The 64,253-nt window shown below is 47.6% G+C and overlaps 4 protein-coding genes across 6 annotated transcripts in view; 3 read left to right on the top strand and 1 right to left on the bottom strand.

Annotated features, from left to right (window-relative positions):
• Nucleotides 1-5,502: 5,502 nt before the first annotated feature.
• On the top strand, nucleotides 5,503-10,148 carry LOC106575004 (GPALPP motifs-containing protein 1). The gene is made up of 3 exons (XM_082963185.1): nucleotides 5,503-6,277; nucleotides 6,994-7,089; nucleotides 9,436-10,148. Exons 1-3 carry the CDS (start codon nucleotides 6,146-6,148, stop codon nucleotides 9,652-9,654), a joined length of 447 nt encoding a protein of 148 aa, XP_082819311.1. The 5' UTR covers nucleotides 5,503-6,145; the 3' UTR covers nucleotides 9,655-10,148.
• A 7,095-nt stretch (nucleotides 10,149-17,243) lies between these two features.
• Nucleotides 17,244-31,840, top strand: t2fb (Transcription initiation factor IIF subunit beta). 3 transcript variants are annotated; one of them, XM_045698425.2, is made up of 10 exons: nucleotides 17,244-17,450; nucleotides 17,674-17,747; nucleotides 17,887-17,905; nucleotides 18,029-18,173; nucleotides 21,820-21,831; nucleotides 22,648-22,701; nucleotides 24,574-24,655; nucleotides 24,751-24,850; nucleotides 25,086-25,229; nucleotides 29,932-31,840. In XM_045698425.2, the coding sequence occupies exons 1-10, from the start codon at nucleotides 17,385-17,387 to the stop codon at nucleotides 30,061-30,063; spliced, it is 828 nt and encodes a 275-aa protein (XP_045554381.1). In that variant the 5' UTR covers nucleotides 17,244-17,384; the 3' UTR covers nucleotides 30,064-31,840. The 3 variants fall into 3 exon arrangements, with proteins under 3 accessions (XP_045554381.1, XP_045554384.1, NP_001167406.1); NM_001173935.1 differs by lacking the exon at nucleotides 22,648-22,701 and having other exon boundaries at nucleotides 17,317-17,450; XM_045698428.2 differs by lacking the exons at nucleotides 21,820-21,831; nucleotides 22,648-22,701.
• A 6,276-nt stretch (nucleotides 31,841-38,116) lies between these two features.
• Nucleotides 38,117-48,587, bottom strand: LOC123723984 (translationally-controlled tumor protein homolog). The gene is made up of 6 exons (XM_082963184.1): nucleotides 48,419-48,587; nucleotides 47,893-47,966; nucleotides 47,456-47,643; nucleotides 44,762-44,867; nucleotides 43,562-43,678; nucleotides 38,117-38,718 (listed from the first exon to the last, which is right to left on the bottom strand). Exons 1-6 carry the CDS (start codon nucleotides 48,444-48,446, stop codon nucleotides 38,716-38,718), a joined length of 516 nt encoding a protein of 171 aa, XP_082819310.1. The 5' UTR covers nucleotides 48,447-48,587; the 3' UTR covers nucleotides 38,117-38,715.
• Nucleotides 48,588-62,665: 14,078 nt separating this feature from the next.
• LOC106593454 (RNA-binding protein 26-like) overlaps nucleotides 62,666-64,253 on the top strand; it is a 41,107-nt gene continuing 39,519 nt past the window's right edge. The window contains 3 exon segments of the mRNA XM_082963183.1: nucleotides 62,666-63,104; nucleotides 63,405-63,523; nucleotides 63,828-63,976. Coding sequence (XP_082819309.1) covers nucleotides 63,046-63,104; nucleotides 63,405-63,523; nucleotides 63,828-63,976 — 327 coding nt within the window. The 5' untranslated portion in view covers nucleotides 62,666-63,045.

Raw genomic sequence — 64,253 nt, 5'->3', positions numbered from 1 at the left:
CCAGACAGCGCTTACGGACTGTACAGGCTGCTGTTTCCCAGGACCAGACAGCGCTTACGGACTGTACAGGCTGCTGTTTCCCAGGACCAGACAGCGCTTACGGACTGTACAGGCTGCTGTTACCCAGGACCAGGCAGCACTTACGGACTGTACAGGCTGCTGTTACCCAGGACCAGGCAGCGCTTACGGACTGTACAGGCTGCTGTTACCCAGGACCAGACAGCGCTTACGGACTGTACAGGCTGCTGTTACCCAGGACCAGCCAGCTTACGGACTGTACAGGCTGCTGTTACCCAGGACCAGACAGCACTTACGGACTGTACAGGCTGCTGTTACCCAGGACCAGGCAGCGCTTACGGACTGTACAGGCTGCTGTTACCCAGGACCAGCCAGCTTACGGACTGTACAGGCTGGAGAGGACGAGAGATGGGGGGGGGGACGAGAGATGGGGCGGAGAGGACGAGAGATGGGGGGGGGGGGAGGAGAGATGGGGGGAGTAATGGGGAGGGATAGGATGAGAGATGGGGGAGAGGGAGGAGAGATGGGGGGAGATGGGGGAGAGGGAGGAGAGATGGGGGAGTAATGGGGAGGGAAAGGAGGAGAGATGGGGGAGAGGAGGAGAGATGGGGGGTAATGGGGAGGGAGAGGAGGAGAGATGGGGGAGAGGAGAGATGGGGAGTAATGGGGAGGGATAGGGGGAGAGATGGGGAGAGGAGGAGAGATGGGGGAGAGGAGGACAGATGGGGGAGAGGAGGGAGAGATGGGGGAGAGGAGGAGAGATGGGGGGAGTAATGGGGAGGGATAGGGGGAGAGATGGGGGGAGTAATGGGGAAGGATAGGAGGAGAGATGGGGAGAGGAGGAGAGATGGGGGGAGTAATGGGGAGGGATAGGAGGAGAGATTCACATAACACCTTCATATACACCTTCATATACCAAACATAAGGAACCCCTTCCTTATAATGAGTTGCACCCTTCCGATCTCCTCCCCTCAACGACACTGATTAAAGAGGATTTAACAAGTGACCTCAATAAGGGATCATAGCTTTCACCTGGATTCACCTGGTCAGTCTGTCATGAAGTCTGTCATGTTCATAATGTTTTGTCCACTCCGTGTATAAACTATCCAGCCATATTAAACCCATATTAAACCCCATCACTCAGTGTATAAACTATCCAGCCATATTAAACCCATCATTAAACCATGAGGATATACAGGACCGACCATCCATGATATCTGTATTACAGATTAAACCATGAGGATATACAGGACCGACCATCCATGATATCTGTATTACAGATTAAACCATGAGGATATACAGGACCGACCATCCATGATATCTGTATTACAGATTAAACCATGAGGATATACAGGACCGACCATCCATGATATCTGTATTACAGATTAAACCATGAGGATATACAGGACCGACCATCCATGATATCTGTATTACAGATTAAACCATGAGGATATACAGGACCGACCATCCATGATATCTGTATTACAGATTAAACCATGAGGATATACAGGACCGACCATCCATGATATCTGTATTACAGATTAAACCATGAGGATATACAGGACCGACCATCCATGATATCTGTATTACAGATTAAACCATGAGGATATACAGGACCGACCATCCATGATATCTGTATTACAGATTAAACCATGAGGATATACAGGACCGACCATCCATGATATCTGTATTACAGATTAAACCATGAGGATATACAGGACCGACCATCCATGATATCTGTATTACAGATTAAACCATGAGGATATACAGGACCGACCATCCATGATATCTGTATTACAGATTAAACCATGAGGATATACAGGACCGACCATCCATGATATCTGTATTACAGATTAAACCATGAGGATATACAGGACCGACCATCCATGATATCTGTATTACAGATTAAACCATGAGGATATACAGGACCGACCATCCATGATATCTGTATTACAGATTAAACCATGAGGATATACAGGACCGACCATCCATGATATCTGTATTACAGATTAAACCATGAGGATATACAGGACCGACCATCCATGATATCTGTATTACAGATTAAACCATGAGGATATACAGGACCGACCATCCATGATATCTGTATTACAGATTAAACCATGAGGATATACAGGACCGACCATCCATGATATCTGTATTACAGATTAAACCATGAGGATATACAGGACCGACCATCCATGATATCTGTATTACAGATTAAACCATGAGGATATACAGGACCGACCATCCATGATATCTGTATTACAGATTAAACCATGAGGATATACAGGACCGACCATCCATGATATCTGTATTACAGATTAAACCATGAGGATATACAGGACCGACCATCCATGATATCTGTATTACAGATTAAACCATGAGGATATACAGGACCGACCATCCATGATATCTGTATTACAGATTAAACCATGAGGATATACAGGACCGACCATCCATGATATCTGTATTACAGATTAAACCATGAGGATATACAGGACCGACCATCCATGATATCTGTATTACAGATTAAACCATGAGGATATACAGGACCGACCATCCATGATATCTGTATTACAGATTAAACCATGAGGATATACAGGACCGACCATCCATGATATCTGTATTACAGATTAAACCATGAGGATATACAGGACCGACCATCCATGATATCTGTATTACAGATTAAACCATGAGGATATACAGGACCGACCATCCATGATATCTGTATTACAGATTAAACCATGAGGATATACAGGACCGACCATCCATGATATCTGTATTACAGATTAAACCATGAGGATATACAGGACCGACCATCCATGATATCTGTATTACAGATTAAACCATGAGGATATACAGGACCGACCATCCATGATATCTGTATTACAGATTAAACCATGAGGATATACAGGACCGACCATCCATGATATCTGTATTACAGATTAAACCATGAGGATATACAGGACCGACCATCCATGATATCTGTATTACAGATTAAACCATGAGGATATACAGGACCGACCATCCATGATATCTGTATTACAGATTAAACCATGAGGATATACAGGACCGACCATCCATGATATCTGTATTACAGATTAAACCATGAGGATATACAGGACCGACCATCCATGATATCTGTATTACAGATTAAACCATGAGGATATACAGGACCGACCATCCATGATATCTGTATTACAGATTAAACCATGAGGATATACAGGACCGACCATCCATGATATCTGTATTACAGATTAAACCATGAGGATATACAGGACCGACCATCCATGATATCTGTATTACAGATTAAACCATGAGGATATACAGGACCGACCATCCATGATATCTGTATTACAGATTAAACCATGAGGATATACAGGACCGACCATCCATGATATCTGTATTACAGATTAAACCATGAGGATATACAGGACCGACTCTTATTCTACGTCTAGACTCTTATTCTACGTCTAGACTCTTATTCTACGTCCAGACTCTTATTCTACGTCCAGACTCTTATTCTACGTCCAGACTCTTATTCTACGTCCAGACTCTTATTCTACGTCCAGACTCTTATTCTACGTCTAGACTCTTATTCTACGTCTAGACTCTTATTCTACGTCCAGACTCTTATTCTACGTCCAGACTCTTATTCTACGTCCAGACTCTTATTCTACGTCCAGACTCTTATTCTACGTCCAGACTCTTATTCTACGTCCAGACTCTTATTCTACACCCAGACTCTTATTCTACGTCCAGACTCTTATTCTACGTCCAGACTGTTATTCTACGTCCAGACTGTTATTCTACGTCCAGACTGTTATTCTACGTCCAGACTGTTATTCTACGTCCAGACTGTTATTCTACGTCCAGACTCTCGTTCTACGTCCAGACTCTCGTTCTACGTCCAGACTCTCGTTCTACGTTCTTATTCTACGTCCAGACTCTCGTTCTACGTCCAGACTCTCGTTCTACGTTCTTGTTCTACGTCCAGACTCTTGTTCTACGTCCAGACTCTCGTTCTACGTCCAGACTCTCGTTCTACGTCCAGACTCTCGTTCTACGTCCAGACTCTCGTTCTACGTCCAGACTCTCGTTCTACGTTCTTATTCTACGTCCAGACTCTCGTTCTACGTTCTTATTCTACGTCCAGACTCTTGTTCTACGTCCAGACTCTCGTTCTACGTCCAGACTCTCGTTCTACGTCCAGACTCTCGTTCTACGTCCAGACTCTCGTTCTACGTCCAGACTCTCGTTCTACGTCCAGACTCTCGTTCTACGTTCTTATTCTACATCCAGACTCTTATTCTACGTTCTTATTCTACGTCCAGTCTCTTGTTCTACGTCCAGACTGGGGGGGGCTGCATCATTAGTGGGGGACGAGACATGTTTACTGTTGAGTTGTTTACTGTTGAGTTGTTTACAGTTGAGTTGTTTACTGTTGAGTTGTTTACCGTTGAGTTGTTTACTGTTGAGTTGTTTACCGTTGAGTTGTTTACTGTTGAGTTGTTTACCGTTGAGTTGTTTATTGTTGAGTTGTTTACCGTTGAGTTGTTTACCGTTGACTTGTTTACCGTTGAGTTGTTTACCGTTGACTTGTTTACCGTTGACTTGTTTACCGTTGAGTTGTTTACTGTTGAGTTGTTTACCGTTGAGTTGTTTACTGTTGAGTTGTTTACCGTTGAGTTGTTTACCGTTGAGTTGTTTATTGTTGAGTTGTTTACCGTTGAGTTGTTTACTGTTGAGTTGTTTACCGTTGAGTTGTTTATTGTTGAGTTGTTTACCGTTGAGTTGTTTACTGTTGAGTTGACCAGTAATTTGTTCATCTTTATGGTGCTTGACTCCGCCACCAGGTGGCGCCCTTAGGAACATGCTCATTGGGTGATTCTCATACGTTGTGTTCAATCGTGCAAAACTTTTTTTTTTTACTGTTTAATAGGACAAATTTTAATTCCTCTTATTTCGAATCATTTTCCCCACGTTTGTTCCTACTGAACAGACCCCAGGTCAGATGGTAGAATGAGTTGACAGCCTCCTAATGAACAGACCCCAGGTCAGATGGTAGAATGAGTTGACAGCCTCCTAATGAACAGACCCCAGGTCAGATGGTAGAATGAGTTGACAGCCTCCTAATGAACAGACCCCAGGTCAGATGGTAGAGTGAGTTGACAGCCTCCTAATGAACAGACCCCAGGTCAGATGGTAGAATGAGTTGACAGCCTCCTAATGAACAGACCCCAGGTCAGATGGTAGAATGAGTTGACAGCCTCCTAATGAACAGACCCCAGGTCAGATGGTAGAGTGAGTTGACAGCCTCCTAATGAACAGACCCCAGGTCAGATGGTAGAGTGAGTTGACAGCCTCCTAATGAACAGACCCCAGGTCAGATGGTAGAGTGAGTTGACAGCCTCCTAATGAACAGACCCCAGGTCAGATGGTAGAATGAGTTGACAGCCTCCTAATGAACAGACCCCAGGCCAGATGGTAGAATGAGTTGACAGCCTCCTAATGAACAGACCCCAGGTCAGATGGTAGAGTGAGTTGACAGCCTCCTAATGAACAGACCCCAGGTCAGATGGTAGAATGAGTTGACAGCCTCCTAATGAACAGACCCCAGGTCAGATGGTAGAATGAGTTGACAGCCTCCTAATGAACAGACCCCAGGTCAGATGGTAGAATGAGTTGACAGCCTCCTAATGAACAGACCCCAGGTCAGATGGTAGAATGAGTTGACAGCCTCCTAATGAACAGACCCCAGGTCAGATGGTAGAATGAGTTGACAGCCTCCTAATGAACAGACCCCAGGTCAGATGGTAGAATGAGTTGACAGCCTCCTAATGAACAGACCCCAGGTCAGATGGTAGAGTGAGTTGACAGCCTCCTAATGAACAGACCCCAGGTCAGATGGTAGAATGAGTTGACAGCCTCCTAATGAACAGACCCCAGGTCAGATGGTAGAGTGAGTTGACAGCCTCCTAATGAACAGACCCCAGGTCAGATGGTAGAATGAGTTGACAGCCTCCTAATGAACAGACCCCAGGCCAGATGGTAGAATGAGTTGACAGCCTTATCTGTGATGGTTGATTGACAGAATGGTCCGGAGGACGTGGTGCGAGAGACCTGGATGACAGAGCTTCCTCCAACGCTGCAGCACATCGGGCTGGGGGCCAGAACCTTCAAGAAGAGGGCTGGACCGGAGAGCAAGGACCGATCCCTCTGGACCGACACCCCTGCTGATCGAGAACGCAAGCTCAGGGTAGGAAACACTGGTTCTGGTTCTGTCGACACGTTTCTGTTGGGATTTCACCCTACTCTACTGACTATATAATTCTCTATCTGTCTCTCTGTCTCTCTGTCTCTCTGTCTGTCTGTCTGTCTGTCTGTCTGTCTGTCTGTCTGTCTGTCTGTCTGTTTCTCTGTCTGTCTGTCTGTCTGTCTGTTTCTCTGTCTGTCTGTCTGTTTCTCTGTCTGTCTGTCTGTCTGTCTGTCTGTCTGTCTGTCTGTCTGTCTGTTTCTCTCTCTGTCTGTCTGTCTGTTTCTCTGTCTGTCTGTCTGTCTGTTTCTCTGTCTGTCTGTCTGTTTCTCTGTCTGTCTGTCTGTTTCTCTGTCTGTCTGTCTGTCTGTCTGTCTGTCTGTCTGTCTGTCTCTCTGTCTGTTTCTCTGTCTGTCTGTCTGTTTCTCTGTCTGTCTGTCTGTCTGTCTGTTTCTCTCTCTGTCTGTCTGTCTGTTTCTCTGTCTGTCTGTCTGTCTGTTTCTCTGTCTGTCTGTCTGTTTCTCTGTCTGTCTGTCTGTCTCTCTGTCTGTCTGTCTGTCTGTCTGTCTGTCTGTCTGTCTGTTTCTCTGTCTGTCTGTCTGTCTCTCTGTCTGTCTGTCTGTCTGTCTGTCTGTCTGTCTGTCTGTCTGTCTGTCTGTTTCTCTTTCTGTCTGTCTGTCTGTCTGTCTGTCTGTCTGTCTGTCTGTCTGTCTCAACAGGAACGGCTGGAGGGAAAGGAGAGTGGAGAAACAGAACCGGTCCCTCGACTGTCTCACAAAGAGCTCCAGATGGCTGAGAAAGTGTCCAAATACAACGTAAGTAGTAGAACCTCTTTCTCTGCCCAACGGAGCAACTACATGACACCTGTACGAACACCTGAATGAAGATCTCACTATGGCATTTACAACTAGGAGACTAGACCCAGACTTCTACCGACCCGGAGACTAGACCGCTGACCCGGAGACTAGACCGCTGACCCGGAGACTAGACCCAGACGTCTACCGACCCGGAGACTAGACCGCTGACCCGGAGACTAGACCGCTGACCCGGAGACTAGACCCAGACTTCTACCGACCCGGAGACTAGACCGCTGACCCGGAGACTAGACCGCTGACCCGGAGACTAGACCCAGACGTCTACCGACCCGGAGACTAGACCGCTGACCCGGAGACTAGACCCAGACGTCTACCGACCCGGAGACTAGACCGCTGACCCGGAGACTAGACCCAGACGTCTACCGACCCGGAGCCTAGACCGCTGACCCGGAGACTAGACCCAGACGTCTACCGACCCGGAGACTAGACCGCTGACCCGGAGACTAGACCCAGACGTCTACCGACCCGGAGACTAGACCGCTGACCCGGAGACTAGACCCAGACGTCTACTGACCCGGAGACTAGACCCAGACGTCTACTGACCCGGAGACTAGACCGCTGACCCGGAGACTAGACCCAGACGTCTACTGACCCGGAGACTAGACCGCTGACCTGGAGACTAGACCCAGACGTCTACTGACCCGGAGACTAGACCGCTGACCCGGAGACTAGACCCAGATGTCTACCGACCCGGAGACTAGACCGCTGACCCGGAGACTAGACCGCTGACCCGGAGACTAGACCCAGACGTCTACTGACCCGGGACTAGACCGCTGACCCGGAGACTAGACCCAGACGTCTACCGACCCGGAGACTAGACCCAGACGTCTACTGACCCGGAGACTAGACCGCTGACCCGGAGACTAGACCCAGACGTCTACTGACCCGGAGACTAGACCGCTGACCCGGAGACTAGACCCAGACGTCTACTGACCCGGAGACTAGACCGCTGACCCGGAGACTAGACCCAGACGTCTACTGACCCGGAGACTAGACCGCTGACCCGGAGACTAGACCCAGACGTCTACTGACCCGGAGACTAGACCGCTGACCCGGAGACTAGACCCAGATGTCTACCGACCCGGAGACTAGACCGCTGACCCGGAGACTAGACCGCTGACCCGGAGACTAGACCCAGACGTCTACTGACCCGGAGACTAGACCGCTGACCCGGAGACTAGACCCAGACGTCTACCGACCCGGAGACTAGACCGCTGACCCGGAGACTAGACCCAGACGTCTACTGACCCGGAGACTAGACCGCTGACCCGGAGACTAGACCCAGATGTCTACCGACCCGGAGACTAGACCGCTGACCCGGAGACTAGACCGCTGACCCGGAGACTAGACCCAGACGTCTACTGACCCGGAGACTAGACCGCTGACCCGGAGACTAGACCCAGATGTCTACCGGCCCGGAGACTAGACCGCTGACCCGGAGACGAGACCGCTGACCCGGAGACTAGACCCAGATGTCTACCGACCCGGAGACTAGACCGCTGACCCGGAGACTAGACCCAGACGTCTACTGACCCGGAGACTAGACCGCTGACCCGGAGACTAGACCCAGATGTCTACCGGCCCGGAGACTAGACCCAGACGTCTACCGACCCGGAGACTAGACCGCTGACCCGGAGACTAGACCCAGACGTCTACTGACCCGGAGACTAGACCGCTGACCCGGAGACTAGACCGCTGACCCGGAGACTAGACCCAGATGTCTACCGACCCGGAGACTAGACCGCTGACCCGGAGACTAGACCGCTGACCCGGAGACTAGACCCAGACGTCTACTGACCCGGAGACTAGACCGCTGACCCGGAGACTAGACCCAGATGTCTACCGGCCCGGAGACTAGACCCAGACGTCTACCGACCCGGAGACTAGACCGCTGACCCGGAGACTAGACCCAGACGTCTACTGACCCGGAGACTAGACCGCTGACCCGGAGACTAGACCCAGACGTCTACTGACCCGGAGACTAGACCGCTGACCCGGAGACTAGACCCAGATGTCTACCGACCCGGAGACTAGACCGCTGACCCGGAGACTAGACCGCTGACCCGGAGACTAGACCCAGACGTCTACTGACCCGGAGACTAGACCGCTGACCCGGAGACTAGACCCAGATGTCTACCGACCCGGAGACTAGACCGCTGACCCGGAGACTAGACCGCTGACCCGGAGACTAGACCCAGACGTCTACCGGCCCGGATACTAAACCCAGACGTCTACCGTCCATTAGTTGTCAAAATGACTTTTGTCTTTCTCTCTCCTCTCTGTTAGGAAACCAAGCGTGGGGAGTCTCTGATCAGTCTCCATGAGAAGCAGATGAAGAAGAGGAAACTGGGTGAGGGAGCCAAGCCGCTGGAGAGACGAGCGTTCGACAGGGACCAGGACTTGCAAGTCAACAAGTTTGATGAAGCTCAGAAACAACGTCTGTTGAAGAAGTCCCAGGAGCTCAACACACGCTTCGGACACAGCAAGGAGAAAATGTTCCTCTGAGACAATCCACACAGAATAGCTCAGGATTGGGCATTTTTTGATCACCTGACCCTTGTCAATTATGACGGCAACGTTCCAGGTTGACTTTTATTGCAGTCCGATTGCTCAGACGATCAGAACACATTGTACTGAAATATGATCTGAGCTGTACTGGTATAACTTGTATGTATTTTGATAAAAGTGTGAATATCAGTTTGATTAGTTAGGTTTTAGTAGTCACTCTTATCCAGAGCGACTTACAGTAGTGAGTGCATACATGTTCTGACTTATTATTTCTCCGTACTGGTTTCCCCGTGGGAATCGAACCCACAACCCTTGTGTTGAAAGTTCCAATGCTCTACCAACTGAGCCACACCTCCTTCGTTTTTTTTAGTTTTTAAAGGTCCGATGTGCAGCTGTGTTTTTTTTATCTTAATAGCAAATCATTTCTGGGGAACAGTTAAGTACATTGCTGTGATTTTGTTTTCAATTAAAACGCTAAAAAAATATCAAAAATAGCAAAGAGTCATTTTTCAAGCAAGAATTTTGCTAGGACTGTCTGGGAGTGGTCTGAGTGGGGAGGGGAAAACGATCTGTTATTGGCAGAGAGGTTTGGAACTCTCTTTCTTATTGGTCTACTAACTGGTCAAAACTCCACCCCCCCCCACCAAAACAAGGCTGACATTTGACGAGGCCTTAACAAACAGCTCTCACACTTTAAAGGGCATTATCATATTTTGTCACAATTTCACAGTATAAATTCCATCCTCCATAATGTGGAACTATATAAAACACCGGAAATCACGTTTTTTTTTGACAGGACTGGGCCTATTGTTTGAGGAGCATGGGCAATAACAAAACTTTTATCACAGCAACTGGTTTGTTCATTAATAACATTAACTGGAAGCTAATTATCCATCATTTATGTCATTCCTGGGAGTGTGTACTTACATTTTTAATTACCATATCATTTTTGTATGTTCTCTATAGTTATGTACTTCAAAACAGACCCAATTCAGCACATTTGGGCAGACTCGATACAACATTTTGAACAGTAATGCAATGGTTCATTGAATCAGTCTAAAACTTTGCACATACACTGCTTCCATCTAGTGGCCAATATCAAAATTGCGCCTAGACTCTTAAGTCATAATGGCTTTTCTCTTGCATTTCAAAGATGGAACAAAACCCCAAAAAATAGAAAAGGCATGTTTTTTTTTTTTTCTTCTTTTCTTTTGTATTATCTTTAACCAGATCTAATGTGTTATATTCTCCTACATTAATTTCACATTTCCACAAACTTCAAAGTGTTTCCTTTCAAATGGTACCAAGAATATGCATATCCTTGCTTCAGGTCCTGAGCTACAGGCAGTTTGGCTGATTTGGCTATGTCATTTTAGGTGAAAATTCGGGGGAAAAGAGTCGGATTCCTAAGAGGTTTTGTCGCTGCACCCTTCCTCTAAAGGCTATGTAGGCTAGTGCTACCCGTTTTATATGCTGCTACCATGTTTTTAATTGTCAAGATTTTTCATGTAGCCAATGTTTTTTTTGTTGAGATACATGTTTTTTTTTTCATAGGTATGCAGGGGCACCGCCAGGGATTTTGGGCCCCGGGGAAAGATGTCACATTGGGCCCCACCACCACAGGCCACACCAACCCTGCGCAATTGCTGTAACCTCACACCTCCAGAACCCAATCGACCCATTCAAAGCTTTAAATAACTCTCGACCTGTAATCGCACACCTCCAGAACCCAATCGACCCGTTCAAAGCTTTAAATAACTCTCGACCTGTAATCGCACACCTCCAGAACCCAATCGACCCGTTCAAAGCTTTAAATAACTCTCGACCTGTAATCGCACACCTCCAGAACCCAATCGACCCATTCAAAGCTTTAAATAACTCTCGATCTGTAACCGTACACCTCCAGAACCCAATCGACCCATTCAAAGCTTTAAATAACTCTCGACCTGTAATCGCACACCTCCAGAACCCAATCGACCCATTCAAAGCTTTAAATAACTCTCGACCTGTAACCGCACACCTCCAGAACCCAATCGACCCATTCAAAGCTTTAAATAAATCTCGACCTGTAACCGTACACCTCCAGAACCCAATCGACCCATTCAAAGCTTTAAATAACTCTCGACCTGTAACCGTACACCTCCAGAACCCAATCGACCCATTCAAAGCTTTAAATAACTCTCGACCTGTAATCGCACACCTCCAGAACCCAATCGACCCATTCAAAGCTTTAAATAACTCTCGACCTGTAATCGCACACCTCCAGAACCCAATCGACCCATTCAAAGCTTTAAATAACTCTCGACCTGTAACCGCACACCTCCAGAACCCAATCGACCCATTCAAAGCTTTAAATAACTCTCGACCTGTAACCGCACACCTCCAGAACCCAATCGACCCATTCAAAGCTTTAAATAACTCTCGACCTGTAACCGCACACCTCCAGAACCCAATCGACCCATTCAAAGCTTTAAATAACTCTCGACCTGTAACCGTACACCTCCAGAACCCAATCGACCCATTCAAAGCTTTAAATAACTCTACCTTTGTAAGCTTGCAACTCTCTTGTAGTCCCAATATTTACTGTAAGATGTTTACTGACAGTGAGCTGTGAAAATATAACACTGTGCAGACGTGCATGTAACATTCAGCATACAGTGGAATTCACTATTTGATGCAAGACTGATGCCCTCTATAAGAAATGTGCTAAAGATGGCCTTTAGCAGTCTAAATGTTTTACATTTTTACATTTTTTTTACATTTTAGTCATTTAGCAGACGCTCTTATCCAGAGCGACTTACAGTAGTGAACGCATACATTTCATAAATTTTTTTCTGTGCTGGCCCCCCGTGGGAATTGAACCCACAACCCTGGCGTTGCAAACACCATGCTCTACCAACTGAGCTACAGGGACGGCCCTAAATGTCATTTTAAATGGTAAAAATTCTTGAATGGAAAATTCTCTTAACATTAATGAATAACTTAAAATAAATATAACTTAAATATACATTATAACCTCTTCAATTAAAATAAATTATCATTATCATCTATAGAATAATATAACAAACAAAATGATAAAATCAGCAGCAGATTAAATCAAATGTATTTATAAAGCCCTTCTTACATCAGCTGATATGTCAAAATGCTGTACAGAAACCCAGCCTAAAACCCCCAAACAGCAAGCAATGCAGGTGTAGAAGCACGGTGGCTAGGAAAAACTCCCTAGAAAGGCCAAGAACCTAGGAAGAAACCTAGAGAGGAACCAGGCTATGAGGGGTGGCCAGTCCTCTTCTCGCTGTGCCGGGTGGAGATTAGAAACCTAGAGAGGAACCAGGCTATGAGGGGTGGCCAGTCCTCTTCTGGCTGTGCCGGGTGGAGATTAGAAACCTAGAGAGGAACCAGGCTATGAGGGGTGGCCAGTCCTCTTCTGGCTGTGCCGGGTGGAGATTAGAAACCTAGTGAGGAACCAGTCTATGAGGGGTGGCCAGTCCTCTTCTGGCTGTGCTGGATGGAGATTAGAAACCTAGAGAGGAACCAGGCTATGAGGGGTGGCCAGTCCTCTTCTGGCTGTGCTGGGTGGAGATTAGAAACCTAGTGAGGAACCAGGCTATGAGGGGTGGCCAGTCCTCTTCTGGCTGTGCTGGATGGAGATTAGAAACCTAGAGAGGAACCAGGCTATGAGGGGTGGCCCGTCCTCTTCTGGCTGTGCCGGGTGGAGATTATAACAGAACATGGCCTAGATGTTCAAATGTTCATAAATGACCAGCAGGGTCAAATAATAATAATCACAGTGGTTGTCGAGGGTGCAACAGGTCAGCACCTCAGGAGTAAATGTCAGTTGGCTTTTTATAGCTGAGCATTCAGAGTATCTCTACCGCTCCTGCTGTTTGAACGAAGTATACATACCAACTAGACAATAAGCAGCTGGAAAAGTGGAAATGGAAAATGGAAAACAAAATGGAAATGAAAAGGCCTGATGGTGGCGCTAGAGGAAAGGTCAAGAGGTCACCAAATCAATAGGTTTCTTCCACTTGGGGTCTTGATTGTAAACAACATATTTTATGGTCAATCCAGCCATTACTATGAGATACATCTTGTTCTCAGTCTGTTCTCAGTCTGTTCTCAGTCTGTTCTCAGTCTGTTCTCAGTCTGTTCTCAGTTCTTGTTCTCAGTTCTTGTTCTCAGTCTGTTCTCAGTCTGTTCTCAGTCTGTTCTCAGTCTGTTCTCAGTCTGTTCTCAGTTCTTGTTCTCAGTTCTTGTTCTCAGTCTGTTCTCAGTTCTTGTTCTCAGTTCTTGTTCTCAGTCTGTTCTCAGTCTGTTCTCAGTCTGTTCTCAGTTCTTGTTCTCAGTCTGTTCTCAGTCTTGTTCTCAGTCTTGTTCTCAGTCTGTTCTCAGTCTGTTCTCAGTTCTTGTTCTCAGTTCTTGTTCTCAGTCTGTTCTCAGTCTGTTCTCAGTCTGTTCTCAGTTCTTGTTCTCAGTTCTTGTTCTCAGTCTGTTCTCAGTCTGTTCTCAGTTCTTGTTCTCAGTTCTTGTTCTCAGTTCTTGTTCTCAGTCTGTTCTCAGTCTGTTCTCAGTCTTGTTCTCAGTTCTTGTTCTCAGTTCTTGTTCTCAGTCTTGTTCTCAGTTCTTGTTCTCAGTCTGTTCTCAGTCTGTTCTCAGTCTGTTCTCAGTTCTTGTTCTCAGTTCTTGTTCTCAGTCTGTTCTCAGTTCTTGTTCTCAGTTCTTGTTCTCAGTTCTTGTTCTCAGTCTGTTCTCAGTTCTTGTTCTCAGTCTTGTTCTCAGCCTGTGGGCATCATGTTGTGTAGTGATCCAATATCCATAGCCATGCCATTTAACAGTTATCACTGGCCCTTGCTCAGCTTTACTCACCAAGAGCCCAGCGCTGAGCCTTCTTGGTAGCAAAGTCACTGATTTAAGTCTTTGAAGTCCAGCTTTCTAGCTAACTGACTTTCAATGGACAGCATTGCAAGACTGCGAAGCCTGTCCTGGGACATAGTGGACCTCAAATAGTAAAAAAATAAATAATAATTATGTTTTATCTTACTGAAAGTTCTCTCAATACCAGCAACAGTTACAGGCAGTGTGCAAAATATACATAAAGCAATGCTCACTTCTCCCAAAATGCTTTGCAGCTGCATCTTACAAACTGCATTCAGGAGACCAAGAGGGGACAAGTGGCAGCATATCCAGTGTCCAGGAGACCAAGAGGGGACAAGTTAGGAGGGGAAAGTGGCAGCAGATACAGTGTTCAGGAGACCAAGAGGGGACAAGTTAGGAGGGGAAAGTGGCAGCAGATACAGTGTTCAGGAGACCAAGAGGGGACAAGTTAGGAGGGGAAAGTGGCAGCAGATACAGTGTCCAGGTGTATCTTACTTCATGTCGAAACTCAGGTGTAAGATCTCTAGAATACTTCATGATCAGCGGATGGCACACAGAAGGGACTTTATCCTCCACTAATCTGAAAAAACTTTCAGAACAGCAGAAAATTATTCTACAAATGTTTGCAGTGGTGTGGAACTTAGTGTCCAAGTCACTTATGATGTTGTCCATAGAAGTGAAAAACACTGTGTTCTGAAACACATTTGCTGCACTGTCCTGAGCTGTTTCCTCTTCAGATGTCTCATCATGTAACCTCTTCCTTTTTCCTCTGGCGGCTGTGTTCCCTACTAAATTGAGGTGCAATGTTCATTTGCGTAGCAATCAGTGTTGCCTCAGACAGGAGAGACGTCCATCCATCTCTAAGAGCCGGCATCTCTTCCTTTATTAAGGCTCTGATATTGGCTCCCTCTGACAGGAGAGACGTCCATCCATCTCTAAGAGCCTGCATCTCTTCCTTTATTAAGGCTCTGATATTGGCTCCCTCTGACAGGAGAGACGTCCATCCATCTCTAAGAGCCGGCATCTCTTCCTTTATTAAGGCTCTGATATTGGCTCCCTCTGACAGGAGAGACGTCCATCCATCTCTAAGAGCCGGCATCTCTTCCTTTATTAAGGCTATTGATATTGGCTCCCTCTGACAGGAGAGACGTCCATCCATCTCTAAGAGCCTGCATCTCTTCCTTTATTAAGGCTCTGATATTGGCTCCCTCTGACAGGAGAGACGTCCATCCATCTCTAAGAGCCTGCATCTCTTCCTTTATTAAGGCTCTGATATTGGCTCCCTCAGACAGGAGAGACTTCCATCCATCTCTAAGAGCCTGCATCTCTTCCTTTATTAAGGCTCTGATATTGGCTCCCTCAGACAGGAGAGACGTCCATCCATCTCTAAGAGCCGGCATCTCTTCCTTTATTAAGGCTCTGATATTGGCTCCCTCTGTGTCAAGTCAGATTTTTCCTGACTGGAGAATCACATTCCTGTCCTCAATGCATTGCAATACCTGCAATTATGTCACCTGACACAATTCAACACAATGCTGCTCACCACCTTCAGGGGTATGGGTGGACAGGGCTGGTTCAGGAGGATGGGTGGACAGGGCTGGTTCAGGGGTATGGGGAGACAGGGCTGGTTCAGGGGGATGGGGAGACAGGGCTGGTTCAGGAGGATGGGTGGACAGGGCTGGTTCAGGAGGATGGGTGGACAGGGCTGGTTCAGGAGGATGGGTGGACAGGGCTGGTTCAGGGGGATGGGGAGACAGGGCTGGTTCAGGGGGATGGGGAGACAGGGCTGGTTCAGGGGGATGGGGAGACAGGGCTGGTTCAGGAGGATGGGTGGACAGGGCTGGTTCAGGGGGATGGGTGGACAGGGCTGGTTCAGGAGGATGGGTGGACAGGGCTGGTTCAGGAGGATGGGTGGACAGGGCTGGTTCAGGAGGATGGGTGGACAGGGCTGGTTCAGGAGGATGGGTGGACAGGGCTGGTTCAGGGGGATGGGTGGACAGGGCTGGTTCAGGGGTATGGGTGGACAGGGCTGGTTCAGGAGGATGGGTGGACAGGGCTGGTTCAGGGGTATGGGTGGACAGGGCTGGTTCAGGAGGATGGGTGGACAGGGCTGGTTCAGGAGGATGGGGAGACAGGGCTGGTTCAGGGGGATGGGGAGACAGGGCTGGTTCAGGGGTATGGGTGGACAGGGCTGGTTCAGGGGGATGGGGAGACAGGGCTGGTTCAGGGGTATGGGGATGGGTGGACAGGGCTGGTTCAGGAGGATGGGTGGACAGGGCTGGTTCAGGAGGATGGGTGGACAGGGCTGGTTCAGGAGGATGGGTGGACAGGGCTGGTTCAGGAGGATGGGTGGACAGGGCTGGTTCAGGGGGATGGGGAGACAGGGCTGGTTCAGGGGGATGGGGAGACAGGGCTGGTTCAGGAGGATGGGTGGACAGGGCTGGTTCAGGGGTATGGGGATGGGTGGACAGGGCTGCTGAGCCTGAAGCTGCATTTGTTGGGCCTGGCACCAGGCAGGAAAACATTATTTAGTATGAATAGCTTGCTAAAAGTTTGCCTGCATTGATTAAATGTCGGCTAAAAGAGGAGCGAAATGTAAACACTGAATTTTCTGTGGAGATATTTAGTAACTAATGTTAGGGGAGTAAAAGTAAATGATTGACCACCGAACTTCGAGTTCTAGTATTTCCGGTTTCGCGAGTCCTGTCTGTCTCTCCTGTGCCTCCGTAGTTATGGTTTGTTCCTTTTTCCGGACGGTGTGTTGTTTAGTTAACGTTAGCTAGCCTACCTCATAACGCCAAACGAATTGTAATGGTAACGTGTAAGAGGTCATTTCAACAGTTTTAAACATGTCAGAGAAAGGCGAAGTGGACTTAACTGGTGCTAAACAGAACACGGGCGTGTGGCTGGTAAAGGTACGTTGGAAATGTTGGGTATAAACTAGCTAGCGGCTAACACTAGTAGCTAGCTAGCGGCTAACACGACTAGCTAGCGGCTAACACGTTAGCAAACTAGTGGCAGCGCGGATGGATGAGGACGAGACTAGCGATCTATTGAAGTAGACTACAGTAACTATCATTATCATCACACTGCACAAGTTAGCTAGCTAACTTTAACAACCAGTCTCTGTGCCCACAGGTGCCCAAATACCTGTCACAGCAATGGGCCAAAGCATCAGGAAGAGGAGAGGTGGGGAAGCTCCGGATCGGCAAGTATGTAGAATTGTCTCGTTCGTGTGTTAATGGTTTGTTTGGTAATCACCATCGTTGTTTACTTTCTCTGCTAGCTAAAGAGAAGTAGCAAGCTAAGGTGATTTAGCTAATCAGTTGTTGTCTTCTTATTTTGCGTTAGGAACCAAGGGAAAGCAGAGGTAATAATAGTGACTATGGTTACAGACACAGATGAATTACATTCCTATGGAATATTGATCCCCACTCAGCCAGCGGTGTCCTGGTCCTAAACTGATTTAAACTTAACACTTGTTGTGAACCAGGTGGCATTCACTCTGAACGAAGACCTGACCATGATTGACAGCCTCGGGGACAAGCCATCGGGGGTGCAGGCCCCCAGGGACCACCCGTTCACCATGCAGACTGTAGGAGGACAGACCCTGGCCGTGTTCACTGAGACCCAGTCAGGTAAGGAACAGTTACCTGGCCTCCAGCTGTAAACATGATGATGAAGAAGAAGAACAGTGTCTATTTTGGTGCACTCAGGAGCTGTGTGCTAAATGGCACCATACTACCTTAGTGTGTGTGCTAAATGGCACCATACTACCTTAGTGTGTGTGCTAAATGGCACCATACTACCTAAGTGTGTGTGCTAAATGGCACCATACTACCTTAGTGTGTGTGCTAAATGGCACCATACTACCTAAGTGTGTGTGCTAAATGGCACCATACTACCTAAGTGTGTGTGCTAAATGGCACCATACTACCTTAGTGTGTGTGCTAAATGGCACCATACTACCTTAGTGTGTGTGCTAAATGGCACCATACTACCTTAGTGTGTGTGCTAAATGGCACCATACTACCTAAGTGTGTGTGCTAAATGGCACCATACTACCTTAGTGTGTGTGGGGCGCCACACTACCTAAGTGTGTGTGCTAAATGGCACCATACTACCTTAGTGTGTGTGGGGCGCCACACTACCTAAGTGTGTGTGGGGCGCCACACTACCTAAGTGTGTGTGCTAAATGGCACCATACTACCTTAGTGTGTGTGCTAAATGGCACCATACTACCTTAGTGTGTGTGGGGCGCCACACTACCTAAGTGTGTGTGCTAAATGGCGCCATACTACCTAAGTGTGTGTGCTAAATGGCGCCATACTACCTAAGTGTGTGTGCTAAATGGCACCATACTACCTAAGTGTGTGTGCTAAATGGCACCATACTACCTAAGTGTGTGTGGGGCACCATACTACCTAAGTGTGTGTGCTAAATGGCACCATACTACCTAAGTGTGTGTGCTAAATGGCACCATACTACCTAAGTGTGTGTGCTAAATGGCACCATACTACCTAAGTGTGTGTGCTAAATGGCACCATACTACCTAAGTGTGTGTGCTAAATGGCACCATACTACCTAAGTGTGTGTGCTAAATGGCACCATACTACCTAAGTGTGTGTGCTAAATGGCACCATACTACCTAAGTGTGTGTGCTAAATGGCACCATACTACCTAAGTGTGTGTGCTAAATGGCACCATACTACCTAAGTGTGTGTGCTAAATGGCACCATACTACCTAAGTGTGTGTGGGGCGCCATACTACCTAAGTGTGTGTGCTAAATGGCGCCACACTACCTAAGTGTGTGTGGGGCGCCACCCTACCTAAGTGTGTGTGGGGCGCCACCCTACCTAAGTGTGTGTGGGGCGCCACCCTACCTAAGTGTGTGTGCTAAATGGCGCCACCCTACCTACGTGTGTGTGGGGCGCCACCCTACCTAAGTGTGTGTGGGGCGCCACCCTACCTAAGTGTGTGTGGGGCGCCACACTACCTAAGTGTGTGTGGGGCGCCACCCTACCTAAGTGTGTGTGGGGCGCCACCCTACCTAAGTGTGTGTGGGGCGCCACCCTACCTAAGTGTGTGTGGGGCGCCACCCTACCTAAGTGTGTGTGGGGCGCCACACTACCTAAGTGTGTGTGGGGCGCCACACTACCTAAGTGTGTGTGGGGCGCCACACTACCTAAGTGTGTGTGGGGCGCCACACTACCTAAGTGTGTGTGGGGCGCCACACTACCTAAGTGTGTGTGGGGCGCCACACTACCTAAGTGTGTGTGCTAAATGGCGCCACACTACCTAAGTGTGTGTGCTAAATGGCGCCACACTACCTAAGTGTGTGTGCTAAATGGCGCCACACTACCTAAGTGTGTGTGCTAAATGGCGCCACACTACCTAAGTGTGTGTGCTAAATGGCGCCACACTACCTAAGTGTGTGTGGGGCGCCACCCTACCTAAGTGTGTGTGGGGCGCCACCCTACCTAAGTGTGTGTGGGGCGCCACCCTACCTAAGTGTGTGTGGGGCGCCACCCTACCTAAGTGTGTGTGGGGCGCCACCCTACCTAAGTGTGTGTGGGGCGCCACCCTACCTAAGTGTGTGTGGGGCGCCACCCTACCTAAGTGTGTGTGGGGCGCCACCCTACCTAAGTGTGTGTGGGGCGCCACCCTACCTAAGTGTGTGTGGGGCGCCACCCTACCTAAGTGTGTGTGGGGCGCCACCCTACCTAAGTGTGTGTGGGGCGCCACCCTACCTAAGTGTGTGTGGGGCGCCACCCTACCTAAGTGTGTGTGGGGCGCCACCCTACCTAAGTGTGTGTGCTAAATGGCGCCACCCTACCTACGTGTGTGTGGGGCGCCACCCTACCTAAGTGTGTGTGGGGCGCCACCCTACCTAAGTGTGTGTGGGGCGCCACACTACCTAAGTGTGTGTGGGGCGCCACCCTACCTAAGTGTGTGTGGGGCGCCACCCTACCTAAGTGTGTGTGGGGCGCCACCCTACCTAAGTGTGTGTGGGGCGCCACCCTACCTAAGTGTGTGTGGGGCGCCACACTACCTAAGTGTGTGTGGGGCGCCACACTACCTAAGTGTGTGTGGAGCGCCACACTACCTAAGTGTGTGTGGGGCGCCACACTACCTAAGTGTGTGTGGGGCGCCACACTACCTAAGTGTGTGTGGGGCGCCACACTACCTAAGTGTGTGTGGGGCGCCACACTACCTAAGTGTGTGTGGGGCGCCACACTACCTAAGTGTGTGTGCTAAATGGCGCCACACTACCTAAGTGTGTGTGCTAAATGGCGCCACACTACCTAAGTGTGTGTGCTAAATGGCGCCACACTACCTAAGTGTGTGTGCTAAATGGCGCCACACTACCTAAGTGTGTGTGCTAAATGGCGCCACACTACCTAAGTGTGTGTGGGGCGCCACCCTACCTAAGTGTGTGTGGGGCGCCACCCTACCTAAGTGTGTGTGGGGCGCCACCCTACCTAAGTGTGTGTGGGGCGCCACCCTACCTAAGTGTGTGTGGGGCGCCACCCTACCTAAGTGTGTGTGGGGCGCCACCCTACCTAAGTGTGTGTGGGGCGCCACCCTACCTAAGTGTGTGTGGGGCGCCACCCTACCTAAGTGTGTGTGGGGCGCCACCCTACCTAAGTGTGTGTGGGGCGCCACCCTACCTAAGTGTGTGTGGGGCGCCACCCTACCTAAGTGTGTGTGGGGCGCCACCCTACCTAAGTGTGTGTGGGGCGCCACCCTACCTAAGTGTGTGTGGGGCGCCACCCTACCTAAGTGTGTGTGGGGCGCCACCCTACCTAAGTGTGTGTGGGGCGCCACCCTACCTAAGTGTGTGTGGGGCGCCACCCTACCTAAGTGTGTGATGGGGCGCCACCCTACCTAAGTGTGTGTGGGGCGCCACCCTACCTAAGTGTGTGTGGGGCGCCACCCTACCTAAGTGTGTGTGGGGCGCCACCCTACCTAAGTGTGTGTGGGGCGCCACCCTACCTAAGTGTGTGATGGGGCGCCACCCTACCTAAGTGTGTGTGGGGCGCCACCCTACCTAAGTGTGTGTGGGGCGCCACCCTACCTAAGTGTGTGTGGGGCGCCACCCTACCTAAGTGTGTGGGAGTAAGGTGCTGTTTGAGTAACCATGACACCTGAAGGTCATGTTGTTTGAGTCATAACCTGGATTTGAATGTGTAGTCAGATAATATTCACTGTGAAAATGCCTTGTGTTGTCACGACTGCAAATGAGCCTGGTTTGTGATCATGGCTGATCTTTCACCCATTAGAGTCATCTAAGGGTAAGTAGTTCTGTGTGTCTGTGTGTATCCCCTCCGCCTCAGGGTAAGTAGTACTGTGTGTATCCCTACGCCTCTCTCTCCTTCTCCATCTCTCTCTCTGCCCCTTCCCGTCTCTTTCCATCTCTCTCTCTCTCTGCTCCTTCCCGTCTCTCTCCATCTCTCTCTCTCTGCCCCTTCCCGTCTCTCTCCATCTCTCTGTCTTTGTTGTGGGCTGCATGTTTAATTTCTGTTGCCACAGCAGAACAGATGAAGGTCCTCTGCTTGTCTCAGTAACTCCGCTGGCTGTCTCTCAGATCGGATCAGAACCACTGTGAATCAATCAGCTCAGTAGTTGAGATATATGATCTGCTGCTGAATGATATTTGGAGCTTGTTAAATAACATAAACAAACCAATCAATAGGATGGTATTGATCTGGTGTGGAGTGCTTGGTTTGACGTGCATGATCTTGATGCCTCTTCTAATGTGCACGTCCTGCCTTCCGTCCGTCCGTCCTTCCTCTCTCCTCTCCCTCGAGGGTGTGTGTGTCAGTGTGAAGCTCATGGTTTATCCTTGTATGTGGGTTGGAGACGGTGTATATAAAGTTCTGTTTGAGATACTTCCTGGTTTGAGTGTTGAAGTCTAGCCACCGTCAGATGTGTTGTTCTGCAACGTGTTGAAGACCGCCGTCGTTGCCGAGCAGTTCATCTCCGCGGTTACTGCCTCTTCGCCAGAAAGCGGCTAGTCTAAACCCTGGTGTTGTTTCTTACTGGCCCACCCTCTCCTTCCCTCCCTCCCTTCCCTCCCTCCCTTCCCTCCCTCCCTTCCCTCCCTGTAGGCCAGTCAGAAGAGAGATCTGATGGCAGCAGCTCAGTTTCAGGGACAGGCCCAGGTGAGTCCCCTCAGTCTCTTCCCCACTGAGATGTGTTGAGGCTGGGCAGGAGGCTGGAGGCTAGGCCTCTGGTGGAGGTTGGTGAGAGGTGTTGAGGCTGGAGGCTAGGCCTCTGGTGGAGGTTGGTGAGAGGTGTTGAGGCTGGAGGTTAGGCCTCTGTCTGGTGGAGGTTGGTGAGAGGTGTTGAGGCTGGAGGTTAGGCCTCTGTCTGGTAGAGGTTGGTGAGAGGGGTTGAGGCTGGAGGTTAGGCCTCTGTCTGGTGGAGGTTGGTGAGAGGTGTTGAGGCTGGAGGTTAGGCCTCTGTCTGGTGGAGGTTGGTGAGAGGTGTTGAGGCTGGAGGTTAGGCCTCTGGTGGAGGTTGGTGAGAGGTGTTGAGGCTGGAGGTTAGGCCTCTGTCTGGTGGAGGTTGGTGAGAGGTGTTGAGGCTGGAGGTTAGGCCTCTGTCTGGTGGAGGTTGGTGAGAGGTGTTGAGGCTGGAGGTTAGGTCTCAGTCTGGTGGAGGTGTTGAGGCTGGAGGTTAGGCCTCTGTCTGGTGGAGGTTGGTGAGAGGTGTTGAGGCTGGAGGTTAGGCCTCTGTCTGGTGGAGGTTGGTGAGAGGTGTTGAGGCTGGAGGTTAGGCCTCTGTCTGGTGGAGGTTGGTGAGAGGTGTTGAGGCTGGAGGTTAGGCCTCTGGTGGAGGTTGGTGAGAGGTGTTGAGGCTGGAGGTTAGGCCTCTGTCTGGTGGAGGTTGGTGAGAGGTGTTGAGGCTGGAGGTTAGGCCTCTGTCTGGTGGAGGTTGGTGAGAGGTGTTGAGGCTGGAGGTTAGGCCTCTGTCTGGTGGAGGTTGGTGAGAGGTGTTGAGGCTGGAGGTTAGGCCTCTGTCTGGTGGAGAATGTTGATCAGTTGGGCTCTCTTCTCCTGTTAGACGACCCTAGTGATCAGTTAGTCTCTCTTCTTCTGGCGTTAGACGACCCTAGTGATCAGTTAGTCTCTCTTCTCCTGTTAGACGACCCTAGTGATCAGTTAGTCTCTCTTCTCCTGTTAGACGACCCTAGTGATCAGTTAGTCTCTCTTCTTCTGTCGTTAGACGACCCTAGTGATCAGTTAGTCTCTCTTCTCCTGTTAGACGACCCTAGTGATCAGTTAGTCTCTCTTCTCCTGTTAGACGACCCTAGTGATCAGTTAGTCTCTCTTCTTCTGTCGTTAGACGACCCTAGTGATCAGTTAGTCTCTCTTCTCCTGTTAGACGACCCTAGTGATCAGTTGGCCTCTCTTCTTCTGGGGTTAGACGACCCTAGTGATCAGTTAGTCTTTCTTCTCCTGTTAGACGACCCTAGTGATCAGTTAGTCTCTCTTCTTCTGTCGTTAGACGACCCTAGTGATCAGTTAGTCTCTCTTCTTCTGTCGTTAGACGACCCTAGTGATCAGTTAGTCTCTTCTCCTGTTAGACGACCCTAGTGATCAGTTAGTCTCTCTTCTCCTGTTAGACGACCCTAGTGATCAGTTAGTCTCTCTTCTCCTGTTAGACGACCCTAGTGATCAGTTGGACGACCCTAGTGATCAGTTAGTCTCTCTTCTCCTGTTAGACGACCCTAGTGATCAGTTAGTCTCTCTTCTCCTGTTAGACGACCCTAGTGATCAGTTAGTCTCTCTTCTTCTCCTGTTAGACGACCCTAGTGATCAGTTAGTCTCTCTTCTCCTGTTAGACGACCCTAGTGATCAGTTGGACGACCCTAGTGATCAGTTGGTCTCTCTTCTCCTGACTGTGTGGTCGTTGTACTGCCACTGTGGATGTCTCTCACTGAGGAATATCACATTGAAACAGATGAAATGTTGCCCAGTGAGAGAGAGAGAGAGAGAGAGTGGTGAAGTCACTGGTTCTCCTTCCTACAGAGAGAATCTCCCTGGAGGGCCTGGTGGTGCAGAGAGCTGAGTGTAGACCTGCTGTCAGCGAAAGCTACATGAAACTCAAGAGGTTCGTACCTACACACACACTCTCTCTCTCTCTCTCTCTCTCTCTCTCTCTCTCTCTCTGTCCGGCTGACGCTCACTGCTTTCTCCTGTCCCCAGACTGCAGATAGAAGAGTTATCCAAGCCATTGAGATTGTCTCAGCAACTAGAAAAGGCTGTTACCACCAACTACAAACCAGTGGCCAATCATTCCTACAACGTAAGGAGTCCTGGCTGCTGCACGAGCTGTCGTTACTCTGTTAAGGACGTGTTCACTGTCTGTTCACATTTTAGGCCCCTTAACAACAACAAAATCAGCCAGACATTTCCTCCCTCCCTCCCTCCCTCCCTCGAGCTGGACTAATACAGTGTGTGTGTGTGTGTGTGTGTGTGTGTGTGTGTGTGTGTGTGTGTGTGTGTGTGTGTGTGTGTGGTGTGTGTGTGTGTGTGTCCAGCTGGAGTATGACAGGAAGAAGAAGGACGAAGGTAAAAGAGCGAGGGCCGATAAGCAGCAGGTGTTGGACATGTTGTTCTCGGCTTTTGAGAAACACCAATATTACAACATCAAGGACCTGGTGGACATCACCAAACAACCTGTGGTGAGGAAGGGGGAGAGGGGCACTGTGGTGAGGAAGGGGGAGAGGGGCACTGTGGAGGGGGAGAGAGAGGGGCGCTGTGGAGGGGGAGAGAGGGGGGCGCTGTGGAGGGGGAGAGAGAGGGGCGCTGTGGAGGGGGAGAGAGGGGGGCGCTGTGGAGGGGGAGAGAGGGGGGCGCTGTGGAGGGGGAGAGAGAGGGGCGCTGTGGAGGGGGAGAGAGGGGGGCGCTGTGGAGGGGGAGAGAGAGGGGCGCTGTGGAGGGGGAGAGAGAGGGGCGCTGTGGAGGGGGAGAGAGAGGGGCGCTGTGGAGGGGGAGAGAGAGGGGCGCTGTGGAGGGGGAGAGAGAGGGGCGCTGTGGAGGGGGGGAGAGGGGCGCTGTGGAGGGGGGGAGAGGGGCGCTGTGGAGGGGGGGAGAGGGGCGCTGTGGGGGGGGAGAGGGGCGCTGTGGAGGGGGAGAGGGGCGCTGTGGAGGGGGGCGCTGTGGGGGGGGAGAGAGGGGGGCGCTGTGGAGGGGGAGAGAGGGGCGCTGTGCCACAGTACTTCAATGTAATAGAAACACAAAGGCCTGTTAAGTACTGTATAATAGAGGTCGACCGATTATGATTTTTCCATGCCGATGCCGATTAATCGGCAGATTTTTTTTTTTTACATATTTTTTATTTATTTGTAATAATGACAATTACAACGATACTGAATGAACTTATTTTAACTTAATATAATACATCAATAAAATCAATTTAGCCTCAAATAAATAATGAAACATGTTCAATTTGGTTTAAATAATGCAAAAACAAAGTGTTGGAGAAGAAAGTAAAAGTGCAATATGTGCCATGTAAGAAAGCTAACGTTTAAGTTCCTTGATCAGAACATGAGAACATATGAAAGCTGGTGGTTCCTTTTAACATGAGTCTTCAATATTCCCAGGTAAGAAGTTTTAGGTTGTAGTTATTATAGGAATTATAGGACTATTTCTCTCTACAATTTTTATTTCATATACCTTTGACTATTGGATGTTCTTATAGGCACTTTAGTATTGCCAGTGTAACAGTATAGCTTCCGTCCCTCTCCTCGCTCCTACCTGGGCTCGAACCAGGAACACATCGACAACAGCCACCCTCAAAGCAGCGTTACCCATGCAGAGCAAGGGGAGCAACTACTCCAAGTCTCAGAGCGAGTGACGTTTGAAACACTATTAGCGCGCACCCGCTAACTAGCTAGCCATTTCACATCGGTTACACCAGCCTAATCTTGGGAGTTAATAGGCTTGAAGTCATAAACAGCGCAATGCATTGCGAAGGGCTGCTGGCAAAACACACGAAAGTGCTATTTTGAATGAATGCTTACGAGCCTGCTGGTGCCTACCACCGCTCAGTCAGACTGCTCTATCAAATCATAGACTTAATTATAATATAATAAACACACAGAAACACGAGCCTTAGGTCATTAATATGGTCGAATCCGGAAACTATCATCTCGAAAACAAAACGTTATTCCTGTTACATTGCACAACCTTCAGTGGTATGTCATAATTACGTAAAATTCTGGCAAATTAGTTCGCAACGAGCCAGGCGGCCCAAACTGTTGCATATACCCTGACTCTGCGTGCAATTTCACCTGGTTAATATTGCCTGCTAACCGGGATTTCTTTGAGTTAAATATGCAGGTTTAAAAAATATATACTTCTGTGTATTGATTTTAAGAAAGGCATTGATGTTTATGGTTGGAGCAACGTGTACCTAAGCGATTATATGCAACGCAGGACAGGCTAGATAAACTAGTAATATCGTCAACCATGTGTAGTTAACTGGTGATTATGATTGATTGATTGTTTTTTATAAGATAAGTTTAATACTAGCTAACAACTTACCTTGGCTTCTTGCTGCCTTCGCATAACAGGTAGTCAGCCTGCCATGCAGGCTCCTCGTGGAGTTTAATGTAAAGCAGGTGGTTAGAGCGTTGGACTAGTTATCCGTAAGGTTGCAAGATTGAATCTCCGAGCTGACAAGGTAAAAATCTGTCGTTCTGCCCCTGAACAAGGCAGTTAACCCACCGTTCCTAGGCTGTCATTGAAAATAAGAATGTGTTCTTAACCGACTTGCCAAGTTAAATAAAGGTGTAAAAAAAAAAAAAATCGGCCAAATCGGCATCCAAAAATACCGATTTCCGATTGTTATGAAAACTTGAAATCAGCCCTAATTAATCGGCCATTCCGATTAATCGGTCGACCTCTACTGTAAAATGCTCATTGTACTACCTTAAGTAAAATAGTGATTATCAGGGCCGTTCTGCCGCTATCGGCACGACCAGACGTTGAAGTTAGGTTCTGAATGAATAGTGAAAAGATATTTTCCGTAGGTTTTAAAATAAAGATTTTCCAGGACGTTGAAAATTGCCTCTTTTCCAGATGTTGAAATCGGGCTCATTTTTTGGTTCTGAATGAAAGTTGAAAATAAGTAATTTTATAGACGTCAATGTTTGGGCCAAATCAAGGCTGGTTCAGACCGGGAACAAAGTTCAGATTTGGACCGGACCAAAAACCAATGTCCGTGGATGTGGAAATGAAGGCCGGTCCGAAACTGACGCCAAAATAAGATGTTGAAAAGGCGTCAGCATCGGTCCGTGCTTACTGAGGTGTTACCAAAAAACAACATCCGGACAGGACCAAACAAAAAGACGTGCTTACTGGGGTGTAGTCGACCCTGTCGCCCCCTCAGTGGAATTGTATGAATGTCCATCCATGTGGCGGACACACTGTTAGTAAAACAGGACGTTGCGTTGTATTTATTAGTCCTGATTCCTGTGACTAATCAATTTTGTATATTTGCAGACGTATTTAATAAATTTTTCGCTATAAATCAGCTTGTCAAAAAAATAATTGAAAGATACAAACTTGAAGCCACTGATCATGACAATGGGGTGAAACTCCTGGACAACAGCTGTGATTGTCCATTTTACCTTGACCCCTACTGTTTTCAGGATATGTTGTAAACACGACAGCTCTTTTCAACAAACAAAAAATGTGTTGCCATTTTAGGTAACAGGCTATTTTTCAGAGAAACATGCGGGATTTAAAAAAAAAAAAAAGTGTCTTGTCTCGTTACATTGTCGTCCATTTTGTCTCCAGCCTGTAGACAACAGAAAAGGCCACCTCCTCTTTCTACCATAGCTTCATCTGCTACATGATTTATGTTGGATAATTTTTTGGGGGAGGAGTCTCTTCAACAGCACCCTGGAGTGGTGCGCTGGGAATGGACAAGATCAAATATTTTACACCTTTGCCTTTGACAAAATGGACGGCACATTTAGCGCTCGTCTCAAAAGCCCATATGAGAGAGAGTCATTGTTTTGTGGCAGAATTAGGTGAGGTTTTATGTGTTGTTGTTAGAGCTGCGTCGTGGTTAGTTTAGTAGAGACGGCTGCCTAGTGAACGGGTCGTCTGCGGGTCTTGGTTAGTTTAGTAGAGACGGCTGCCTAGTGAACGAGTCGTCTGCCTAGTGAACGGGTCGTCTGCGGGTCTTGGTTAGTTTAGTAGAGACGGCTGCCTAGTGAACGGGTCGTCTGCCTAGTGAACGGGTCGTCTGCGGGTCTTGGTTAGTTTAGTAGCGACGGCTGCCTAGTGAACGGGTCGTCTGCCTAGTGAACGGGTCGTCTGCGGGTCTTGGTTAGTTTAGTAGAGACGGCTGCCTAGTGAACGGGTCGTCTGCCTAGTGAACGGGTCGTCTGCGGGTCTTGGTTAGTTTAGTAGAGACGGCTGCCTAGTGAACGGGTCGTCTGCCTAGTGAACGGGTCGTCTGCGGGTCTTGGTTAGTTTAGTAGAGACGGCTGCCTAGTGAACGGGTCGTCTGCGGGTCTTGGTTAGTTTAGTAGAGACGGCTGCCTAGTGAACGGGTCGTCTGCCTAGTGAACGGGTCGTCTGCGGGTCTTGGTTAGTTTAGTAGAGACGGCTGCCTAGTGAACGGGTCGTCTGCGGGTCTTGGTTAGTTTAGTAGAGACGGCTGCCTAGTGAACGAGTCGTCTGCCTAGTGAACGGGTCGTCTGCGGGTCTTGGTTAGTTTAGTAGAGACGGCTGCCTAGTGAACGGGTCGTCTGCGGGTCTTGGTTAGTTTAGTAGCGACGGCTGCCTAGTGAACGGGTCGTCTGCCTAGTGAACGGGTCGTCTGCGGGTCTTGGTTAGTTTAGTAGAGACGGCTGCCTAGTGAACGGGTCGTCTGCCTAGTGAACGGGTCGTCTGCGGGTCTTGGTTAGTTTAGTAGAGACGGCTGCCTAGTGAACGGGTCGTCTGCGGGTCTTGGTTAGTTTAGTAGAGACGGCTGCCTAGTGAACGGGTCGTCTGCCTAGTGAACGGGTCGTCTGCGGGTCTTGGTTAGTTTAGTAGAGACGGCTGCCTAGTGAACGGGTTGTCTGCCTAGTGAACGGGTCGTCTGCGGGTCTTGGTTAGTTTAGTAGTCGTCTGCCTAGTGAACGGGTCGTCTGCGGGTCTTGGTTAGTTTAGTAGAGACGGCTGCCTAGTGTGTTTCAGTCTGCGGTGGATTTTTGTCTGGTCAAGTTAGCGATGTAATACTTTCTACATAAGAGATGCAACAGGGAATTTTAGACCAGACTGGAAACTCAACGCTCTTTCTATCTCCCTATTCCTGTCTGATAGCAGTCTATATTATAATACAACACGTCGTAACTCTCGCTTGTCTCCCCCCCCTTCATTCAGAGTTACCTGAAAGAGATTCTGCGTGACATCGGCATCTACAACGTGAAGGGAACCCACAAGAACACCTGGGAGCTCAAGCCAGAGTACAGACATTACCAGGGAGGAGAGGAGGAGAAGGAGACCGACGACTAGCCTGGTCTGGGGGCTCCACCACTAGCCTGGTCTGGGGGCTCCACCACCAGGAGAAGGAGAACGACGACTAGCCTGGTCTGGGGGCTCCACCACTAGCCTGGTCTGGGGGCTCCACCACCAGGAGAAGGAGAACGACGACTAGCCTGGTCTGGGGGCTCCACCACTAGCCTGGTCTGGGGGCTCCACCACCAGGAGAAGGACGACTAGCCTGGTCTGGGGGCTCCACGACTAGCCTGGTCTGGGGGCTCCACCACCAGGAGAAGGACGACTAGCCTGGTCTGGGGGCTCCACCACCAGGAGAAGGACGACTAGCCTGGTCTGGGGGCTCCACGACTAGCCTGGTCTGGGGGCTCCACGACTAGCCTGGTCTGGGGGCTCCACGACTAGCCTGGTCTGGGGGCTCCACGACTAGCCTGACCTGGGGGCTCCACCACCAGGAGAAGGACGACTAGCCTGGTCTGGGGGCTCCACGACTAGCCTGGTCTGGGGGCTCCACGACTAGCCTGGTCTGGGGGCTCCACCACTAGGAGGAGACTGACGACTAGCCTGGTCTGGGGCCCCACCACCAGGAGAAGGACGACTAGCCTGGTCTGGGGCCCCACCACTAGGAGGAGACTGACAACTAGCCTGGTCTGGGGCCCCACCACCAGGAGGAGAAGGACGACTAGCCTGGTCTGGGGCCCCACCACTAGGAGGAGACTGACGACTAGCCTGGTCTGGGGCCCCACCACCAGGAGGACGACTAGCCTGGTCTGGGGCCCCACCACCAGAAGGACGACTAGCCTGGTCTGGGGGCTCCACCACTAGGAGGAGAAGGACGACTAGCCTGGTCTGGGGCCCCACCACCAGAAGGACGACTAGCCTGGTCTGGGGGCTCCACCACTTGGAGGAGAAGGACGACTAGCCTGGTCTGGGGCCCCACCACCAGGAGGACGACTAGCCTGGTCTGGGGGCTCCACCACTAGGAGGAGAAGGACGACTAGCCTGGTCTGGGGCCCCACCACCAGGAGGACGACTAGCCTGGTCTGGGGGCTCCACCACTAGGAGGAGGAGGACGACTAGCCTGGTCTGGGGCCCCACCACTAGGAGGAGAAGGACGACTAGCCTGGTCTGGGGCCCCACCACCAGGAGGACGACTAGCCTGGTCTGGGGGCTCCACCACTAGGAGGAGGAGGACGACTAGCCTGGTCTGGGGCCCCACCACCAGGAGGAGAAGGACGACTAGCCTGGTCTGGGGCCCCACCACCAGGAGGACGACTAGCCTGGTCTGGGGGCTCCACCACTAGGAGGAGGAGGACGACTAGCCTGGTCTGGGGCCTCCCTAGAGAGCTCACCAGTAGATGGGAGTGTCGTTTTGTTTTTAATGATGCAGAGAAGTAAAGTTGTCAAGCTTCTGATGTGTTTAGTTGGCCAGTTAGGACCAAATCACTGGCCTTATACTACATGTCGATGAAGTCCCAAGTGGCACCCTGTTCCCTATATAGTGCACTACTTTCAAACCAGGACCCCTTGTCAAATTTAGTGCACAGGGTGCCACTTGGGGACACATTTGAAGGATTCCTAGTGTTCTGAGCAGTGAGGTGCTTTAGGTTCATCTCACCTGGGCCACTATGAGCTGGTTTATTCCTGTGTTTGTTATCTGACCGTTTTACATTCAATCAGGGATCCTTCAGAAGTGTTTTCTGCGTACAGATACACGGCAACCAAGGGTCAATACGTACAAGTTGTTTTTAATGGACTGTTGGAATAAAAAAAATTAAATTATTTCGTAAAAAAATGTACCTGTCTGCTTTTCTTTAAGATAAGAAACAATACTGTGCTGCCGTATTCATTGGCCAAGGCTTTCGACTCTGTCAATCACCACATCCTCATCGGCAGACTCGACAGCCTTGGTTTCTCAAATGACTGCCTCGCCTGGTTCACCAACTACTTCTCTGATAGAGTTCAGTGTGTCAAATCGGAGGGCCTGTTGTCCGGACCTCTGGCAGTCTCTATGGGGGTGCCACAGGGTTCAATTCTCGGGCCAACTCTTTTCTCTGTATACATCAATGATGTCGCTCTTGCTGCTGGGGAGTCTCTGATCCACCTCTATGCAGACAACACCATTCTGTATACTTCTGGCCCTTCTTTGGACACTTAACCCTCCAGACGAGCTTCAATACCATATAACTCTCCTTCCGTGGCCTCCAACTGCTCTTAAATACAAGTAAAACTAAATGCATGCTCTTCAACCGATACCTGCCCGCCCGTCCAGCATCACTACTCTGGACGGTTCTGACTTAGAATATGTGGACAACTACAAATACCTGGGTGTCTGGTTAGACTGTAAACTCTCCTTCCAGACTCACATCAAACATCTCCAATCCAAAATTAAATCTAGAATCGGCTTCCTATTTCGCAACAAAGCATCCTTCACTCATGCTGCCAAACATACCCTCGTAAAACTGACTATCCTACCGATCCTCGACTTCGGCGATGTCATTTACAAAATAGCCTCCAACACTCTACTTAATAAACTGGATGCAGTCTATCACAGTGCCATCCGTTTTGTCACCAAAGCCCCATATACTACCCACCACTGCAACCTGTACGCTCACGTTGGCTGGCCTTCGCTTCATACTCGTCGCCAAACCCACTGGCTCCAGGTCATCTACAAGACCCTGCTAGGTAAAGTCCCCCCTTATCTCCACTCACTGGTCACCATAGCAGCACCCACCTGTAGCACGTGCTCCAGCAGGTATATCTCTCTGGTCACCCCCAAAGCCTATTCCTCCTTTGGCTGCCTCTCCTTCCAGTTCTCTGCTGACAATGACTGGAACGAACTACAAAAATCTCTGAAACTGGAAACACTTATCTCCCTCACTAGCTTTAAGCACCAGCTCCCAGATCACTGCACCTGTACATAGCCCATCTATAATTTAGGCCAAACAACTACCTCTTCCCCTGCTGTATTTATTTAGCTCCTTTGCACCCCATTATTTCTACTTTGCACTTTCTTCCACTACAAATCTACCATTCCAGTGTTTAATTGCTATATTGTATTTACTTCGCCACCATGGCCTATTTATTGCCTTTACCTCCCTTATCTCACCTCATTTGCTCACATTGTATATAGACTTATTTTTCTACTGTATTATTGACTGTATGTTTGTTTTACTCCATGTGTAACTCTGTGTTGTTGTATGTTGTCGAACTGCTTTGCTTTATCTTGGCCAGGTCGCAATTGTAAATGAGAACTTGTTCTCAACTAGCCTACCTGGTTAAATAAAGGACTTGTTCTCAACTAGCCTACCTGGTTAAATAAAGGACTTGTTCTCAACTAGCCTACCTGGTTAAATAAAGGACTTGTTCTCAACTAGCCTACCTGGTTAAATAAAGGACTTGTTCTCAACTAGCCTACCTGGTTAAATAAATAAAAAGTGTCATCAGAGTAGGAGCTCTGACCTAGGAACAGATCCCACCCGTCCATCTAAAACTGAGACGATAAATACAGCCCCCTGGATGGGATTCCTTCTTCTACGCGTCAGATGTTCTACAACGATAGATGCATGTCTGGATGAACGGCCGTGTTTGAGAGCATCAAAACTGATGTATCATGGGTAAATTGTGACCGACTGATGTACAAATAACATCGAGCAGTTATGTGCAAGGTGATCAGTCAGTTGACTCAACTTTAAAAAAGAAAAAAAAAAAGTTGGCCGCCATGTTGAACGAACCCAACACAGTATGGACCCAACAGATCCATCAGAACAGGGTTTCCTGACCCTCTACTCAGGGACCAGAACCCAACGTTCATCTACACAGTATGGACCCAACAGATCCATCAGAACAGGGTTTCCTGACCCTCTACTCAGGGACCAGAACCCAACGTTCATCTACACAGTATGGACCCAACAGATCCATCAGAACAGGGTTTCCTGACCCTCTACTCAGGGACCAGAACCCAACGTTCATCTACACAGTATGGACCCAACAGATCCATCAGAACAGGGTTTCCTGACCCTCTACTCAGGGACCAGAACCCAACGTTCATCTACACAGTATGGACCCAACAGATCCATCAGAACAGGGTTTCCTGACCCTCTACTCAGGGACCAGAACCCAACGTTCATCTACACAGTATGGACCCAACAGATCCATCAGAACAGGGTTTCCTGACCCTCTACTCAGGGACCAGAACCCAACGTTCATCTACACAGTATGGACCCAACAGATCCATCAGAACAGGGTTTCCTGACCCTCTACTCAGGGACCAGAACCCAACGTTCATCTACACAGTATGGACCCAACAGATCCATCAGAACAGGGTTTCCTGACCCTCTACTCAGGGACCAGAACCCAACGTTCATCTACACAGTATGGACCCAACAGATCCATCAGAACAGGGTTTCCTGACCCTCTACTCAGGGACCAGAACCCAACGTTCATCTACACAGTATGGACCCAACAGATCCATCAGAACAGGGTTTCCTGACCCTCTACTCAGGGACCAGAACCCAACGTTCATCTACACAGTATGGACCCAACAGATCCATCAGAACAGGGTTTCCTGACCCTCTACTCAGGGACCAGAACCCAACGTTCATCTGGGGAGGTACTGTATCAGAGTGAAGGCAGACAGAGACACGGGGAGGTACTGTATCAGAGTGAAGGCAGACAGAGACACGGGGAGGTACTGTATCAGAGTGAAGGCAGACAGAGACACGGGGAGGTACTGTATCAGAGTGAAGGCAGACGCCAGAGACACGGGGAGGTACTGTATCAGAGTGAAGGCAGACAGAGACACGGGGAGGTACTGTATCAGAGTGAAGGCAGACAGAGACACGGGGAGGTACTGTATCAGAGTGAAGGCAGACAGAGACACGGGGAGGTACTGTATCAGAGTGAAGGCAGACAGAGACACGGGGAGGTACTGTATCAGAGTGAAGGCAGACAGAGACACGGGGAGGTACTGTATCAGAGTGAAGGCAGACAGAGACACGGGGAGGTACTGTATCAGAGTGAAGGCAGACAGAGACACGGGGAGGTACTGTATCAGAGTGAAGGCAGACGCCAGAGACACGGGGAGGTACTGTATCAGAGTGAAGGCAGACAGAGACACGGGGAGGTACTGTATCAGAGTGAAGGCAGACAGAGACACGGGGAGGTACTGTATCAGAGTGAAGGCAGACAGAGACACGGGGAGGTACTGTATCAGAGTGAAGGCAGACAGAGACACGGGGAGGTACTGTATCAGAGTGAAGGCAGACAGAGACACGGGGAGGTACTGTATCAGAGTGAAGGCAGACAGAGACACGGGGAGGTACTGTATCAGAGTGAAGGCAGACAGAGACACGGGGAGGTACTGTATCAGAGTGAAGGCAGACGCCAGAGACACGGGGAGGTACTGTATCAGAGTAAAGGCAGACAGAGACACGGGGAGGTACTGTATCAGAGTGAAGGCAGACAGAGACACGGGGAGGTACTGTATCAGAGTGAAGGCAGACAGAGACACGGGGAGGTACTGTATCAGAGTGAAGGCAGACAGAGACACGGGGAGGTACTGTATCAGAGTGAAGGCAGACAGAGACACGGGGAGGTACTGTATCAGAGTGAAGGCAGACAGAGACACGGGGAGGTACTGTATCAGAGTGAAGGCAGACAGAGACACGGGGAGGTACTGTATCAGAGTGAAGGCAGACAGAGACACGGGGAGGTACTGTATCAGAGTGAAGGCAGACAGAGACACGGGGAGGTACTGTATCAGAGTGAAGGCAGACAGAGACACGGGGAGGTACTGTATCAGAGTGAAGGCAGACAGAGACACGGGGAGGTACTGTATCAGAGTGAAGGCAGACGCCAGAGACACGGGGAGGTACTGTATCAGAGTGAAGGCAGACAGAGACACGGGGAGGTACTGTATCAGAGTGAAGGCAGACGCCAGAGACACGGGGAGGTACTGTATCAGAGTGAAGGCAGACGCCAGAGACACGGGGAGGTACTGTATCAGAGTGAAGGCAGACGCCAGAGACACGGGGAGGTACTGTATCAGAGTGAAGGCAGACGCCAGAGACACGGGGAGGTACTGTATCAGAGTGAAGGCAGACGCCAGAGACACGGGGAGGTACTGTATCAGAGTGAAGGCAGACAGAGACACGGGGAGGTACTGTATCAGAGTGAAGGCAGACAGAGACACGGGGAGGTACTGTATCAGAGTGAAGGCAGACAGAGACACGGGGAGGTACTGTATCAGAGTGAAGGCAGACAGAGACACGGGGAGGTACTGTATCAGAGTGAAGGCAGACAGAGACACGGGGAGGTACTGTATCAGAGTGAAGGCAGACAGACACGGGGAGGTACTGTATCAGAGTGAAGGCAGACGCCAGAGACACGGGGAGGTACTGTATCAGAGTGAAGGCAGACGCCAGAGACACGGGGAGGTACTGTATCAGAGTGAAGGCAGACGCCAGAGACACGGGGAGGTACTGTATCAGAGTGAAGGCAGACAGAGACACGGGGAGGTACTGTATCAGAGTGAAGGCAGACGCCAGAGACACGGGGAGGTACTGTATCAGAGTGAAAGCAGACGCCAGAGACACGGGGAGGTACTGTATCAGAGTGAAGGCAGACGCCAGAGACACGGGGAGGTACTGTATCAGAGTGAAGGCAGACGCCAGAGACACGGGGAGGTACTGTATCAGAGTGAAGGCAGACGCCAGAGACACGGGGAGGTACTGTATCAGAGTGAAGGCAGACGCCAGAGACACGGGGAGGTACTGTATCAGAGTGAAGGCAGACGCCAGAGACACGGGGAGGTACTGTATCAGAGTGAAGGCAGACGCCAGAGACACGGGGAGGTACTGTATCAGAGTGAAGGCAGACGCCAGAGACACGGGGAGGTACTGTATCAGAGTGAAGGCAGACGCCAGAGACACGGGGAGGTACTGTATCAGAGTGAAGGCAGACGCCAGAGACACGGGGAGGTACTGTATCAGAGTGAAGGCAGACAGAGACACGGGGAGGTTCTGTATCAGAGTGAAGGCAGACGCCAGAGACACGGGGAGGTACTGTATCAGAGTGAAGGCAGACGCCAGAGACACGGGGAGGTACTGTATCAGAGTGAAGGCAGACGCCAGAGACACGGGGAGGTACTGTATCAGAGTGAAGGCAGACAGAGACACGGGGAGGTACTGTATCAGAGTGAAGGCAGACAGAGACACGGGGAGGTACTGTATCAGAGTGAAGGCAGACAGAGACACGGGGAGGTACTGTATCAGAGTGAAGGCAGACAGAGACACGGGGAGGTTCTGTATCAGAGTGAAGGCAGACAGAGACACGGGGAGGTACTGTATCAGAGTAAAGGCAGACAGAGACACGGGGAGGTACTGTATCAGAGTGAAGGCAGACAGAGACACGGGGAGGTACTGTATCAGAGTGAAGGCAGACGCCAGAGACACGGGGAGGTACTGTATCAGAGTGAAGGCAGACGCCAGAGACACGGGGGAGGTACTGTATCAGAGTGAAGGCAGACGCGCACGGGGAGGACGACGGGGGCGCGGACCGGGGGGTACTGTATCAGAGTGAAGGCAGACGCCGGGGAGGACGACAGGGGGCGCGGCCGGGGAGGTACTGTATCAGAGTGAAGGCAGACAGAGACACGGGGAGGTACTGTATCAGAGTGAAGGCAGACAGAGACACGGGGAGGTACTGTATCAGAGTGAAGGCAGACAGAGACACGGGGAGGTACTGTATCAGAGTGAAGGCAGACAGAGACACGGGGAGGTACTGTATCAGAGTGAAGGCAGACAGAGACACGGGGAGGTACTGTATCAGAGTGAAGGCAGACAGAGACACGGGGAGGTACTGTATCAGAGTGAAGGCAGACAGAGACACGGGGAGGTACTGTATCAGAGTGAAGGCAGACAGAGACACGGGGAGGTACTGTATCAGAGTGAAGGCAGACAGAGACACGGGGAGGTACTGTATCAGAGTGAAGGCAGACAGAGACACGGGGAGGTACTGTATCAGAGTGAAGGCAGACAGAGACACGGGGAGGTACTGTATCAGAGGATGGTTGTATTTCGGCCAATAGGCCCATTTATTTCACAACATAGTGTCAATGAGTCCTTTACATTTGTGTGAGAGAGCAAGGTGGGAGCTTAACGTCGCTGGACATCTGACGGAAGTCACCGCGGACACAGCAGCCAAGCCGGCACGGTTCAATCCATCCATCCATGGTGGTGAGGAGGGGCGGTCCTGACCGACGACCAGCCGTTTAGAAACAGGGCGGGGCGTCTCCGTCGGAAGCCAGATGTGGCGGGGGGGACGACGACGAAGAGAAGGAGAAGGTTTGGGGCCAAAAAATAAAACTTTATTAAAGAAAGACAAGTCTGTTCCGGTTGTTGGGAGGGAATAAAGGCAGGATCAGGGGTGGCGGTCGCTACGGTAACAAGCAGGCAGGGTTGGGTCAGTCTGGTCCATGATCAGGGGCGGTGGTCGCTACGGTAACAAGCAGGCAGGATCGGTCTGTCCATGATCAGGGGCGGCGGTCGCTACGGTAACAAGCAGGCAGGGTTGGGTCGGTCTGGTCCATGATCAGGGGCGGTGGTAGCTATGGTAACGAGCGGACACGCTCCCTCCGATCCAGGCACTTCTGTTCCACGTCCAGATGGTTTACTGCACAGAGGAGACAGAGGAGAGATTATTACCCACGTGGAGATGGACAGAGGAGAGATCATTACCCACGTGGAGATGGATAGAGGAGAGACTATTACCTACGTGGAGATGGATAGAGGAGAGACTATTACCCACGTGGAGACGGACAGAGGAGAGATCATTACCCACGTGGAGACGGACAGAGGAGATACTATTACCCACGTGGAGATGGATAGAGGAGACTATTACCCACGTGGAGATGGATAGAGGAGAGACTATTACCCACGTGGAGACGGACAGAGGAGAGATCATTACCCACGTGGAGACGGACAGAGGAGAGATCATTACCCACGTGGAGACGGACAGAGGAGAGACTATTACCCACGTGGAGACGGACAGAGGAGAGACTATTACCCACGTGGAGACGGACAGAGGAGATACTATTACCCACGTGGAGATGGATAGAGGAGACTATTACCCACGTGGAGATGGATAGAGGAGAGATCATTACCCACGTGGAGACGGATAGAGGAGACAGAGGAGAGATTATTACCCACGTGGAGATGGATAGAGGGGACAGAGGAGAGATCATTACCCACGTGGAGATGGACAGAGGAGAGACTATTACCCACGTGGAGATGGATAGAGACAGAGGAGAGATTATTACCCACGTGGAGATGGATAGAGGAGAGACTATTACCCACGTGGAGATGGACATGAGGAGAGACTATTACCCACGTGGAGATGGACAGAGGAGAGACTATTACCCACGTGGAGATGGACAGAGGAGAGACTATTACCCACGTGGAGATGGACAGAGGAGAGACTATTACCCACGTGGAGATGGACAGAGGAGAGACTATTACCCACGTGGAGACGGATAGAGGAGAGACTATTACCCACGTGGAGATGGATAGAGACAGAGGAGAGATTATTACCCACGTGGAGATGGACATGAGGAGAGACTATTACCCACGCGGAGATGGACATGAGGAGAGACTATTACCCACGCGGAGATGGACATGAGGAGAGACTATTACCCACGCGGAGATGGACATGAGGAGAGACTATTACCCACTCGGAGATGGACGTGAGGAGAGACTATTACCTACGCGGAGATGGACATGAGGAGAGACGATTACCCACGCGGAGACAGACAGAGGAGAGACTATTACCCACGTGGAGATGGACAGAGGAGACACTATTACCCACGTGGAGATGGACAGAGGAGACAGGAGAGATTATTACCCACGCGGAGATGGATAGAGGAGAGACTATTACCCACGCGGAGATGGACATGAGGAGAGACTATTACCCACGCGGAGATGGACATGAGGAGAGACTATTACCCACGCGGAGATGGACATGAGGAGAGACTATTACCCACGCGGAGATGGACATGAGGAGAGACTATTACCCACGCGGAGATGGACATGAGGAGAGACTATTACCCACGCGGAGATGGACATGAGGAGAGACTATTACCCACGCGGAGATGGACATGAGGAGAGACTATTACCCACGCGGAGAGACTATTACCCACGCGGAGATGGACATGAGGAGAGACTATAACCCACGCGGAGATGGACGTGAGGAGAGACTATTACCCACTCAGAGATGGACGTGAGGAGAGACTATTACCCACTCGGAGATGGACGTGAGGAGAGACTATTACCCACGCGGAGATGGACATGAGGAGAGACGATTACCCACGCGGAGACAGACAGAGGAGAGACTATTACCCACGTGGAGATGGACAGAGGAGACACTATTACCCACGTGGAGATGGACAGAGGAGACAGGAGATTATTACCCACGCGGAGATGGATAGAGGAGAGACTATTACCCACGCGGAGATGGACATGAGGAGAGACTATTACCCACGCGGAGATGGACGTGAGGAGAGACTATTACCCACCCGGAGATGGACGTGAGGAGAGACTATTACCCACGCGGAGATGGACATGAGGAGACTATTACCCACGTGGAGATGGACATGAGGAGAGACTATTACCCACGTGGAGATGGACAGAGGAGAGACTATTACCCACGTGGAGATGGACAGAGGAGAGACTATTACCCACGTGGCGATGGATAGAGGAGAGATCATTACCCATGTGGAGATGGATAGAGGGGACAGAGGAGAGATCATTACCCACGTGGAGATGGACAGAGGAGAGACTATTACCCACGTGGAGATGGACAGAGGAGAGACTATTACCCACGTGGAGATGGACAGAGGAGAGACTATTACCCACGTGGAGATGGACAGAGGAGAGACTATTACCCACGTGGAGACGGATAGAGGAGAGACTATTACCCACGTGGAGATGGATAGAGACAGAGGAGAGATTATTACCCACGTGGAGATGGATAGAGGAGAGACTATTACCCACGCGGAGATGGACAGAGGAGAGACTATTACCCACGCGGAGATGGACATGAGGAGAGACTATTACCCACGCGGAGATGGACATGAGGAGAGACTATTACCCACGCGGAGATGGACATGAGGAGAGACTATTACCCACGCGGAGATGGACATGAGGAGAGACTATTACCCACGCGGAGATGGACATGAGGAGAGACTATTACCCACTCAGAGATGGACGTGAGGAGAGACTATTACCCACTCGGAGATGGACGTGAGGAGAGACTATTACCCACGCGGAGATGGACATGAGGAGAGACGATTACCCACGCGGAGACAGACAGAGGAGAGACTATTACCCACGTGGAGATGGACAGAGGAGACACTATTACCCACGTGGAGATGGACAGAGGAGACAGGAGAGATTATTACCCACGCGGAGATGGATAGAGGAGAGACTATTACCCACGCGGAGATGGACATGAGGAGAGACTATTACCCACGCGGAGATGGACATGAGGAGAGACTATTACCCACGCGGAGATGGACATGAGGAGAGACTATTACCCACGCGGAGATGGACATGAGGAGAGACTATTACCCACGTGGAGACGGACAGAGAGACTATTACCCACGTGGAGATGGATAGAGGAGAGACTATTACCCACGTGGAGATGGATAGAGGAGAGACCATTACCCACGTGGAGATGGATAGAGGAGAGACCATTACCCACGTGGAGATGGATAGAGGAGAGACCATTACCCACGTGGAGATGGACAGAGAGACTATTACCCACGTGGAGATTGATAGAGGAGAGACTATTACCCACGTGGAGATGGATAGAGGAGAGACCATTACCCACGTGGAGACGGATAGAGGAGAGACTATTACCCACGTGGAGACGGACAGAGAGACTATTACCCACGTGGAGATGGACAGAGGAGAGATCATTACCCACGTGGAGACGGATAGAGGAGAGACTATTACCCACGTGGAGATGGATAGAGTAGAGACTATTACCCACGTGGAGATGGACAGAGGAGAGACTATTGCCCACGTGGAGATGGATAGAGGAGAGACTATTACCCACGTGGAGATGGACAGAGGTCGTAGGTGTGTCTGATTGGTCCCTAGCCAAAAGTAGTCAACTAGAAAATGAATAGGGGTGCCATTTTGGGACTAAACCCCTAATCAACGTGCAGGTGTTGCTCCTGCCTCTGTCTGGACAGTATCACCTCTGGTAAACACCTTCATGTGTTCCTCTTCTCTATCCGTAACAGCCACTCAGTCAGGCAGTCGGGGAAAGTCATGGGTATATTTCATTTAGCATCCAATTGCAAACCCAGAAGTCACGGTGGAGAACCTCAGGTCTATCAGATGAATGCATGGGCTTTTCAGAGCATGGTGACTGGTATCTTAAATAGCACCCTATTCCCTATATAGAGCACTACTTTAGACCAGAGCCCTATAGAACCCTATTCCCTATATAGAGCACTACTTTAGACCAGGGCCCTATAGAACCCTATTCCCTATATAGTGCACTACTTTAGACCAGAGCCCTATAGAACCCTATTCCCTATATAGTGCACTACTTTAGACCAGGGCCCTATAGAACCCTATTCCCTATATAGTGCACTACTTTAGACCAGGGCCCTATAGAACCCTATTCCCTATATAGTGCACTACTTTAGACCAGGGCCCTATAGAACCCTATTCCCTTTATAGTGCACTACTTTAGACCAGGGCCCTATAGAACCCTATATAGTGCACTACTTTAGACCAGGGCCCTATAGAACCCTATATAGTGCACTACTTTAGACCAGGGCCCTATAGAACCCTATATAGTGCACTACTTTTAACCCCTTGTGTGCCATTTGGGACAATGTGATAAAAAAATATAAAAAAAACATTCTGATCAATAGAATTGACTAGAACAGACAAATCCCTGGGTTCAACACGCCAGATAAAATCCCCACAACCCATTTCTATCTGAACTCTGTGTACCGTTACATATCCTCCACTAAAACACTCTGTCTCTGCCTGCCTGGTGAGTGGGGTTGGGAGTTAAAATGACGACGCCCACAGAAACAGCCACGTCAGTCAGAATGAACAGGGAGTGGCATGAACATCCACTATTACTGGGTCAGGAACACAGAGCTTTAATGGGGGGGGGGGGGGGGTGAACGTTACCTTTACACTTAGCTTTAAGGGAGTAGTCTCTCCTCCGTCCCCCTACAGAGAACCCAGACGGTCCTCCGTCCCCCTACAGAGAACCCAGACGGTCCTCCGTCCCCCTACAGAGAACCCAGACGGTCCTCCGTCCCCCTACGGAGAACCCAGACGGTCCTCCGTCCCCCTACAGAGAACCCAGACGGTCCTCCGTCCCCCTACAGAGAACCCAGACGGTCCTCCGTCCCCCTACAGAGAACCCAGACGGTCCTCCGTCCCCCTACAGAGAACCCAGACGGTCCTCCGTCGCCACGGTAACTTACGTATTTCTCGATCTCGATGCCGTCTTTGAAGAAAACGAAGAAAGGTGTGACTCCGTCCTCGCGGTAGTCTAGCAGGCCGATGGCTCCGTCACAGTTCATGGACTCGCCGGTGAAAAACTGGAAGGAGGAGCAGGTCACGTGTTCAACAGGACAGACAAGGAGACACTGTTCATTCATAGTGTCACACAAACGAAGAAGAGATGCCTTCTTTTGGAACAAACCACACACTAGAGGTCGACCGATTAATCGGAATGGCCGATTAATTAGGGCCGATTTCAGGTTTTCATAACAATCGGTAATCTGTATTTTTGGACACCGATTTGCCGATTATTATTATTATTTTACACCTTTATTTAACTGGGCAAGTCAGATTAAGAACACATTGTTATTTTCAATGATGGCCTAGGAACGGTGGGTTAACTGCCTTGTTCAGGGGGGATTCAGGGATTTGTTTTTGCAACTTTCCGGTTACTAGTCCAACGCTCTAACCACCTGCCTTACATTGCACTCCACGAGGAGCCTGCATGGCAGGCTGACTACCTGTTATGCGAAGGCAGCAAGAAGCCAAGGTAAGTTGCTAGCTAGTATTAAACTTATCTTATAAAAAAACTATCAATCTTAACATAATCACTAGTTAACTACACATGGTTGATGATATTACTAGTTTATCTAATGTGTCCTGCGTTGCATATAATCGATGCGGTGCCTGTTAATTTATCATCGAATCACAGCCTACTTCGACAAACGGGTGTTGATTTAACAAGCGCATTTGCGAGAAGAAAAAAGCACTGTCGTTGCACCAATGTACCCAATCGGTCAACCTCTAACACACACACACACACACACACACACAGTCCCCATATCCAAAGGGTCAAAGTGTAAGCCAGTGACTTGAAAACGTACTCAGGTAATAAACAGATGTTAGTTTCATAGGTCACAGCCTCTAAAGGTGTCCTAAGATTGGAACGTACAGTGATGACAGTGGCCATTTTAACCAACCCTCATTCAGCCAATATAAAAACTGGAGAGTGTTCATAACATACATGTTCGTTTTCACACAGCACAGGCTGCTGGGTACATCCCAAATGGCCTCCTCATTTTCCCTATATAGTGCACTAAATATGGACCTTAGACAGGGGGGGGGGGGGAAAGGGAGCCATTTGGGACCCGGCCGTACGGTAGGGGGGGTGTTTCTCTCACCTGGTATTTATCGAGGTTTCCCAGGATCATCTTGACAGCTGCTGGAGCTCCAGCCATGAACGCCTGGACCCTCTTAGAGCCCTGCTCCTCTAGTCTGGCCTTGACTCTGGATGGGAGGGACAACAATGTTACATTCACAACATTCCCCATCGGGCTGTCCGATAATCTGCTTGTGTACTTGTTCATTTCAATACTCATATTTTACCGGGTGACTTGACTGAGAACACATTCTCATTGACAGCAACGACCCGGGGAACGGTTACAGGGGAGATTGGACCTGGAACCGATCCATATCGACTCCCCGCGGTTTAACGGGTATTTACACCCATTCAGACTGGACTGATCCATATCGACTCCCCGCGGTTTAACGGGTATTTACACCCATTCAGACTGGACTGATCCACATCGACTCCCCGTGGTTTAACGGGTATTTACACCCATTCAGACTGGACCTGATCCATATCGACTCCCCGCGGTTTAACGGGTATTTACACCCATTCAGACTGGACTGATCCATATCGACTCCCCGCGGTTTAACGGGTATTTACACCCATTCAGACTGGACTGATCCATATCGACTCCCCGCGGTTTAACGGGTATTTACACCCATTCAGACTGGACTGATCCACATCGACTCCCCGCGGTTTAACGGGTATTTACACCCATTCAGACTGGACCTGATCCATATCGACTCCCCGTGGTTTAACGGGTATTTACACCCATTCAGACTGGACTGATCCACATCGACTCCCCGCGGTTTAACGGGTATTTACACCCATTCAGACTGGACTGATCCACATCGACTCCCCGCGGTTTAACGGGTATTTACACCCATTCAGACCGGACTGATCCACATCGACTCCCCGCGGTTTAACGGGTATTTACACCCATTCAGACTGGACTGATCCATATCGACTCCCCGCGGTTTAACGGGTATTTACACCCATTCAGACTGGACTGATCCATATCGACTCCACGCGGTTTAACGGGTATTTACACCCATTCAGACTGGACTGATCCATATCGACTCCCCGCGGTTTAACGGGTATTTACACCCATTCAGACTGGACTGATCCACATCGACTCCCCGCGGTTTAACGGGTATTTACACCCATTCAGACTGGACTGATCCACATCGACTCCCCGCGGTTTAACGGGTATTTACACCCATTCAGACTGGACCTGATCCATATCGACTCCCCGTGGTTTAACGGGTATTTACACCCATTCAGACCGGACTGATCCATATCGACTCCCCGCGGTTTAACGGGTATTTACACCCATTCAGACCGGACTGATCCATATCGACTCCCCGCGGTTTAACGGGTATTTACACCCATTCAGACTGGACTGATCCACATCGACTCCCCGCGGTTTAACGGGTATTTACACCCATTCAGACTGGACCTGATCCATATCGACTCCACGTGGTTTAACGGGTATTTACACCCATTCAGACTGGACCTGATCCATATCGACTCCACGTGGTTTAACGGGTATTTACACCCATTCAGACTGGACCTGATCCATATCGACTCCACGTGGTTTAACGGGTATTTACACCCATTCAGACTGGACCTGATCCATATCGACTCCCCGTGGTTTAACGGGTATTTACACCCATTCAGACTGGACCTGATCCATATCGACTCCCCGCGGTTTAACGGGTATTTACACCCATTCAGACCGGACTGATCCATATCGACTCCCCGTGGTTTAACGGGTATTTACACCCATTCAGACTGGACTGATCCATATCGACTCCCGGTGGTTTAACGGGTATTTACACCCATTCAGACTGGACCTGATCCATATCGACTCCACGTGGTTTAACGGGTATTTACACCCATTCAGACTGGACTGATCCACATCGACTCCCCGCGGTTTAACGGGTATTTACACCCATTCAGACTGGACTGATCCACATCGACTCCCCGCGGTTTAACGGGTATTTACACCCATTCAGACTGGACCTGATCCATATCGACTCCCCGTGGTTTAACGGGTATTTACACCCATTCAGACTGGACCTGATCCATATCGACTCCACGTGGTTTAACGGGTATTTACAACCATTCAGACTGGACTGATCCATATCGACTCCCGGTGGTTTAACGGGTATTTACACCCATTCAGACTGGACTGATCCATATCGACTCCCCGTGGTTTAACGGGTATTTACACCCATTCAGACTGGACCTGATCCATATCGACTCCACGTGGTTTAACGGGTATTTACACCCATTCAGACTAGACTGATCCATATCGACTCCCCGTGGTTTAACGGGTATTTACACCCATTTGAGAGCCATAACGGAACACCTTCCATATTCAATCCGAGACGTCCTAGGAGGCCGTGCAGAAAGAGCTAGTATCACAGTTACTAAAAACCCCTGGGAGTCACCAGAGAGAAGTTGCCCAGGCTGTCTACATGCATTTTATTGGACTGACAGTTGAGTCTTATTTTTGCCGTTTAAATAATCACTCTCGCCCTGTTACTGACGTTGGGGCCAGTAACTGAAAGGTTGCTGGATCGAATCCCAGAGTTGACAAGGTTAAAAACAAAATGTGTCGTTCTGCCCCTGAACAAGGCAGTTCCCCAATAGGCCGTCATTGTAAATAAGAAAATGTTGTTGTTTTTTAAATGTAAAAAACATATATAATTTTTATGGATTAGATGCCAGAGACACTTACGCCTTCATATAGCCCTTGATGTAGCTCTGGTAAGCCTTCTTGTTGTAGGCTGAGGTCTCCTGCAGTTTGCTGTTGAGCACAATGTCAACTCCACTGACTGTGGACGCTTCACTGCCCTCATCTCCGCCCTCTGCAGAGGCGTTGGCACCGATCAAAGCCCCATCTACGTCCTCCGATCTGGACGTGAGCTGCCAAGGGAGGGGAGAGTCTGGTTCAGGCTAACGGGCTAGCAGGCTAGCGTTAAAACGGTATCAACACGTCATCACCGGTAACTAGCAGATCCGTTTACCGAGCCGAAATTGACAAAACATGTTTCATAACCCTCCTTCCTGTATTTTTTTTTATTTTAAGTTAGTGAAATAAAAATGAATGAATGAACTAGCCAAGTTGCTAACAACTAAAAGGAAGATATATCTGTATTGAAACGGTAAACGTACCTTTCCCTGTACCTCGTACAGCATACCGTCGCAGACCTCCGTGATTTTATAGACCTCGGTGAACAGCTCATCTCCTGAAATATAATCATGTATTAGACAAAGGTAGAGTAACGGTAGCTAGCCTACTAGTTCACACAATAGTTGAACTAAAAACCAGCTGTTTCCAACAGAAAACAGGTCAGTTGGTATCGCTTGTTACCTAGTTAGCCTGTTAATGCTAACCAGTTAGCCAAATGCCGGTAGGCCTCGCTAACTAGCAGCGAAACGCTAACTCTCCGGTAACAGTATATTGGTTTACTCCGTTATACAGAACATAGAAAATATAAATTTGATCTAAAACGGTACATAATATCATTGGGGACAACGACGAAGTTTTAAAAAGTCATTTCCACCACATCGTTAGCACAAAAGGCCGAGGAGCTTCCGGTAGGCCCAAATAAACACACTACAAAATACAGAGCAACAAAAAGGTTATATTTCTAAAAGAATAACAACAGAGTAGTGATAATATAAACGTTAGTTTTACCGGTGATGATATCCTTGTAGATGATCATTTTAGTTGGATTGTAAAAATGTGACGTTCAAGGGAAGATGGTTTTGGATCCCTACCCGTCTCAGGACTCGTAAGAAAAGGATAGAAAACAGCGGTTCGCCAACTTAGATAGGCAGCGGTGACGTCACGCCGGACCGGGGCCTGCAGATACGGGTCACAGTCGCCCCCTTCAGGACGTGTTGCGCGGGTTGCCGCTTCTCCGGGTGCGTTCCAGCCTGCACTTTTATTTATTTTTTTTGTCTCAGGTTTTAACCTGTTTGGGATAGGGGGCAGTATTTTCACGGCCGGATAAAATACGTACCCGATTTAATCTGGTTACTACTCCTGCCCAGAAACTAGAATATGCATATAATTTGTAGATTTGGATAGAAAACACTCTAACGTTTCTAAAACTGTTTGAATGGTGTCTGTGAGTATAACAGAACTCATATGGCAGGCCAAAACCCGAGAAGATTCCATACAGGAAGTGCCCTGTCTGACAATTTGTTTTCCTTCTGTTGCATCTCTATCGAAAACGTGACATTTTCTAAGGCTTCCATTGGCTCTCAGAAGCCGCCAGAAAGTGGAATGAGGTGTCTGCAGTCTCTGGGCGAAGAACAGCAGGAGATTTTGTTACTGGTCAGCCTGGGAACAGTGACACTGGAGATGCGCATTCACGAGAATTCTCAATTTGTTTCTTTCAGCCTTTGAATGAATACAACGTCGCCCGGTTGGAATATTATCGCTATTTTACGAGAAAAATAGCATAAAAATGTATTTTAAACAGCGTTTGACATGCTTCGAAGTACGGTAATGGAATATTTTTCCATTTTTTGTCACGAAATGCGCTTGCGCGTCACCCTTCGGATAGTGACCTGAACGCACGAACAAAACAGAGCTATTTGAATATAACTATGGATTATCTGGAACCAAAACAGCATTTGTTGTTGAAGTAGAGGTCCTGGGAGTGCATTCTGACGAAGAACAGCAAAGGTAATCCAATTTTTCTAATAGTAAATCTGAGTTTAGTGAGCACCAAACTTGGTGGGTGTCAATTAGCTAGCCTGTGGTGGCCGAGCTATCTACTCAGAATATTGCAAAATGTGCTTTCGCCGAAAAGCTATTTTAAAATCTGACACCGCGATTGCATAAAGGAGTTCTGTATCTATAATTCTTTAAATAATTGTTATGTATTTTGTGAACGTTTATCGTGAGTAATGTAGTAAATTCACCGGAAGTTTGCGGTGGGTATGCTAGTTCTGAAGATCACATGCTAATATAAAAAACTGTTTTTTGATATAAATATGAACATGATTGAACAAAACATGCATGTATTGTATAACATAATGTCCTAGGAGTGTCATCTGATGAAGATCATCAAAGGTTAGTGCTGCATTTAGCTGTGGTTTTGGTTTTATGTGACATTATATGCTAGCTTGAAAAATGGGTGTCTGATTATTTTTGGCAGGGTACTCTCCTGACATAATCTAATGTTTTGCTTTCGCTGTAAAGCCTTTTTGAAATCGGACAATGTGGTTAGATTAACGAGAGTCTTGTCTTTAAAATGGTGTAAAATAGTCGTATGTTAGCGGAACGTCTGTCCCTAAATTAAGCAGCGTCGGGCTGAGGTTGTGTTCAGTGGTGGTTCTAGACTATTTCAACTGGGTGGGGGGGGGGCAAGTTGGGGCCAGTTGTACTGTTAGAGGGGGCCAGTTACATTAGACGTAGCAGGCAAAAGACCATGTTCATAATCATCATCGTTGCCACTGTCTAATAACGGATGTAAAAAAAGAACGATAGCAAAAATTTGTTATGTATAAATTATATCATACTCCACATTTAGGGGGGCCACAAGGGGGTCCAAAATTGTTGTCACAGGGGCACTGCCCCCCCCCGAACCACCCCTGGTTGTGTTGGCCACCCCTTTTTATATTTTTTTTTATTTAACCTTTATTTAACCAGGTAGGCAAGTTGAGAACAAGTCCTTTATTTAACCAGGTAGGCTAGTTGAGAACAAGTCCTTTATTTAACCAGGTAGGCAAGTTGAGAACAAGTCCTTTATTTAACCAGGTAGGCTAGTTGAGAACAAGTTTCCATTTGCAACTGCGACCTGGTCAAGATAAAGCAAAGCAGTTCGACAACATACAACAACACAGAGTTACACATGGAGTAAAACAAAACATACAGTCAATAATACAGTAGAACAATCTACCCTGCAGTAGTAGTAGTAGTAGTAGTCTCCCAGTCAGGTTTGTCGTGATGCCGGAAAGTGTCGCAACCCCATTTTTTTCTTCCAATTTGAGAGTACACGGAGCTGGTAAAACTATTTCTGAAAAAATGTATTCGGATACATTTTAAATTAATGATATTTAATTAATTTACGCCACAGGATAATAGGATAATTTACTCCACAGGATAATAGGGATTTTTTTTATTTTCTCTCATCAGACTGAAACTTTACCAGAACTGTCCCAGAACTTTTTTGAGTTTGTACTACAGGATGCAAATTGATGTTTGAAAAAGCTAGCCTTTGCTTTCCTAACTGCCTGTGTATATTGGTTCCTAACTTCCCTGAAAAGTTGCATATCACGGGGGCTATTCCATGCTAATGCAGAACGCCACAGGATGTTTTTGTGCTGGTCGAGGGAAGACAGGTCTGGAGTGAACCAAGGACTATATCTATTCCTAGTTCTACATTTTTTGAATGGGGCATGCTTATTTAAGATGTTGAGGATGGCACTTTTAAAGAACAACCAGTCATCCTCTACTGATGGGATGAGGCCAATGTCATTCCAGGATACCAGGGCCAGGTCGATTAGAAAGGCCTGTTCGCTGAAATGTTTCAGGGAGCGTTTGACAGTGATGAGTGGAGGTCGTTTGACCGCAGACCCATTACGGATGCAGGCAATGAGGCAGTGATCGCTGAGATCTTGGTTGAAAACAGCAGAGGTGTATTTGGAGGGCGAGTTGGTGAGGATGATATCTATGAGGGTGCCAGTATTTACGGCTTTGGGGTTGTACCTGGTGGGTTCATTAATAATTTGTGTGAGATTGACGGCATCAAGCTTAGATTGTAGGATGGGTGGGGTGTTAAGCATGTCCCAGTTTAGGTCACCTAGCAGCACAAGTTCAGAAGATAGATGGGGGGCAATCAGTTCACATATGGTGTCCAGAGCACAGCTGGGGGCCGAGGGTGGTCTATCGCAGGCGGCAACAGTGAGACTTGTTTCTGGATAGGTGAATTTTTAGAAGTAGAAGCTCGAATTGTTTGGGCACAGACCTGGATAGTATGACAGAACTCTGTAGGCTATCTCTGCAGTAGATTACAACACCGCCCCCTTTGGCAGTTCTATCTTGGTGGAAAATGTTGTAGTTAGGGATGGAGATTTCAGAGTTTTTGGTGGACTTCCTAAGCCAGGATACAGACACGGCTAGGACATCAGGGTTGGCAGAGTGTGCTAAAGCAGTGAATAAAGCAAACTTAGGGAGGAGGCTTCTGATGTTAACATGCATCACAAGGCTTTTACAGTTACAGAAGTCAACAAATGAGAGCACCTGGGTAGTGGAGCTAGGCACTGCAGGACCTGGATTAACCTCTACATCTCCAGAGGAACAGAGAAGAAGTAGGATAAGGGTACGGCTAAAGGCTATAAGAACTGGCCGTCTAGCACGTTCGGAACAGAGAGTAAAGGGAGCAGGTTTCTAGGCATGATAGCATAGATTCAAGGCATAATGTACAGACAAAGGTATGGTAGGATGTGAGTACATTGGAGGTAAACCTAGTGGTGAGAGAGATATAGCCTCTAGAGACATTTAAACCAGGTGATGTCATCGCATATGTAGGAGGTGGAACAACATGGTTGGTTAAGGCATATTGAGCAGGGCTAGAGGCTCTACAGTGAAATAAGACAGTAATCACTAACCAGGACAGTAATGGACAAGGCAGAATGGGCCTGAGGGGGCCTGAGGGCAGATTATGTCGGTATTCCAGTCGTGAAGGATCAGCGGGGTTCCGTGCCCCGTACCGCCAGTAGAAGGGGTCCGGATATTGTAGCCGAGCAGGGGGCTTCAGGAGTAGCCCAGGAGCCCTAGCCGGGAGATGGGTCTAGCATGGGCTAGCCCCAGGCTAGTTGGTGCTTTCTCCGGGACGGAAACGTTAGCCAGGAGTAGCCCAGGAGCCCTAGCCAGGAGATGGGTCTAGCATGGGCTAGCCCCAGGCTAGTTGGTGCTTTCTCCGGGATGGAAACGTTAGCCAGGAGTAGCCCAGGAGCCCTAGCCAGGAGATGGGTCTAGCATGGGCTAGCCCCAGGCTAGTTGGTGCTTTCTCCGGGACGGAAACGTTAGCCAGGAGTAGCCCAGGAGCCCTAGCCAGGAGATGGGTCTACTAGCATGGGCTAGCTCCAGGCTAGTTGGTGCTTTCTCCGGGACGGAAACGTTAGCCAGGAGTAGCCCAGGAGCCCTAGCCAGGAGATGGGCCTAGCATGGGCTAGCTCCAGGCTAGTTGGTGCTTTCTCCGGGACGGAAACGTTAGCCAGGAGTAGCCCAGGAGCCCTAGCCAGGAGATGGGTCTAGCATGGGCTAGCCCCAGGCTAGTTGGTGCTTTCTCCGGGACGGAAACGTTAGCCAGGAGTAGCCCAGGAGCCCTAGCCAGGAGATGGGTCTAGCATGGGCTAGCTCCAGGCTAGTTGGTGCTTTCTCCGGGACGGAAACGTTAGCCAGGAGTAGCCCAGGAGCCGTAGCCAGGAGATGGGCCTAGCATGGGCTAGCTCCAGGCTAGTTGGTGCTTTCTCCGGGACGGAAACGTTAGCCAGGAGTAGCCCAGGAGCCCTAGCCGGGAGATGGGTCTAGCATGGGCTAGCCCCAGGCTAGTTGGTGCTTTCTCCGGGACGGAAACGTTAGCCAGCAGTAGTCAACCCGGGTTGCGGTTAGGTAGCTGCCATGATCCAGATGAAAAGGGTTCAGAGTTTGCGGTAGGAATCCGGGGAATTGATAGTTCACCTCTGTATTTTGTCACTCGCTGATCTGTTTCACCTGTCTTGTGCTTGTCTCCACCTCCCCCTCCTGGTGTCTCCCACTTTTCTCCACTATCCATTATCCCCTGTGTATTTATACCTGTGTTTTCTCCATTATCCCCTGTGTATTTATACCTGTGTTTTCTCCATTATCCCCTGTGTATTTATACCTGTGTTTTCTGTTTTCTCCATGATCTCCTGTGTATTTATACCTGTGTTTTCTCCATTATCCCCTGTGTATTTATACCTGTGTTTTCTCCATTATCCCCTGTGTATTTATACCTGTGTTTTCTGTTTTCTCCATGATCTCCTGTGTATTTATACCTGTGTTTTCTCCATTATCCCCTGTGTATTTATACCTGTGTTTTCTCCATTATCCCCTGTGTATTTATACCTGTGTTTTCTCCATTATCCCCTGTGTATTTATACCTGTGTTTTCTGTTTTCTCCATTATCCCCTGTGTATTTATACCTGTGTTTTCTGTTTTCTCCATGATCTCCTGTGTATTTATACCTGTGTTTTCTCCATTATCCCCTGTGTATTTATACCTTTGTTTTCTCCATTATCCCCTGTGTATTTATACCTGTGTTTTCTGTTTTCTCCATGATCTCCTGTGTATTTATACCTGTGTTTTCTCCATTATCCCCTGTGTATTTATACCTGTGTTTTCTGTTTTCTCCATGATCTCCTGTGTATTTATACCTGTGTTTTCTCCATTATCCCCTGTGTATTTATACCTGTGTTTTCTGTTTTCTCCATGATCTCCTGTGTATTTATACCTGTGTTTTCTCCATTATCCCCTGTGTATTTATACCTGTGTTTTCTGTTTTCTCCATGATCTCCTGTGTATTTATACCTGTGTTTTCTCCATTATCCCCTGTGTATTTATACCTGTGTTTTCTGTTTGTCTGTTGCCAGTTTGTCTTGTCAGGTCATACCAGTGTTTTCTGTTTGTCTGTTCTCAAGTTTTGTATCTAGTCTCCCCCGGTTACAGATAATAATAACCTATGATAGTTGTCAGAAGGTCAGGGGTTAAACCTATGATAGAGTTGTCAGAAGGTCAGGGGTTAAACCTATGATAGAGTTGTAAGAATAATATTTTTTGTTATTGACGATTTCTAGAGATTTGATTAAATATTTGATTTCAAGTAAAAAAAATATATTGCATTTGGGGGACAGATTTCAAACACTTGTTTTTGTGTCTGTAAAATGTACCGGAGAGAATGAAGACATGAACCACTAATTCAATAGTTCTGTTTTCATTTAAATAAGAACATATTACATCCTTCATTGTAAATTCATGGCTCTTATTAATGTAATTAAAAATGTAATAACTTTTTTTTTCTCTCTCTAAAAAAAAAAAATATATATATATATATATATATATGTGTACAATAGTTTCCACTTTATCACAAAAAAAAAAGAATTATATCCTCTAAGTCCATATATTTAAACAAGTTATTACAAGGGTATATAAAGAGAATTTATTTTACTTTATTTGATATACAACATTTGTGAGGAAGTAACCGGGCGTTCTTTCATTCGATTTCAGTAATACGTTTGTTCCAGAAGAATTTCCCTGTCGGAGAGATCTTTCTCTTCGGAGGGAAAAAAGTTCCCTTGTTAAGAATGTGTTATTACATTTCTTATCCAGCAGGGGGAAACCTTCTAACATAAAATGTGCATCTATCTTGAAAATGGTCTCCAAAACACGAATGAGAGTTCATTAATTGAGTAACGCCTGAAGGTATTGCTTTGCGTACGTAATTACGATCCTTTATAATGTATTGGGAAGTTATATGTTTATAGAAACATTGTATTACAGGGTATATTCCCTTCTATATCAAATGTATTTTTTTTAACTTGGGAAGTCAGTTATTAAGAACAAACTCCTATTTACAGAGACAGCCAAACCTGGACGACGCTGGGCCAATTGTACGCCGCCCTACGGGACTCCTAATCACGACCAGATGTGATGCAGGCGGGATTTGAACCATGTACTGCAGTGTGACTCTCTGTTCTAGGTGTTTATTCATAGATGTAAGAGCATCTCTCGTCTCTAATGTAGAAAACTCATCTTCACATATGGACTTGAACTTATCAGAAATCATTGGAACATGACCATGTACATTTTATGAAACATGTTCACATTCAATCCGTTAAAAAGTAGATTTAAACAGATTTTTCATAGAAAGATTAACACAAAGTTAGAGATGATCTTTGGGGTCTTTACAAGGTACCGTCGATATTTAAGGCAGAAATAGATTTTCATCCATATAGTTCTTATTTTCTTCAAGAGCAAAACATTATCTTGTGTTTTTTTTCCTCACCCTCGTCGACCCATCTTGCCCCAGATGTAGCAGAGGACCCTTTAGCTAAAATCAATGTATATTTGCTCTAGTTCTATTCAAGATGTATTCAAATCTGTTTTCTTCCTCTGCTGAAAAAGGTTTTCCTTTTCTCAAAGGAAATTAAATGTATTCATAAGGTCATTTTCTTTCAAACACCTTGTTGTTGTTGTTGTTGTTGTTTCTTCTTTAGTTCCTTTTACTGTTGTTTAATGGCTAATAGATCTTACCTAGAGTTGAAATATTTCCCATGGCTTTGGTTCTAAATCATTCTAATTAAACAAGCCCCTGATTAAGCCCTTTTGTGCTCTGGTTAAAAGACCGGATGATTTAGGAGTGAATTATTGAGGTTTCCAGGATCCTCAAATGCCACTGGATTTGTCAGAACAGTCAATAATATAATTTTTATGATCAGTGAAAGCAGTGTGTTTATGACTTACTTCTTGTACATAGTATTAAAAGTGGGGGAGAAATGAGACACAGAACAACTCTGGATCTGACCGTCACTGACCTATTACACCAAGTGTATTTCCTTTAGGTTTATATTAAAGAAATGGCATGTACAGTGAGGGGAAAAAAGTATTTGATCCCCTGCTGATTTTGTACGTTTGCCCACTGAGTTCTGGAATCTGATTGATTGATTGCTTCTGTGGACAGGTGTATTTTTTTTTTTTTTTTTACAGGTAACAAGCTGAGATTAGGAGCACTCCCTTTAAGAGTGTGCTCCTGATCTCAGCTCGTTACCTGAATAAAAGACACCTGGGAGCCAGAAATCTTTCTGATTGAGAGGGGGTCAAATACTTATTTCCCTCATTAAAATGCAAATCAATTTTATAACATTTTTGACATGCGTTTTTCTGGATTTTTTTGTTGTTGTTATTCTGTCTCTCACTTTTCAAATAAACCTACCATTAAAATTATAGACTGATCATTTCTTTGTCAGTGGGCAAACGTACAAAATCAGCAGGGGATCAAATACTTTTTCCCCCCACTGTATCAACCACTGTCAGTCGTATTAAAGAAACACCATGTAACGATTCCTGTCAGTTTAAATCAAATCAAATTTATTTATATAGCCCTTCGTACATCAGCTGATATTCTCAAAGTGCTGTACAGAAACCCAGCCTAAAACCCCAAACAGCAAGCAAAGCATGTGAAAGAAGCACGGTGGCTAGGAAAAACTCCCTAGGAAAAACTCCCTAGAAAGGCCAAAAACCTAGGAAGAAACCTAGAGAGGAACCAGGCTATGAGGGGTGGCCAGTCCTCTTCTGGCTGTGCAGGGTGGATATTATAACAGAACATAGTCAAAATGTTAAAATGTTCATAAATGACCAGCATGGTCAAATAATAATAATCATAGTAGTTGTCGAGGGTGCAACAAGCACGTCCGGTGAACAGGTCAGGGTTCCATAGCCGCAGGCAGAACAGTTGAAACTGGAGCAGCAGCATGGCCAGGTGGACTGGGGACAGCAAGGAGTCATCATACCAGGTAGTCCTGAGGCATGGTCCTAGGGCTCAGGTCCTCCGAGAGAAAGACAGAAAGGGAGAATTAGAGAGAGCATATTTAAATTCACACAGGACACCGGATAAGACAAGAGAAATACTCCAGATGTAACAGACTGACCCTAGCCCCCCGACACATAAACTACTGCAGCATAAATACTGGAGGCTGAGACAGGAGGGATCAGAAGACACTGTGGCCCCATCCGATGATACCCCCGGACAGGGCCAAACAGGCAGGATATAACCCCACCCACTTTGCCAAAGCACAGCCCCCACACCACTAGAGGGATGTCTCCAACCACCAACTTACCGTCCTAAGACAAGGCCGAGTATAGCCCACAACGATCTCCGCCATGGCACAACCCAAGGGGGGGGCGCCAACCCAGACAGGAAGACCACGTCAGTGACTCAACCCACTCAAGTGACGCACCCCTCCCATGGACGGCATGGAAGAACACCAGTAGGCCAGTGACTCAGCCCCTGTAAAAGGGTTAGAGGCAGAGAATCCCAGTGGAAAGAGGGGAACCGGCAAGGCAGAGACAGCAAGGGCGGTTCGTTGCTCCAGCCTTTCCGTTCACCTTCACACTCCTGGGCCAGACTATACTTAATCATAGGACCTACTGAAGAGATAAGTCTTCAGTAAAGACAAAGGTTGAGACTGAGTCTGCGTCTCTCACATTGGTAGGCAGACCATTCCATAAAAATGGAGCTCTATAGGAGAAAGCCCTACCTCCAGCCGTTTGCTTAGAAATTCTAGGGACAATTAGGAGGCCTGCGTCTTGTGACCGTAGCGTACGTGTAGGTATGTACGGCAGGACCAAACCGGAAAGATAGGTAGGAGCAAGCCCATGTAATGCTTTGTAGGTTAGCAGTAAAACCTTGAAATCAGCCCTTGCCTTAACAGGAAGCCAGTGTAGGGAGGCTAGCACTGGAGTAATATGATCAAATTTTTTGGTTCTAGTCAGGATTCTAGCAGCCGTATTTAGCACTAACTGAAGTTTATTTAGTGCTTTATCCGGGTAGCCGGAAAGTAGAGCATTGCAGTAGTCCAGCCTAGAAGTAACAAAAGCATGGATTAATTTTTCTGCGTCATTTTTGGACAGAAAATTTCAGATTTTTGCAATGTTATGTAGATGGAAAAAAGCTGTCCTTGAAACAGTCTTGATATGTTCTTCAAAAGAGAGATCAGGGTCCAGAGTAACGCCGAGGTCCTTCACAGTTTTATTTGAGACGACTGTACAACCATCCAGATTAATTGTCAGATTCAATAGAAGATCTCTTTGTTTCTTGGGACCTAGAACAAGCATCTCTGTTTTGTCCGAGTTTAAAAGTAGAAAGTTTGCAGCCATCCACTTCTTTATGTCTGAAACACAGGCTTCTAGCGAGGGCAATTTTGGGGCTTCACCATGTTTCATTGAAATGTACAGCTGTGTGTCGTCCGCATAGCAGTGAAATGTAACATTATGTTTTCGAATGACATCCCCAAGAGGTAAAATATATAGTGAAAACAATAGTGGTCCTAAAACGGAACCTTGAGGAACACCGAAATTTACTGCAAAATGAGATTACGATGTCACTATTCGAAGATCTCTGAGCTATTTTAGTTGGAAATCTAATCTAAAGAGTTATCAGGTGTTTCATTGAAGTCTCCAGGTATTATAAGCCATGCATTTCTATACTTGTTTTGCAGCTCAGTAAGCTTATCAGCAAAAAAATAATAATAATAAAGTCTTATTTGAGTTGTGAGAATTGTATCCCAACACATTGAATATAATAAAAGAAGCATTATCTAGTTTGGAGATCAATATTACCCATCTCCCATCATTTGGACGCAGAACACTCTGAAATATCACTTCTAAAACTTACGAAGCGATATCATAATACCAGCTGAGTGGTTAAACGTGTGACTATAATAAACAGTATTTCCCCATTGTGATTTCCCAAAACTGGAATCGCGAGTCTCCTGGAGTAGAATGAAATCTGCATTAATGTGTTAACAGAATTAAACATTTAAAAAAGTGCTTTTAAAGATACAACGTTTAGCGTATTGAATTAAGACATTTGGATTACCTGACAATAAACAATAAGAAAACAATTACAGCGTAGTGAATAACTGGTTAACTAGTTGAACTAGTAAGCTAGGTAGTGAATAACTGGTTAACTAGTTGAACTAGTAAGCTAGGTAGTGAACAACTGGTGAACTAGTTGAACTAGTAAGCTAGGTAGTGAACAACTGGTGAACTAGTTGAACTAGTAAGCTAGGTAGTGAACAACTGGTGAACTAGTTGAACTAGTAAGCTAGGTAGTGAATAACTAGTTGAACTAGTAAGCTAGGTAGTGAATAACTGGTTAACTAGTTAGCTAGGTAGAGAATAACTGGTTAACTAGTTAGCTAGGTAGAGAATAACTGGTTAACTAGTTGAACTAGTAAGCTAGGTAGTGAATAACTGGTTAACTAGTTGAACTAGTAAGCTAGGTAGTGAATAACTTGTGAACTAGTTGAACTAGTAAGCTAGGTAGTGAATAACTGGTTAACTAGGTAGTGAATAACTGGTTAACTAGTTGAACTAGTAAACTAGGTAGTGAACAACTGGTTAACTAGTTGAACTAGTAAACTAGGTAGTGAACAGCCCACGTGGTTGAGGCGCTGCTGCACAGTGGCTGAGCGAGACTCCGTTGATTTGGTGGTAGTGTCTGTTGTCTTTTCAATGATGGCCAGTTTCTCAAAGATGGCCTTGAGAATGTCAGCGTCGGCAGAGCAATTTTCGACTGCCCTGTATTTGGTAGGAGGGCTCTTACTTGGCGCAGGTGGCAGTGGTGTAAATAAGGAGTATTTTGCCACGAGTGCAGGAAAGTCTTCACGTGGGCTGTATGCTTCTGTCTCGCTGCTAGCATCTGAAGTGATTAGCATCTGTTTAGCCATGCCTTGACTTTTTTGTAAGTTTTTTTTTTTCTGCTCATGAAGCCGTGTGATCACCGTGTTTTCCAATCCTCCTTCTGTTACTGGTCCCGTGTGGCTCAGTTGGTAGAGCATGGTGTTTGCAACGCCAGGGTTGTGGGTTCGATTCCAACGGGGGACCAGTACGGGGGGAAAAAAATGTATGAAATGTATGCATTCACTACTGTAAGTCGCTCTGGATAAGAGCGTCTGCTAAATGACTAAAATGTAAATGTTACTTCATATAAGAAAGGGTCAGTTCACTCCCCCCCCCCCAAAAAAAGTAATAAAATCCTTGAGTATTGATCGTAATCTTTCCACTCAAAGTGACGTCAAATTGACCCCCCGGGGATCCAAATGAACAATCAGATGCTGTATGGCTGAGAGGGAAGAGGCAAAGGGAACAGCATATACCTGTAAGTCTGACAACACAGCAGACTGGTAAACATACAGTAACAAGAAGAAACTCAATTATGAAACAAAGATAAATTATATAAACGATGATAGTAAAATGCTCTGGAGTACTTGAAGTTAAATTATATAAACGATGATAGTAAAATGCTCTGGAGTACTTTAAGTTAAATTATATAATTATATAAACGATGATAGTAAAATGCTCTGGAGTACTTTAAGTTAAATTATATAATTATATAAACGATGATAGTAAAATGCTCTGGAGTACTTTAAGTTAAATTATATAATTATATAAACGATGATAGTAAAATGCTCTGGAGTACTTTAAGTTAAATTATATAAATTATATAAACGATGATAGTAAAATGCTCTGGAGTACTTTAAGTTAAATTATATAATTATATAAACGATGATAGTAAAATGCTCTGGAGTACTTTAAGTTAAATTATATAATTATATAAACGATGATAGTAAAATGCTCTGGAGTACTTTAAGTTAAATTCTAGGCAAGAACAGCAAACTTGCTTCCATCCTTCGTTGAGGCAGATGGCTTGTTCGTTGAGGCAGATGGCTTGTTCATTGAGGCAGTTGAGGCAGATGGCTTGTTCGTTGAGGCAGGTGGCTTGTTCGTTGAGGCAGGTGGCTCGTTCATAACAAAATCCTTTGATATTGCCGCCCACTTTAAGAACTTTTTTGTTGACAAGATTTAGCAAACGTAGGTATAACATGCAAACAACAAATGCTGAGCCTTCATATTCATGCATAAAGGCAGGTAGCCTAGTGGTTAGAGCGTTGGATTTGTAACCGAAAGGTTGCAAAATCAAATCCCTGAGTTGATAAGGTAAAAATCTGTTGTTCTGCCCCTGAACAAGGCAGTTAACCCACTGTTCCCTGGTAGGCCGTCATTGAAAATAAGAATTTGTTCTAAACTGACTTGCATAGTTATATAATATAATGGACCAAATTATGGAAGGTAAGTGCTGTAGTTTTGAGTTCCACAAAGTGAATGTGGAAGAGGTTGAACAAATGGTTGATATGTGTAAATTAGGACAAACCAGCTGGTACCAACATCCAGGATGGTAGATTACTGAGGTCGGTAGCAGAATACACTGTGACTCCTGTTTGCCACATCTTCAATTTAAACCTAGAAAACGGTGTGTTCCCTCAGACATGGAGGGAGTCAAAGGTCATTCCACTGCCCAAGAATAGCAGAGCACCCTTTTAGTGGTTCAAACAGACGACCAATCAGGCTGTTACAAGATGTATATGGCTCAACGTTGAGGAGAGATTGACTGCATCGCTATTGGTCAATGTGTTGATGTGTTGAAGGTACTGAACTCTCTGTTCAAGCAGTTGGGCACACAGTTAGGACACTCATCGGTACAACACAAGACATGCAACCAGAGATCTCTTCACAGTCCCCAGGTCCAGAACAGAGGCTGGGAAACGCACTGTATTAAATAGATCCATAACTACATGGAACTCTCTGCCACTCCATGTAACTCAAGCTAGCAATATAACCAGTTTAAAAAAAACATAAAATAACACCTTACTGCACAAAGGTGACTGTGAAGAGACACCGCCATTTTATACATCTTGTTTTTGTAATTTCCACTGTACTATTTATTAGATCTAGACATTGTGTGTATGTACTGATTATGGAGGCTATGTGTGACATTTTAAATGTATCTATTTCAGTCCTTGACTAATAATGTTATGTACTATGTACGGTCCCGTGTGGCTAAGTTGGTAGAGCATGCCAGGGTTGTGGGTTCGATTCCCACGGGGGACCCGTATGGAAAATAAATTGTATGAAATGTATGCAATTCACTACTGTAAGTCGCTCTGGATAAGAGCATCTGCTAAATGACTAAATGTAAATGTGTAAATGTATTAGGTCATGTTTCGTGTGGACCCCAGGAAGAGTAGCTGATGCTTTTGCAGCGGCTATTTGAGGTCCTAGTAAAAAAGACCAAATCCACCAAAGTTACAATGTGACATGTCCGTTGTTATTCTCGCGATATCTGTCAGCGAGAGTACAGGGGAGTAAATATTCTCCAGTTATTTTGCAATGAGGGAAGGCCTGCACTGCCTGAACATTCAAACTAGTTAAATACTTTTACAGTCAACAAATTATCTTTCCCCCTCCTTTGTATTGCAAAGAATTTCAACAACAACAAAAAACCAAGAAACACAGTCAAGACAAAATAGCCAGCTACAACAAGTCGTCGGGCCTTTGTGTTGAGTTAGTCATGCAGGTTTGAGAGAGAAGGCGGTAACTAACAGCTAACGTTAGCTCGGACATAACAGTATCTCGTCGTTAAGAAACGGAGCCGTTACCGACGGACAATTAACTCTGGCTACTGAACGGAAGACAAGTTGACCGGTGTCTCAACACAAAAAAAAATGATCATTGAAAACTTAGATTCCTTGAAAACGTGGCTTTTCAAAACACTCGAACCCATGTAAGTAGCCATATAAGCTAACTCGGATGGCTAACGTTAGCAACATTAGCTTGCAACAACATGACTGAAGACGACGAGGCTAGCATCGTTGGATGCTAACTGACTAGCTAGTTAAATAGAAACATTATTATCGTGTGGCTAGATATTTCAAATAAAATAGCAGTTTATAGTTGATTTAAATTTGTAATCGATTGGTTTTCTTGGTATGGTAAACATATAATTGTAGGTAGTTTGTTGTTGTATAGTTAAGAGTTGGCTGGTTAAACTGTGTGGTTTTGTGTTGACACTTTCCCTGTCTAGTTGTGATGCAGATCCTTCTGCCCTCGCTAAATACGTCGTTGCCTTGGTGAAGAAAGACAAAAGTGAGACTGAACTCAAAGCCCTGTGTATCGACCAGTTGGATGTATTTCTACAGAAAGGTAACGTTACTTAAACCACATTTTGTTATAGTTGTGACAACAAGTGATGGTGTCTCAAGTCAAGAAAAGCCGAGGTACTTTTGACTGACTGTGATTGAGGATGTATCCTATTGTCTTTTATAGTGCATTACTTTGGTTAAAAGTAGTGCGCTATATTGGTAATAGTGTTCCATTTGGAACACTACACAGTGACCGATAATCGTTAGTTACCTAATATGAAATGTGTCGGTGTCAGCCCACTAGTCATGCCCTTGTCCTCCTCCCCTCATCCACCCACCCCTCGTTCCCTCCTGTCTTCTCCCAGAGACGCAGACCTTTGTCGATAGATTGTTTGAAGCTGTCAACTCCAAAAGCTACCTACCTCATCAGCAGCAGGACCATCAGCCAGCGTCCGCGGCCAAAACGGAGCTACACCTGACCAGGACGGACAAAGACGACCAGAGGAAAGATGAGGTGACTGGCTAAGTCATGTTTTAAAGGCACCAACACTTAAAGGGCATGTTTACTTTAACGGATGCTACAGGAAACAGTTGTGGAAGAGTTTAGTGCCTCCAGAGATCCTTACCTTACTTCCTTCCTTACCTTACTTCCTTCCTCTCCTTCCTTACCTTACTTCCTTCCTTTCCTTCCTTACCTTACTTCCTTCCTTACCTTACTTCCTTCCTTACCTTACTTCCTTCCTCTCCTTCCTTACCTTACTTCCTTCCTCTCCTTCCTTACCTTACTTCCT

The sequence above is a fragment of the Salmo salar genome, chromosome 16 (assembly GCF_965601325.2).
Source record: "Salmo salar chromosome 16, fSalSal1, whole genome shotgun sequence".
Taxonomy (NCBI): Eukaryota; Metazoa; Chordata; class Actinopteri; order Salmoniformes; family Salmonidae; genus Salmo; species Salmo salar.
This window is presented reverse-complemented; position numbering and strand designations above follow the sequence as displayed.

What these genes read in the sequence shown, in the direction of transcription:
- LOC106575004 (XM_082963185.1), top strand. Translation starts at nt 6,146, where the DNA reads ATGACAGAGCTTCCTCCAACGCTGCAGCACATCGGGCTGGGGGCCAGA. An exon ending in ATCGAGAACGCAAGCTCAGG is followed by an intron (nt 6,278 to 6,993) that starts GTAGGAAACACT and finishes CTGTCTCAACAG; the next exon opens with GAACGGCTGGAGGGAAAGGA. An exon ending in AGAAAGTGTCCAAATACAAC is followed by an intron (nt 7,090 to 9,435) that starts GTAAGTAGTAGA and finishes CCTCTCTGTTAG; the next exon opens with GAAACCAAGCGTGGGGAGTC.
- t2fb (XM_045698425.2), top strand. Translation starts at nt 17,385, where the DNA reads ATGTCAGAGAAAGGCGAAGTGGACTTAACTGGTGCTAAACAGAACACG. An exon ending in CGGGCGTGTGGCTGGTAAAG is followed by an intron (nt 17,451 to 17,673) that starts GTACGTTGGAAA and finishes CTGTGCCCACAG; the next exon opens with GTGCCCAAATACCTGTCACA. An exon ending in AGCTACATGAAACTCAAGAG is followed by an intron (nt 24,656 to 24,750) that starts GTTCGTACCTAC and finishes TCCTGTCCCCAG; the next exon opens with ACTGCAGATAGAAGAGTTAT.
- LOC123723984 (XM_082963184.1), bottom strand. Translation starts at nt 48,446, where the DNA reads ATGATCATCTACAAGGATATCATCACCG. An exon ending in CTACAAGGATATCATCACCG is followed by an intron (nt 47,967 to 48,418) that starts GTAAAACTAACG and finishes ATTATATTTCAG; the next exon opens with GAGATGAGCTGTTCACCGAG. An exon ending in ATCAAGGGCTATATGAAGGC is followed by an intron (nt 44,868 to 47,455) that starts GTAAGTGTCTCT and finishes CCTCCCATCCAG; the next exon opens with AGTCAAGGCCAGACTAGAGG.